This window comes from Platichthys flesus, chromosome 14 (genome assembly GCF_949316205.1).
Source record: "Platichthys flesus chromosome 14, fPlaFle2.1, whole genome shotgun sequence".
NCBI classification, from domain to species: domain Eukaryota; kingdom Metazoa; phylum Chordata; class Actinopteri; order Pleuronectiformes; family Pleuronectidae; genus Platichthys; species Platichthys flesus.
In genome coordinates this window covers 490,768-562,856 of record NC_084958.1, presented here as the reverse complement: position 1 = coordinate 562,856, position 72,089 = coordinate 490,768, and the positions used below count along the sequence as shown (strand labels likewise).

Sequence of the window (72,089 nt, the reverse complement as noted above, 5' to 3'; positions counted from 1 at the left end):
TTTATTTAATTATTTAATCTAATCTAGAAGGAATACTAAATGGTCTAAAGCACTCTGTGATATCTGACTCCACAACCTTTTGTTGATGCCAACACCGCATCTAGCCATTGGTTAAGGTTGTTATCACTAAAGAGGTCAGGACGGTGGGCCACGATAGGGATTGACTTTTCACTGGGTGTCCCATAACCCTCCAGAGTGACGTCAGCCTCCAGGATCATGGCATCACCTCAGGGGGGACATAAGATGCAAGATAATATGTAAGATAAAATGGTAAATTATTTTTAAATCATGCATTTCATGTTGTGTTTGTGTGTGTTTACTTGCTAAAGCTTTGTTCATTTCCTCCTTGTTATTGGCTCTGTGAAACCAGGTGGCCATCATTCCGTCAGGTTTGCTAATTTCACCAGTCTGAAGTAGAAATTCAAGCATGTCTCCACCAGTAGAAAAGGAGGGATGAAGCACTGAGGAACCCGATTGGAAACACATGTGTGTGAACTGTTCATCATTTGGGTTAGAGTCATTCATTAAAAACTGATATGTTTTCTACAAACATCTTATTCTATAAATTAAAATAACGGAATTTATACAATACCTGTTTATAACAGGATCTCCCTTGTCACCGTGGGTTAGTTTTCAGGAAACAGTGGGGACGCAGGTAAGTGTGTCTCAGTAGCTTATTTTATTCCTTCAGACACCCATACAAAACATAAATCAAACTTCTCATACGCATATCCTCATTCGCTTTGCAGCGTATCGTTCCTTCTCCGGGCGTGCACTGGCTCCTCTCGTGCCCGTCCCGAGCCCCAGCTCGCTACTGCTGATAAGGGGAGAGAGTCATTAGTGGAACTGGAACACCTGAGTACAATTAGACTCTCTCCCAGGCACTGATCCCAGCACCCCATCTCCACTCCCTCCCTCCTGTAGCCGACGCTGACCATCCCCCACTACCACACTGTTGATCCTCATTCAGTGTTAAACTGTGTTTCAGGTTACTCACCTGTGTACGTGTGTGTGTGAGAAAAAGAACAGAGATCCTCGAATAGAAACACAGCTACACAAGTCAAGAGTTTAAAAATGCTACAGGGAACCATAAAACGGTCTATCTTTCTAATTCATACTTAAAAGAAATAGGGTACTACGTGCTACCTGAATGTTTGGATGTCTTCCCTGATATAGGAAACAGGTACAGTGCCTGATCTTGCTTGGCCGTTGTTAATGCTATGGAGCTTCTTCAGAATGATTCTTTGTCACGACTAGTGAGTTCTCCTCAAAATGTTCTACAATATACTGTCAAGTATTATATTGTCATATGCATTTATTCATATTTAAGTGCATATACATATGGTTTACAGCTTTTACAGCTTAGGGATTTATTCTGCCATTGAACAATGCATATTGCAGGTCACATGGTTAGATAATTGCTATTGGACCCAGTGTGACCTTGATGAATCTTAGTTGATACCACAAGCTAAGAGATTTTATGCTTCTGTCCTACTCACTCTTTCTGTACTTCATGTGAGAGTCTTCTGTGTCAGGTTCATTTTAGGTCAGATTCATTACTGTGATTATAGGAGTTTGTATTGAGAATTACTTTTACAGACTTTTAGCCAAAAAAAATTTCAGATAATTAAATAATCTGTGTTTATTTCTAGTGCACCAGCCTAGTGCTGCTATGTCTGAATTGAGAAAGCGAGAGAGCTCTCAACTGCTCATCTTTAAACAAAAAAATAAATACCACTCAACTCAGGCAGTGAGAGAGATACACTCACTTATAACCTATTTCTATCTTATAAAAGCATTGAAATATTTGTCATTTAAGGCACCTTACTTATAGCACTTTGTAGATTTGCTTCTTTTAAAGAATTGTACTTTCTTGATTCTGGTTGTTCTGAGTTTGTACCCTCGTGGTTGAATGCACTTCGTTTGTGCTGGTAAGGATTTTGAGTAATTCAAAATTGCATTTTCTGGCATGTGACGTCACCCAGCCCCCCGTTCACGCCCAAATCTCATCAAAATAGTCCCAATCGTTAGTGCTACGTTTGTGCTGGTTTGTGCCTTCAAAAGAAATTGATTTGCTATTATGGTTTCTTAGTTGTTCCCGTTTGATTTTCACACATGACCTCACTCAGCCCCCCGTCCTCCTTCAAATCGCGTCAAAATGGTCTCTATCGTTAGTGCTACGTTTGTGCTGGTTTGTGCAGTCAAAAGAAATATTTGTGCAACTATAGTTTAAAAGGTATTCCAGTTTGATTTTTCTCACGTGACGTCACTCAGCCCCCCCCTCCATCTTCAAATCGCGTCAAATTTGTCTCTATGTTTAGTGCTACGTTAGTGCTGGTTTGTGCTGTTAAAATAATTTCTTTTGATACTTTACTTTTTAAGTAATTAATAAAACTTTATTTTCCCTTCTTGTTATGTAAACAGACCACTTGTTATGCAACCAGCACCCCTAGAACGTTCAAATCGCGTCAAAATGGTCTCTATCGTTAGTGCTACGTTTGTGCTGGTTTGTGCAGTCAAAAGAAATGTTAGTGCCACTATAGTTTAAAATATATTCCCGTTTGAATTCTCTCATGTGACAAGTTATTATTAAAACTTGATTTTGCTATGTTCTTTTGTTATGTAACAGCCCCCTGTCAACGTCAAAATGTCATACAAATAGTCTCATTTGTTTGTCCTACGTTTGTGATTTTTTTCTGCTGTTAAAATGAATATTTGTACCAAATAGTAAATGTTTATAAACTATTGTGAAGTGATAAAATAAGGGGGATATGTGAATGAACGAATCCCAAAAGGATTTTTATGAAGGCCACCGATTGTCCGGTAAGAACAGATGATGTCAAAGTCCTAATAACAAAATAAGAACGGTATGTATTTCCACACGCACACTCTCTATATGTGGATGGCAGGATGAACGTGATTTGACTGATGAACACGCTAATGATGACGCTCTCCTCCAGCTTCTGTATTGACAACAACTGGACAGGTGGGTCGGGGGGGGGGGGGGGGGTTCGGGGACCATGAAACTGGACTTGGGATAGCCAGTGAAGGTCAGGGTCTCTATGGAACTCTGGGATCAAGTGATTGGGTGACCTCTCTATCGTCCCCCAATCCCTTTTGACCTGCACAACGGGGTGCACAGCTGGAAGCCGCTGGTAGAGAGCAGGTTTTTGAAGAGGAGTAATGAGCGACAGGATTACTTAACACCACAATAAACTTGAGAGATATAGTTATTTCACCAATCTGTAGCCTACTTTCTGGTGATTGTTCTTGAAAAAGAAGGAACCCCAAATAACTTCAACGAACTTCATCTGTCAAAGGTAAGATATAGCACCCAACATTACACATTTCTTTAGTAAAACCTAATGTTTGACCAGAAATCAAATTGAACTATGTTTTAAATACATTCGTTTTAGATAAGAAATTAAATGCATATGATAAAAAAGCTGCTAGTCATTAGCAAACTAACAGCTCATCATGGGAGAAAAACTCAACGTATCAATTTGGAGCTGACACGAGTAGTGGGGGATGGGCATGGCTAATGTACAGTGGAGGTACCGTTTATCCAGTAAGTGGTAGTAGCGCACCAATATCAGTAAATTCAAATAACAAATTGTAACAATTCTACCTTAAAATAACAACTTGAAAAAAATTGTGCCGCTACAATTACTTTTAATACGGAGAATGGCATCTCCGGCCTTGCCATGGGTGTCGGTAGGGAAATTACTAGGGGAGCAAAAAACTCCTTAGTGCTGCTTAAACGTTTTGCGCTAGGAGTACGAGGGGACATTGTACCTCATTACATGCCCAAATGCAAAGGTGTTGATAGCATATGATAGGCTGATATGGACCAAAGATTTTAACAGCTGTAACCACTTTTTTTCTTTTTCTTTTTTTTTTTACTGTATATGGTTATATGTAGTATAATATATCTATAACAAACCTATGGAGAATGTATGCATCTCATGTTAAATTGGATATCTGGTTACACATCGTTTTACCATATACAATACTTTAAGACCTCAGATTTGTGAGAGACATTGTATTTGCAGGCAGCACGGCCACCGGCAGTTCTGCTCATGTAGAGGCGGAATTCAAAAATCTGAAACGTGGCTTATTTAAACATGAAAACCTGCCCATACGCCTGGACCGTTTCATTAGAACACACCTTGGTTACATCGAAGGACAGATGCGGCTTTCCTCTGCAGCGCTCTCAGTCCATTCAAAGGACACAGAGCCAAATAAAATGGACACACCTCCAGTTGAAGGGGAGGCAGAAGACAACCCCATGGAAAACTGGAGAGGCCTTGCTGTACCACCCAAAAAGAGAAAAAGCTATCTAACCCCATGCCCAGAGTGGCTTCATGTTGACACAGCTCCTAAAAAACAAAAAATGCAAATTGGCCTTCTACCAAACGGCAATCTGACCAAACCTGTTAAGATAGGCAAGGCACAGGTCAGTCTTCAAAACACATGTGCATTTGACTCATTCTGTCAGTGTCTCTGCTCTGCATTCTGTGACAGTGAAAATTTCAGAATATACATACAAAGTCACCAGGAAAACAGTGACATTTTCAAGTTAGTCACAAGCATTGTGACAAAGGGAATCAACAATGATGCCTACAGACAGAGGGCAGAAATCCTCCTGAACAGTTTTGACCACAAAGTACTGCATTTAGGAGCAAAGCAGGTTAATTCTGTGTGTAACATTGCCCATATCATCACAAGGTTGATGAACCATGCTCCTAGTCTGGTGACAGAGACCCAGTGCTCAAATTCAGACTGCAGGAGGGGTTTGCCTGTCAGGAGGCCAGTTCCCCTAGTACCTGTTGATGGGGGCATTATAGAAAGAGAGGGCATTCAAGGTCTCCAGGCAGCACTTGTGGAGGGAGTCGAACTGCAACCCTCAATATGCCTAAGACCTCTAAACACAGAAGCAGCTAAGCCATCAATGGAAGTGGACCCTTCCATGCCAGCGCCCCTTTGCATTGGTATGGTTGACCATGGTTACTCCACAGGTGCAGCACTGTGGGTCGAAATTGCTGCAGAGTGCACCTACAGACTCCACGACTTTCCCATGGACATCACCATTGGAAATGAGCAGATCCTCCTTAGGGGCGTTGTTCATTTTACTCCAGGGCATGACTGGCAAGCTATGGGACACTATGTGGCATTCTGCAGGAGGACGTTCTCGGCATGGGAGCGGTATGATGACCTGACCAAGGGGGTTTCCACAGTACAGGAAACACATAGCGTGCAACCTCATGTTTTGTTCTACACAAAAGAGCAGTAAAAACATTCCATTCATGTTCTGCTTCATGTTCAGCAAGAGATGCTATTTTTATAAAATCTGATTTGTTGCTATTTTTGCACTTTGTTTGTTGATTAATAAATGGCACACGCAGTTGCGTTGCCAACCTGAGAAATTGCCTCTTTACTCCTCTTATCACATTTCCGAATACCTTTAATCCCTTGGGTTCATACAAATGAGATGGGTGACTTAAATTTGTTTTTGGTAAAGCCTTGATTGGAATAGACCTATTAAGAATTGATGCGTCGATGTCATGAGGTTGTATTTTAATTGTTCAAACACTGTCTCACAAGGTCTTACCTATACAAAAAAAAAAAAACTTCCTGTGGCGAGTGAAAAGTGGTAAAAATAGATACCTAGGCAGTTTCTTCTGCTTTGCCGGTCAAGTGGTACAGTGGTATGGTTGCCTGCTGCTCTGGCTGAGTGCACATTCTGTGCTTCTATTTGTTTGTGTTTCATCTCATGACCCTGCTACTTACAGCAGATACCGTGACAAGTGGCTAATAAAGAATATTACATCTAAATCAAAACCAGACTGAAGTGAACCAAACTCAAATGTATTTGAAAATAACGCACAAAAAACAAGCAAACACCTAATATAAACAGGACCTACAAATGTGATGATTGGGGAACAATCAATTATTTTGACGGCACAAACGATAGAGCCTATTTTGAGATTTCAAAGTGGACTGTGGGCTGGTGAGGTCAAACGTGGGCATAATAAAGCTTTAACATTAACTTAAAAACTATAGTTGTTAAGAATTGAAGGTGATGTGCAGAACTTAAATGCACGACTCAGAACTCAGTAGTTGAATAAAGAACAAACGTTTACTGGCAGGATACGGTACACAGGTAAGCAAACATAATCCAAATAGGGCACACAGGTTCAGTCCGAGGTCAGAAACACGAGTAAACAATGAACATACGTAGCATGGAGAAATACAATGAACACAACCTGAAATGACGAGACAGCACAAACCTGGCTCAAACGATAGAGACCATTTTGCCGTGATTTGAAGGTTGACGGTGGGCTGTGTTGCATAACAAGAGGGCAAAATTAAGTTGTATTAATTACTTAAAAAGTAAAGTATCAAAAACATTTCTTTTAACAGCACAAACCAGCACTAACGTAGCACTAAACATAGAGACCATTTTGACTCGATTTGAAGATGCACAGGGGGGCTGAGTTACATCACGTGAGAAAAATCTAACTGGAATATCTTTTAAACTGTAGTGGCAGAAAGATTTATTTTAACTGCACAAACCAGCACAAACGTAGCACTAACGATAGAGACCATTTTGACACGATTTGAAGATGCACAGGGGGGCTGAGTTACATCACGTGAGAAAAATCTAACTGGAATATCTTTTAAACTGTAGTGGCAGAAAGATTTCTTTTAACTGCACAAACCAGCACAAACGTAGCACTAACGATAGAGACCATTTTGACACGATTTGAGCGTTCTAGGGGTGATGGTTGCATAACAAGAAGGGAAAATAAAGTTGTATTAATTACTTAAAAAGTAAAGTATCAAAAACATTTATTTTAACAGCACAAACCAGCACTAACGTAGCACTAAACATAGAGACAATTTTGACGCGATTTGAAGATGGAGGGGGGGCTGAGTGACGTCACGTGAGAAAAATCAAACTGGAATACCTTTTAAACTATAGTTGCACAAATATTTCTTTTGACTGCACAAACCAGCACAAATGTAGCACTAACGATAGAGACCATTTTGACGCGATTTGAAGGAGGACGGGGGGCTGAGTGACGTCATGTGTGAAAAATCAAACGGGAAAAACTAAGAAACCATAATAGCAAAACAATTTCTTTTGACGGCACAAACCAGCACAAACGTAGCACTAACGATTGGGACTATTTTGATGAGATTTGGGCGTGAACGGGGGGCTGGGTGACGTCACATGCCAGAAAATGCAATTTTGAATTGCTCAAAATCCTTACCAGCACAAACGATAATTTTTACGGCACAAACCAGCACAAACCTAACACAAACGAACAGCAATGTCATTTTAATATTTTGAATGAGACGGGGGGCCAACTTCACACAGGTGAGCCAGCGCTTAAAATAAGCATAAGCAAAAAGTACATAGTGTTGTTAAGCTGCACCTAATGGCCAGGTTTTCACAGAGTCTGGAATGCATCGAGAAAAGGACCCTACGCCTTCTGAAATCTCCCACTTGATTGGTTAAGCGAGTATCTAACCTTCTCCAATTTTAAGCAGGACATGATTTCTTCTAGCCATTGTGCGTGAGTGGGGGAAGAGGCATTCCTCCATCTGAGCAGGATCAGTCGCCTAGCTAGCAGGGAGACAAAGGATATAGTATGTCATTTTTCTATGGACAACTCAACCTCCGCCTCGATGAGCCCAAAAAGAGCAATCAACAGGCTTGGTTCCAATCTGATGCCTAACACCCAAGAGAGTGTATGGAAAATTTCTCTCCAGTAGTTGGTAAGGCTCGAACAGGACCATTACATGTGGATGAGTGAAGCTTCAGCAAAACCGCATTTGATACAATGTGGGCTAATATCAGGGTACATAGATGATAGTTTTGCTTTTGAGATATGAGCCCTGTGCACCACTTTGAACTGAATTAAACTGTGACGTGCACAGAGGGAGGTCGAGCTAACCAGTTTAAGTATGGAAGTCCAAGTGTCCTATGATAGAGAGAGACCCAAGTCTTCCTCCCATGCTGTTCTAATCTGTGGAGGCACGCCCAAGATCCAAAATCATGCTATACAGAGCTGAAATTTACTTTTTTTTAAGTGGATTGACAGAGAGGACTCTATCAACAGTGGTCAAGTCTGTTGATATTAAAGAGCCAGATAAATGAGAAACAACAAAATGCCTTGCTTGAAGATATCTGAAAAAATTAGACTTGGGAAGACTGAATTTTTCACTTAGCTGCTCAAAATATGCCAGGCTGTTGCCTATGAACAGGTCTTTAAAGCGCATGATACCCCTCTTGTGCCATTCACGAAAAGCAGAATCCTGGCAGGACGGTTTAAAAAGATGGTTTGATGCGATGGGGCTCAGAAGAGAGAAGCTGTGAAATCCAAAATATTGCCTAAATTGTGCCCAAATTTTTTAAGAATGTTTAACCACCGCATTTTTAATGAATCTGAGTGAGGGAAGTGGGAGTGGGGATCAGAGAAGTGCAAGAATTGACATATTATCATCTCTACCCAGTCAGGGCAGTCAGATCGGCTGTAGTAAAAATACCAAAACGCAAGACAGCGCAAGTTAGCAGCCCAGTAATAGAACCGAAAATTTGGGAGAGCAAGACCACCAGCAGCCTTGGTTTTCTGCAGGTGGTTCTTGTTCAAATGTGGTCGTTTACCTTGCCATAAATAGGAAGAGTGAAATATTAACCTATAATTTATAGCTATTTAGTAATTAGATCAAATGAAGTTCGAAATTTACTGTTTAAGTCTTAACCAGTTAAAATAAAATTACTAAACTGCCAGAAATTAAACATAAGAAATAAAATAAACAAAAGCAACCTTGGAAATGTTTATTGCAGCAGAACATGGTAAGGGTTTGGCATCTTGGCTCCGACCTCATCATTCCCCAAGATATGATTATATAGACATAATGGGAGTGATAAGCAAATATTGATAACCCCCCTGTCGGAGCCTTCCGCTGGATGCTGGGGTGGTGTAGTGCCTGAATCGACCGACAGCAATACTGATGCCGTAGCAGCAGCAAGGGGAATGGTGGGAAATCTATGCAGCTTATTTAGACCACCAATTTGGGAGGATGTGCAATAGAGGATTGTGAATGAGGCATATCACATGATGGTGCATCGATAGGGAAAATGGAGCATATCACATAAATGGTGCAGTGCAGCTTGTTTTGGCTGCCTGAACTATTTCAAAAGCATCGCTCCATCTTTGGTTATCAAAAGGCAAACACTGTGTTGTGTTGGTCCTCAAACACATGTATTGTTGTCCTTCTATAAAGTTTGAGGACTCACAAGTCACATAACCTGACTAACAATGCTGGATCCAACAATTACCATGAGGTAATCAATAGCTTTTTTGTTGGAGGATCCATGTTCAGGAAATATTCCAGACCTCCAGTTTGTGAAACAAATTTTCTATTATTACATTTAGAGTTTCTGTACTGACAGAAAGCTCCTCAAAAGCAGGGCATTAGATACTGTTTTCAGAAGCTGAGTTACACTCTTTATGGCAAGTAAATTGACTTTCATTTGTAAAATTTGATGTGCCCTGTAGTTTTCTGGCACCCATCATTGAAAGAAAAGCTGCAGAACCCTGTGCCGCGTTGGTCTGGCAGTTATATAATATCATCTCTATGATACAACATACTCAGACTCTGAAAAATGGATGCTACTTCATCTCTCTCAGCAGGTTTCTCCATATGTACTGTAGGTGCGCGTGGGCTTGTGCCACAGGTCTGAACAATTACTGAGAAAATGAATATACAAATGGCAAGCTCTACTCTGTTTGTTGCACGACAGCCTCTTTGTTGTTTTTAAAGGATAGTCTCTGTAAATCAGGGGCGTCAAACTGTAATACACAGTGGGCCGCAATTAAACAATTGCTACAAGTCAAGGACCAGACGGGTTCAACGTTTGTTGAACATTTATTGAAAGAACCTTAGTGCACATATTGAACCTGGAACTAACAAGGCCTATATAGAGAATTGCCGATAAAACAATATTAATTATGATATAAATGAAATAGAAATAATAAATAATACATAAATAAATATAAAAGTAAGAAAATCAGGTTCGTTAACTGTTAATGGCTTTATCTGCAGTATTTCCAGAGTAATTTTTAAGTGAAAACATTTTCTACAAGCACTTATTATCACTTTAAAAACAAAAAAAACTTATTTATTAAAGTTACAGTCTGCATTATTCTCACTATCTGTTCTTTGAGACGAAAAATTACTCATTATGTAATGCAAAGTAACAAAGGGTCGCCACAAGGCAAAGGTTTTTAAGGTAAATCTTAAGGATCACAAGATGAATAACAGGTCGATAAAGAGGAAACAATCAATATTTCTCAAGAGTCTACTGTATCTAATGATTTCATCTAAATTTAATATTTTTAGGAGGAAACAAATGTGTGCGACAACTACAGCAGCTGTACACATTAACATGGAACCTAAAATGAAGATTTATTTCAGAGATATCAGCTGATGTTCAAGAATACAGTTTTGGTCTATCCAATGCAAAAGGCTCTCTTGAAATCATTCAGTTTTAAAGAATTGGTGTCATCACAGATTTATCTTCAAGTAATTATCCACAGTTATTCTGTAAAATGTCAAATCCTTCTCACACATAACACCTGTTATTAGACTTGGTCTGACATCACTTTTGCAATAAAAGCCCGTAGTTCATATAATCTGTGTCTTGACCACAGGCCACCATGATGCCCCTGGAACCGTGAAACACAAGTTCTTATAAAATATGGAAGCAGTGAAGTGTAAGCACTTTACTGCTGACTTTGCATACAAGGGCTAAGTGAATATAGGGAGAAAGACCTTTCTGAAGATTTTATCTTCAACCCACACACTTATTACCTGGATAGATAACTTTTTATCACTTGGACAAAGCAATTCTCTACTTCCAATTTATTCATAAAAAAAAATATCTGTCCCATAGTGCGCTCTCTCTCGCACTGTGGAGTGTGTACGAGTTGAGAGCGGTGGCGGTAAATGAGCGGTTTGTGCGATTTTTATCTCTTTATTGATTATTCTGTTTATAGTTATATAGTGTATGGTTGGTTATAGTGTTGGTGGTGTTGCGGTGTACACGGAGGAGGTGTTAGGTGTTAGGTGGTGTGTGTGTGTGTGTGTGTGTGTGTGTGTGTGTGTGTGTGTTTGTGTGTTTGTGTGAGTGTTTGCAAGCCATGGACCTCGCCAGGTTAGATAGATAGATAGATAGATAGATAGATAGATAGATAGATAGATAGATTACTTTATTCATCCCCGAAGGGAAATGAAGTCGTCATAGCAGCCGGAAGCACGGAATTTAGATCCGTGGAGGAGTGTACTCTGGCCGTCGGGAGAGTGGTCGGCAATAGAGGAGGGTCATTTGAATAAGGAAGGGACAGGGGAAATCCCAAAGGAGGTTCAGGTGAATGAGGAGGGGACAGGGGAGATCCCAAAGGAGAGTCCGGTGAGTGAGGAGGGGACAGGGGAGATCCAACAGGCAGGTCAGGTGAGTGAGGAGGGACAGGAGGCGACAGGCCAAGTAAGTGATATTGACATGGAGAGAGACGAGGGAGCGACAGTGGAAGCTCAAAAGCTAAGAAAGGGACAGTTAAGTGAATCCTCTGACTTCAGGGCAGGAAGCCAGAAGAGCTCAAGAAGCTACAGTGCGGGGAAGATGAAAGTGTTTCTCCAGAAAACAAAGAAAATGAAGGGATTGAAAGTAGAGGATTACTTCTCTAATAAAGAGCAGTTTTCAAACCCTACCCGGCTGCACATGAGCAGCAAAGGCAGAGGAGGTTTCACTGACCAGGAGGTATACAGACTGAAGAAAATTGTTCAGAGAATTAAACAATAGAAAAACAATGATGATGATGATGATGATGAATAAAGTACATCCTGATTTTTTGTCGTTTTTGTATATTTTTCAATATGAGTCTTTTAAATATCAGGTCGTTGAACATAAATGGAACCAGAGATGCTGCGAAGAGGTCTATGATGTTCCAGCAAGTACCACTGAAAGGGACTGAAGTTATGTCCTTACAAGAAACACATAGTGACCCAAAAAATGAGAATGACTGGAAAAGAGAGTGGGAGGGGCAGGTGGTCCTTAGCCACCTAAGCACAACCAGTGGGGGGGTGGGCATCATCTTCTCCATGAGCCTCACACCGGAGTCTTTAGAAGTGGAGGAGGTGGTGGAGGGCAGACTACTGGTGGTGAGGGCAAAGGTCGAGCTGTTTTATTTTGTTTTTATGAATGTTTATGCTCCAGTCTCAGGACCCGACAGAGTCTGTTTTTTAAAGGTTTTAGACACTGCGTTAAGCAGTGTAAAAGTGTATGATTTCTTATTTTTAGGAGGAGATTTTAATTGTACAGAAGGTTATGTTTTAGACAGGAACCACCTGGAGCCCCACAGAGCCTCACAGAGTGCACTGAGGCAGCTGTTGCAGGCCCATGATCTGTGTGATGTGTGGAGAAGAATAAATGAAAATAAGAGACAATAGAACGGGACTCATTGCAGAGGAGATCTCATTTCCATGGCAAGGTTTGTCGGTTTTATTGTTTTAAACATAATTAGTTTAGCATCTTCAGAAACTGCAGTATACTCCAGGTTGGTTTTACAGATCACGCACTGGTTCTGTGCAACGTTTTTATCTCTAAGTCAAAGTCTAGAAGCGCATACTGGCATTTTAACACGTCTTAACACGTTTATTTCTTTAAAGCTGTGGTGGGACTGTGGTAAGGTTGAGATAAAGCAGCTCTGTCAACAGTATACCCTCAATGTTACAAGAGACATAACCAGATCTATGGAGGATCTAGAGTCGAAAATTGTGGTGGTGCTGAATTTAATAGATTTCACTGGAAATCAAGATCATATTAAAGATCTCAAGTCTAAAAAATCTGCTATTACAGACCTACTGAGCACGAAGGCTCAGGGGGCGCTGGTCAGGTCACGGTTCCAGACAGCAGTGCTCATGGATTCACCGACTAAATTCTTCTTTGGACTAGAAAAGAAGAACAGACAAAGCAGAATCATCCACACTCTGCAATCTCCTGAAGGAGAAGAACTCAGCGACAGCAAATATATCCGGAACAGAGCAGTGAGTTTTTATAAGGATCTGTACAAAACTAAATACATTGAGAACAATTCCCTGTTTGAATCCTTCTGTGGAGAGCTGCCCAAAGTCCCCCAAGATGTGAACACTGGATTGGACGGCACCCTGTCGATGCAGGAACTCTACACGGCCCTGCAGAGCATGGCGGGGGGAAAGGCCCCCCGCATCGACGGCATTCCAGTAGAGTTTTTTAAAGAGGTCTGGAACGAGATGGGGGAAGATCTATTAACTGCCGATAAGCTGCAGGAGGGCAGTGATAACTCTCCTGCCAAAGAAAGGAGACCTTCGGGAGATCAAGAACTGGCGTCCGGTGTCACTGTTATGCACAGACTATAAGATACTGTCAAAAGCGCTGGCAAACCGTTTGAGGGAGGTGATGGAGGAAGTTATTCATCAAGACCAGACGTACTGTGTCCCTGGTAGGTCTATCATGGACAATGTGTCCTTAATTCGGGATATTGTGGACTTCTCTAATTCATTAGGCATAAAAACTGGTCTGATTTCTCTGGACCACGAAAAGGCTTTTGACCGGGTTGAGCACCTTTACCTCTGGAAGACTCTGGAGAGGTTTAGCCTCAGCCCAGGTCTCATGGCTATGATCAAGGTTTTGTATCAGGACATTGAGAGTGTACTGAAGATCGATGGAGGCCTGAGTGCACCTTGTAAAGTATACAGAGGGGTGAGACAGGGCTGCTCGCTCTCAGGGATGCACTTTCTATCCAACTCATGCTAAGTAAAATAAGAGCAAATATTAAAGGGTTGATTTTAAATGATTTTAAAAAGAGCCACATTTTATCAGCATATGCAGATGACTACGTAGTCTTTGTAAAAAATAAGAAGGACGTCCAAGAACTTGGAAAAATGTCAGTGATTTTAAAACCATGTCAGCTGCTAGAGTGAACTGGGGGAAAAGCGAAGCGCTGGCAGCCTCTGCTCTGTGGCATCGGCTTGCATGCCTGGAACCACCGAAAGGTTTAGTACAGAAACTACAAGCCATTTTAACAGACTTCTTTGCGGACAGGTTACACTTGGTGCCACAGTGTGTATTGTTTTTACCAAAAGAGGAGGGGGGGCAAGGGCTAGTAGGTCCACAGGATGTTGTTTGGAGGCATGTGACAAGCAGCATCCTGAGGGGGACAACTGGGCTGGTTTTAGACATGCCACTGTTCTTAATGGATTTTAAACTTTTTAAACTGTATGGATTATCTCGTTTTTATCAGTCACTTTTAAGTGGAAAAGGCTGGAACCTATGAACTCTCTACACTGGCTTTTAGAAGAGCCGCAGATCAATGGAGCCAGGCTGGATGTCCAGAACAGCTCCATAGAGGCCTCACCAGCATGCTGTGCACCGCCGGAGCTGTAACCCTGAGGACGATAGTTAATGCAGTAGGTCCTGTACTAACGAACTGCCCGGCGGTGGCGGCTCTCATTGGGCAGAGGTCCAGGCGACAGGCAGGACACATTTTAAATGAATGGATGAAAAGACTCACGGACGAGGAGGTGAATATGCTGAAGGATTACTCTGATGGAGCGGAAACCCCTGACGACAGCAACCCTTTTCCGGAGCTAGGTTTTAACCCAAATCTGGATGGGCTCAAAGGACCTTTTTTAAACAAAACAGAATGGAAACAAGTGGACCTGTACACAGCAAAAGGAAAAGCCATGTATGAGTGTTATGTTTTAACCTTGAACAGAAGCAAGCTGGATGTGAGGCCTGACACGGTGTGGAGGAGGAGACTGGATCTGGACAGCCATGTCAAACCAGTGTGGAGGGTTTTATACAAACCACCTTTAAGGAAGAGGACTGGTGACCTGCAGTGGAGGATTTTACACAGAGCCATTGCGGTTAACAGATTTATATCCATCATTAACCCAACAGTTAAGCGCAACTGTCCCTTTTGTGGAGAAGCAGAGAAAGTTTTCCATGCTTTTTGTTATTGTGAAAGACTCTTGTTTCCTTTTAATACACTGCAGAAGGTTTTTAAACAGCTTGGGGAGACAAGGAGTAAGAGTGCCTTCATTTTAGGAGTAGGATACAGGAAATCAAATGAGTGCAAATGGAAACTTTTAAATTGGATTGTAGGAGAAGCTAAAATGTCCAATTACAGCAGCAGGAAGAACAGAGTGGAGGACAGGACAGGAAGCTCTTCCTGGTTTTATCTCGCTGCTGAAAGCAAGAGTGTTTGTGTGAATGTTTTAATATTTATTATTATAATAATAATTATATATTACTTTTTAGGTATGTTTTAGTATTGTTCTGAAACTTCCTGTAATAATCCAACGTCAGTAGTTAAGTTTAAATTTTGAAAAATAAAGGTTTAAAAAAATCAACCAATCTCTATCTATCTCTCTCTCTATCTCTCTCTCTCTCTCTCGTATAATAATAATAACAGTTATAACTATTACCTGAATTATTGTTGCAATGAACTGCTTCTACATAATCACAATTATTATTGTTTTGTATGTAGTATGTTATAATGATGATGATTATTATGATTATTATGATTATTATAAAAATTAACATTATATCTCTGAGATTCAATTCTAAAATTGTATTTATAACAACTTTTTTAAAGTGTTTAAATAGAACAGTTACACAAATGATACTGTTCTCTTTCTCTCTCAATCATTTTAAGTGCTTTCAGACGGTTGTGATCTGGTGCCATACAAATAAAAAAAGACATCAATATTTTTCTTAATTTTTTTTTTTACAGATACTGCAGACATTGGCATTTCACATGAGATGATTTCCTATGATGTAAACACAAATGGTTATTCCATGTCCAGTTTATACTGTGTCCAAACAGCTGAGGTAAGAAACACCTGGATCAGGATCATAGCAGTTATGCACTAATCATTGATTTAGTCACTTTGATTTGAATGATTATAGGCAATAACATCTTATCTAATTCTGCCATTTGCCTCAATAACTGCTAGTTGACACAGACAAACACTCTCTCTCTTTTAATTTCATTCTTTCTCTCCCTCTTTTATTTTCCTTTATTTGTGAATAGTTAATATCAATGCTGAGTTTTGTAAAGTCAGTATCTGTTGGTACGCACTGTCAGGGGCGGGTCTCCTTACCTTTCTAACCTAACTCTAACCAATCATCACTCTTCATGCCGTAATATAACCAATCAGAGGTAGAAAAGGGGCGGGTGTTCACCCACCTCGGGTAGAAAAAGAAAACGTCGTGTGGCCTCACGTTGTTATGGCAACGTAGAGGGGCAGATATTCAACAGTACAACAATGTCTTCGTCGGTGGAAAACGATGAAAGAAAAAAGAGACGCACTCTGGTGCTGAGGCCGTAAGTTGACATGTTTTCACAACAGGACAGTCATTGCAATCTAACAGTAGTTTAAATCAGTTATTTTAACGGGTTTCAGCTCTTCTCGAGCAGGGAATGTCTTCGCGTCGGGACTCAACCAAGGTACTAGACACACGAGCAGCGTGCTGGGTTCGTCGAGCAGGAGAAGTTTCAGTCTTGGCGGCGGGAGCAAAGTTCTGGAGAAAAGCCCCACACACACTCCGAGAAAAGATGCTCGGGTAAGTTCACGCATGTTTGTAGCAGCAGGCTAATGTTGAGACAGTGATGTCGGAGCTAACTGGGTGGCTAACTGTCTGCAGGTGTTGGATGAAGAGAACAATGATGTCACTCCTCAGCCACTGTACAAGGCTGATCCTGCAGCAGTTCATGTTAAAGGCAGTAGGTTCTTTGTGGAGGAAATCTGTGCTGAATCAGCATCCGACCAGATAACAGCCACAGGCAGCTTCACCAGGCCCTTCTCCAGGTATCACAACAACATGATATGTGAATATTTATTACAGGCAACAATACTGAATCAATCAATGTAGGTCTCATTAATAAAACACATGATGCAGGAGAGGAAAATAGCATGTTATTTTTAAACTAGGGCTGCGAAGCCGCACTTGCGAACCCGGGGCCTGATGCAGCTGCTTGAAAGTGTTGCCAACTCCTCAGTAAGGAAAGTAGCTATTGGCGGTCCTAAACGTCGCTAGCAGTCGCTAAATGACGTCATCGCCCAATTTCCAAGTATAGTAATGGTCGCTGTAGGACATACTAAAATTGAGAAAAATGCAAAAGTGCGAAAGTGAATGCAATACGCTTCTGTCTTCTCCTGTTGATTCTTTTGTTTTTATCTTGCCATTGAAATAGTTCAACACTTCTCAAAATAACTTCATGACTTTTATGCTGTGTCTAGATCCACATACGTAAATAAATGTTGTCCTATATTGTTAAATGTTAGAATTCAATCAAAGAATTCACTGAAGAATCAAAGAATTCACTATTAAGTATTTGTTCATTAGTAATCAATTCCGATTCACAAGGTCTCATTTCGATTTGATGCAACATCTATTTCAGTTAAAGGCAACATATTATGCCCTTTTTACCACAAGTTGATATGGTTCCTTGGGGTTTTAATGAAAAGTCTGTAACATACTTTGGTCAATATACCACAAGAATCATTTAAAACGGCACCCTTTTTACCCTGTCTAAACCAGCCCTCCTCAGATTGACCTGTTTTGAGAACTAGGTTTTTTGTATGTTTTTTTTATGGCTTATGTTCAGTTAAGATACCGTGTTAAAGGAGTATTGAGATGTCCTGAGGGTCAGTGAACAGGTGAGGGCGGAATGTTTTTTGGATGAGAGAACTATTTCTCATAAAGACATTATATACTTTGACACAAATTCCACTCCATAGACATCCAAACAAACTATTTACTGTATAGCTCGTTTCACAACTGAAACTATAGATAAAATTGAGTCTTTAGCCCCGTTAACAAAAATTGCTCCTGAATAAATATTAACCATTTCGCACAGGATATATGTTACCAGCTCAACTGGTATTAGGTTAGTATTTAATCTTTTCCTCCATCTTGTGTGTTTGTGTTTATGAATTGCTCCCCAGGTTGGATCAAACAGTCTTGTTGGATGTTCCCCACCCTTGCTCTAATTGAATCTTTAAAATCTAAACACTAATATTGTACAATTGCAAAATTACAATTGACAATTACTAACTGATAATCTTTAATAACTAGTCAAACAGGAACACTAAAAGTGATATTGAACAAAAGATATGATAAAACCTAAATTTAAACTGCGTATTAAATATTTGAATTGAATACAAATTATTATATATAATTAATCACAAAAAGGGTAACAGTCCTGTACACCATCTAGAATGTCTTAATTATCTATATAATTAAAGAAACAGAAGTACTAAAGGCCTATGTATGGTACTCCGAGTCCGTTACGGACGGATCGGACAGAGTCTTTTTCATTTATGGTTCGCCGAACTGTGGAAGAGGACTTGCTTGGCACAAGCTTAGAGAATGGTAGTTGACTCTGAACACGTGTAGAAAGGACATCTTTAGCTGAAATAAAGTGACACCCAGTGGGTCAAAATGCTTATGTTATTGTTTCTAAACGCAGCGTTTCACCAGTCTTGTTTTCCACACTGCGTTGCTAATTCAGTGTCATGATAGCCATGGAATTAAAGTCGTGACAGTGAGTTTTTGCGCTGTTAGCACCGCACTTAGCATGATGGCTAGCACGCTAGCGCCTTTATGACAGGACGTTATAACCGTTTGTGACCGTACACACATACCTTTAGTGATCTAACCAGTCACAGTAAGCCGGACAACTCTGCTGGCTTAACACACTTGTCACATAAATCGTAGAGTCATAGTTGTGTTTGGGTTTATTGTGCTATAGGGAATGAAACAGGAAGATTGAGGTCCGGAAATGTGAGATTCCGGAAATGATGTAGTTCGGAAATGCTGTCGTTAGCAGACCAATCACAGCCAAGGGCTATCCTTAGGCTCTCGGCCATGCCGAATTGTAGTTAGGAAAAATCTGAGCTGCACGAAGAGCTCTCTGAGCAGCTTGGAAATGGCGTTCCATGGCGGACAAGGCGTTGCCATGTGTCCGTGCCCGTCAAAACGGAGAAGCATACATAGGTCTGATTACTAGAAATCACACTTGTAACTGCAGTAAGGATTTGTCATCAGATAGAAACAGACATGGATGGCACCACCCACAGGGGTGAAATCATGCTATCTAGATCATATTCTCAGAAAGATTTGCAACATCTGCTTGAGACAAGAAATGATCCGGGGGGGAAATTTAAGGTACCAGATGAACTGTGTGTTGCGACAAAAAAATGCTTTTTATAAGCATGCAATTAGGGTGAATAGAGTACGGATTCATCCTTCATACATTTCCAATCAGTGAATTTTTTTTACATATTTTGGCAAAGAGACCTAAATTCTGCCCCGTTCTTTTTTTCTTCTTTAGCGGGTGACATGTGGCATGGAGTCTGAGACTTGAATGTTTCATACTGTTTTTCTTATAAGCTAACTAAACCCACACATTAGTGTGTATCCAAGCATAAACGTTTTATCAAAGGTTTATCACTTTTGCATTCATCCCCATACCATCTCTTTTCATATGCGATGTCAGGACCCATATAATGTGATGTACAGCTGTGGCCAAAAGTTTTGAGAATGGCACAAGTATTTGTTTTCACAAAGTGTCTCGCTTGAGTGTTTTTAGATCTTTTTATCAGATGTTTCTATGGTATACTGAAGTACAATTACAAGCATTTATAAGCGTCAAAGGATTTTATTGACAATTAAATTAAGTTTAGCAAAAGAGTCAATATTTGCCACATCCTGACTGATGGCAGCCCATACTTCCAAATAAGTGTTTGGACTTTGTCAGAATTTGTGTGTTTGTGTTTGTCCACCCGCCTCTTGAGGATTGACCACAAATTCTGAATGGTATTTTGTCTAGGGAGTTTCCTAGCCATAGACCCAAAATGTCAATGTTTTGTTACACAACACTATTTAACTTCAGCTCACAGCTAGAACTCTGAAATATGTAGACATGTTACGACTGGCTTTTCGGATTATTAAACATAAACTTTACATCAGATAATCAAAGCTAACTGAGTTAGCATCTAGTTCTCGGAGCAGTCTTGAGTCAGTAGCCAGTGTAGGTGGGAGTGTATACACTCCTTGAGTTGGAGGTCAGAGGTGAGACCCGACTCCTCTCTTTGATCAAAATATTGTTACGTCTCAGCCTGGCTCCAAAGTGCAAAGATGCCGCTGAACAACTTCAATACTCTTGGCTTCAAAACGGGAGCTCACAAACCAATGGGTGGTGTCATGCTAGGTTGCCACAATGTCAAGGTGTGTCTTCTTCAAGGCAAGGTCAAAGGCATTGCCTTTAATACATCAATACATTAATATACCCCTTTACATCGCTTCATATAGACTTAGATGGCTATATGGATATATCAAATACATAGTGACAGTCTTTGATATGTCATTAAGAAAAACAGGGAATGAAGAAAAGAGGAAGAAGACAGTAGATGGACATATCGGATCAGAGACCTTATATTTGACGTTTATTCACGTAAGAATTGGGACAGCTTTATCATGAAGCTATCTGGTGGAAACTGAAACTCCTCAGGAAACTGTCATTAGTTTAAAATTGTTTTTAAATATGATGAATGATGTGTTCTCTCAAGTTCAGGTTGATATTGGGCAGCCCCTTTTTGCTGATAACGGAGCCTTGTGGAAAGGGGAAGGAATATTGAGCATATATTGGGAGAAAATACATTTGGTTGAAAATGGTTATATTCCTGTGGTTTTAAGTTCTCAGTTTAAAAAACTGTATCATTAGTGTTCACTAGTAAGAGAGGGTTGATACAGCAATTTCGTGTTTCACGGCGACATGTTGAAAGTTGAAGCCAAACCACTAACATGGTGTTAGACAAAAACTCACAGTTCTAATAAGACTTCATCATGTCTTGAGGGCCTTCTTATTAAGTTTAACATAGTTGCGTCAAAGGCCGTGGAGAAGTACATCAAAGTTTAAGATCTGCAAAAAACAAGACATTTCCTGTTGCCAGCATGGGGAGCTGTGATTATAAGTTATGATTTCTGTGTAGACGTCAGGCTGGGACTCGTGTCATACATTGGAGTTTGGAGTCAATTGGACCACGTATGTCCAATATATACCACCCTTTGTTTTGATGGTGAACAACAAAATCTTGACGCCACACCACGGTCACACCTTGTTGTTTTTGTGTTTTTCTTACATCACTATTGGGAAGTAGCAGGATATCCAGCCAGTCTACAATAGACTCCATGAATGAGGACATTGAGGAAACATTTTCCAAACGAGACATGCCTATCAACTTCCCAGGTTCAACACAATAATCACTTTTGTCTACAACAATTATACACACACAAACATGCATGCTTAAAATTTCCTTCCTTTTGTTCTAGTGCTTGTTGGTCTTAATTGCTATAACAATTTTTTAGATTAAACTTTACGATTGTTACATGACACTACGTTTATTTAAACTAAATGCAGTATATTACAGTTACATGTCATAATGAGTGTTACAGCTATGGAAGATAGCTTTAACATGCTGTACTTTTTCTCTTTTTTGTGTGTTTTACCCCTTGCCAGATGTGAAAGGGAAGAAAGACTCTGTGAAAGAATTGGTGACAGAAGAAATGTTAAAAGAAGTCATAGACGTCTACCTCTCTGAGACGGACAGCATTTCACTGCTGGACATATCCTGCTATGTTGTGTCAGTGGATACTGATGATGCAGAAGTTATCCTGTAAGCAAAGTAGTCCTTCTTATGAATTTCCTGACCACTTAAAATATTTTTTGACTGAAGAAGAGAGTTTATACAAAGGGACACATACTAATGCAGTACTGCAGAGACTTAGGTATTAAAAAGTCCTGATAAGTGATGATTCTACGGTTTAAAAAAGTTGGTCTCATATTCACCTTGTTATTACAGAGAGAGAAACAAACAGTATTCTGAAGTTTGCAGGAATAGAATGGGCAATGATCGATCAATGCAGACACTGAACGAAGCAATGAAGAACAAACATGTCCAGATCGATGGCATGGTAATGGTGGACACAGGTAAGGATTATTATTTTTTCTCACAGTTTACAATCTTAATGTTATTGAGTGTTTATATGATGTGTCTTGTCCAACATATTACTGCTCTGGTTCAATCAGAGCTCAGTGCATGTCTAAAAGTAGCTATGGTCAGAGAGTAGCTGGTGAACAGAGTCCAACACCCTTTTTCCAGTGTCTAAGATACAGTCATTGCTTTGTACTAAATCCAAATATCTTTAATGCTCTATAACAGACAAGTATTAAATCTGTAAATATTCACATTTGAGAAGATGAAAATGATAAATTATACACTTATTCTTAAGCAATTACCCAATTATGAATCGAGATATTGAGAAATTGTTGCAGCTTAAGTTTGTGCCTACTAACTTACACTTACAAATAGAGTATGTTCATTTTTTCATCTGTACTGTATATAATCAACACTTGTTTACACAGCCACAACTGTCAGCAACTGGGACATGTATGACACTCTGTGCAGCCCTGAGCAGGATGACACTGTGCACAGTTCTGAACCAGAAAAACTTACCTGTCCAGATGCTGTGGTGAAAATCAGCAGAGGTGCAGAGAGGGGCATGTCATTGGGCAGCACAGCCAGCAAAGGTAACAATCAAAGACACTCTGCTTCTGTCTGGGGTTTTGCATTTATAATTCAAGCCTGTATATTGATGTAACTGTGGATTATTTACTGGTTTACATGTACATAAAAATGTACACTATATCATTACAAAGCATAAATTAAATCAAATTGTATTTGTGAAAGGCTTATTGACAAAATAGATAATCTTAAGGCACCTAACATAGTAAGGTTGAGACCTTACAGTATTATAGAGAAACTCAACAGGTCCGTTAATGAGGAAACTGTGGAGAGAAAAAAACTGGAAGAAACCTCCAAAACCTCTAGGGGTTGTCAACCCGCTACTCTGAAGACCTCTGCAGTGGCTCTCAGTCTGTTCATATTTTTCGTGAACGATGAACTGAACTGATAGCGATAGCAGTCACTACAGCGAGAGTAAACATCACTCACAAATGTTTGTGTGTGTGTGTGTGCTCCCAGACAGCACTGATTTACGTGGGGGGGGCCTGTGTGTGTACACAGGCCCCCCCCACGTAAATCAGCCGGTCAGTGACTTTGTTGAAGAACAGTGGAAACAGTGAAAACACAGATTCTCTGGTCACAGCTTCTCATGATCATGATGGTCAGAGCAGAAGCCTGCAATTGGTTTGTACCGAGCTGGAGTTTCTGTGTCCTCATTCACACTGCTGTCACTTATGACTAATAAACACTCATCACTAGTTATCAGGACCTGATCAGTACACAAAGAGTTTATGAGGCTGTATTTAAACATCCTGAAAAATGACTCGTCAACATGTTTTGCTCGGTACCAAACAAGACAAACTTACAATACATGATTGTAAGTGTGTCATCTAAATCATCCATATAAAAAAATTTAACTTTAACTAGTTAATTTTTGTAACAATGAAATTTGTTACAAAAATGAACTATGAACTTGAACTAGTTACATTTTAAGTTTGGACTGGCACAACACTGAGTGTATATATATATATATATATATATATATATATATATATATATATATATATAAATAAAACATTATAAGCTGTGTCATCAAATATGTTTTGCAGCTCCAGACAAATTTTATTTGGTCGAAGAAGGGGCAAAATATCTCTTTTGATAGTAAAGGTTACCGACCCCTGCTATAGACTCACTGTAGGCGTCTGCCTCTACCAGTTGGAATAATCATCCTGTAATGATTCAGGTTAGGATTTGCAACAACTGTTATGTATACATTTTCTTAAATTTCTCTTCAGCCAGGGCTGCTAGCTCACTGAAGGATGTGGAAGTGTTTGGAAACACCTTGAATTCTGAGTCAGACCTGCAGCTTATCATGCATTCAGAGAATTTCCAATACTACTTAATGGTAATGGAGAGAGGCATCCTTGGAAATATCTTTCAACCTAACCTGGCTGTATACAGACAGCTGCCTGTACTGGAAGGTAACACACATTTACATACATTCTTCCACTGTAGAATCACTGATGCACAAGCGTGTGTATACAGGTGGCAATGGAAGTAAATTAACCTGCTTAGTGGTCAGACCCAGTTGTGACTGTGATCACTGATTGTTTCAGACCCAGACAGTCCGGTGAAGCCTTGGACCATGGAACAGAGGAAGGAGGATTCAGAAAGTTCTGGGTCTCCTGCTCTGCAGCGTCTGTGGACTTTCAGCTGTGAGCTCACCAGAGGACGTAATGTTAGCAGCATGGCCTGGAACAAGAAGAACCTGGTAAAGGCTATGTGTGTGTAGGAGGATGATTTGCCTGTTCCTGTGTCTGAGGATGATTGACCAAGCTTTGCTTGGAAAATTGGTTTTTATTCAAGGGAAAACCGCTTTCACTGACCACAGCAGACCTATTTAATCAGTGAACTAACCCTAATAACTGGGTTGAGATCATGTAGTATAGGTAAAGAGGGGTGATGCGTCTCCACACTCTTACCACTATCGAGAGGTCCTGTCAATACACATGCTCAAGCATTCACAAGTTAGTCTCATATACATGTTTCATTCATTAATATGGAGGAAGCAGGATTTATGACCTAAACTGCAGCAATAAGGCGGTGACAGATATGCTTCGGCTTGACTTTTTGGGAGCAGTTATGTCATGCCTCTTAATAGAAATATGATAGCAGGGTAATCCAGCTGTGCAGATAATTTGATATAAATACATCCAACATACAGTGGAGGTAAATTTAATTTTGAATTGCGTTGCACGATGGATGTAAAAAGGCAGATTTTACAAGACTAATGACATTTTGCAGACATAGTGTACTTGTCATAATTCCCCGACAATTTTTTCTCAGTAGTTTTCATTGGATCGCATTAAGGTCTGTGCATTAGCCAAAGTAACTACGTGAATTTTTCATCATCTGCAGGAACAGCATTTTGTTCAGATGCTATTAGAAGGAAGTGAGACAGTAAATCGCATCTGTCCTTGGATGTTAAATAATTTAACTATTCTGGTAGGACCTCCTAGCCGTGGGTTATGGTGAATTGGTTTCCAGTGACCTGAAACCTGGCCTGGTGTGCTGCTGGTCCCTCAAAAACCCCACAGTAAGTGTTTCTTTTTACCTTTATTTACTTTCCATGACGTTCAGGCGTCACGCTACCTCAGTCAGCCGCATACAATGTAAACTAAATTGATGTGGGAGTTGTGATATGTGCTCATCCACAGTGGCCGGAGCGTGTTGTCCACTGTGACAGCGCTGTGACCTCTCTGGACTTCTCAGCTAACAACCCCAGTCAGCTGGCTGTGGGGATGCATGATGGCAGCATCGCTATCTACAATGTACAGAGTCAAGACAAAAAGTGGCATGTGATGAGCAGCAGGTGAGGACTGTATGTGTGTGTGTGTGCGGATGTTTCCGTTTGCAGCTTTGAGATAACGCACAGATAATAAAGCTCTTTTTGATGCTAGGTACAATGGTCCTCTTTGTGTCTTTGTCTCTGTGCAGAGAGTGTCCCAAGAAGCACTTGGGTCCAGTGCGGCAGCTCAGATGGACTCAACAAAAGTTGAGTTTAACAGGAGAGGAGAAGTTGGAGCTGCTCTTCTCTGTGGCTGCTGATGGTAGGATCAGCATCTGGTTTGTCCTCAACAGTGGCCTTGACTGCATAGGTACGTGTATTGAGCAGCAGGCGGTGATTTGAGCACTGTCAGTTCAGCTCAGAGTACATGTTGATAGACAATTAGACAATGAGTTTACATGAATTCAGATTAAACCTAGGGCTGCTCGATTATGGAAAAAATCATAACGATTATTTTGGACGGTATCGAAATCACGATAATTCAAACGATTACTTTTGAATTCTAAAATATTATGCATTTATTCAGTACACTTTGCAACTGAGAATCGCGCCAGTTTCAGGAGTTTGAGTTTCAATTTCCCCCCGATTTTCCTCTCATTATTAAATATCCCCATCTGCCCCCCACTACAAGTACACAAGCAGACAGACAGAGAGAGAAAGAGAGGGGTGGGGGATGGCTATGAGGACCATCATAATTTACCCCGGAGAAATGCGGGTCCGGTGTGAACAGCCAGGCAGCTGCGCGCTTGAGAATGGAATAACCCGCCATTATATGGTTAACTGAGCTAAGTATCATCAATTAACTCTTAGTTTCAGATGGTTGAAAAGATTTGTTGTTTTGCCAAGTGGCGAAGATATCACCTTGTGGCAAATCTTGCACATTGTTTGGTGCTGCTTCTCGGATTCTTCGACCCGAAGTGTTCCCATACAAGATAACTTTTTTACCCTTTTTGCTGATCAAACTGGGCTGCCCTCCCTCTGCCATTTTCCACTCGCGCTGTTTTTTAAATACCTGTCACCACACACACACAACTCGACTCCTTCACTTTACAGCTGCATGAGAGTGAGTGCCAGTCAGCAGGGCCACGTTGAATGCTTCGGGGGAAGGACTGAATTGCGAATGCATGTTTCTTTAGGGAAAAAATGGAAAATAAATCGTTTAGTCTTTATTATGAGTTTGGAGATCATTTGAACCAAAAATCGAAATCACGATTAAAATTCGATTAATTGCACAGCCCCAATTTAACCCATTCACTAACCTTATGGAGTTCATTTAGAGCTCACTCCTTCACGTGGAAACTCTAGCTTTCCATAAATACTTAGAAATTGATACACTTGCTCTATTTATGGTTAACACTGTTAACCATGTACAGATTGTTTATGCGTGGGAGGAAAACAGTAATTTGTAAATATGAGCTATACAAATATATATTTTTTTTGTTTAATATTTTTATTAGGAGGTAAGGCACAGTACAACAGGAATCAATGTTGAATTTACGTTGAGTATCACAATCTCTGTACGACAATAAACAATATATAGAGATATTGCCACCATAAAAGTACTATGCATCGTGATGGGTTAAGAGTAAGATATACAGTCTACCGCCTAGGATGTTTTTCTTAATTTATGGACCACATGAACGTGGTAATGCGATCAATACATTACACAATTCAATGAAAGTAATAATAATAAGATAAATAAATAACTGAAAGTTATATTAAGTAATAATTAAGTATTAAAGCTACAGTATAAATAAAAAAAATTATATAAAATAAATAATAATAAATCCCCAAAAAAAAGGGAGAGGAAAGAGAGAGGGGGGGGGGCGTCAATCAGGGCGCAAGGACTGGAGAGAGTGGAAGAATGTAAGAAAGGGAAGCCACTTATTATAAAATTTGTTAGCGCTACCTTTCACTGAATATCTGATCTTTTCCCGCTTTAGAAAAGACATGGTGTCATTGAGCCAATGACATGGAGAAGAAGGTGGCGTCTTGCCAGTAAGGAAGTAAAAGCTAAAATGTCTTATTGAGTAGAGGTAAACCGGTTATGGTCCTCTGGGAGCTCGAATATGGCAACATGGGGGGAGACTTTTATAATCACTGAAAGTAATTTTGACATGGTGTCAAAATAATTCAAACAAAAGCGAGAGTGTACCGGACAAGAGTAGAACATATGGGTTAAATTTCAGGATGAGGCATGACATTTGTCGCATTTGTCAGTGATACTGGGATAGATTTGCGACAGTCGAGCCTTAGAAAAGTGGACTCTAAACAGTACTTTAAACTGTATAAGTGTGAGACGAGCGCATGATGAACTTGTGAAAATTTTCTTAAGAGCAGTGTCCCATCATTCATCCTCCAAGTCGAGATCCAGTTCATCTTCCCAGGCAGCCCTAACTTTAGTAACTGGAGAGCAATCAAAAGACAGAAGTTCATTATAAACTTTAGAGATGAGTGATTTTTGAAGTGGATCGTGGTTTAAAAGCACCTCCCACTGTAGGGTCGGCGGCGAGGAGGGAAAAAATGGAAACAAAGCTTTAGCGCAGTGTCTAATTTGAAAGTATCGAAAGAGATGAGAAGGTGGGAAATGAAATTCTCCAGAGAGATCTGTAAAGCTGCGAAAAATACCGTCCTTGTAAAGATCTTCGAAACATTTCAGGCCTTTATTATGCCATGCGAGAAAGGTTGAATCTGTGAGCCGAGGTCGAAATAAATGATTGTTCAGTAAAGGAGCTAAAGTAGATGTTGATTTAAATTTGAAATGTTTCCTAAAATTTTAAGTGTGGATTTAACCAATGGATTATTTGTAAAGCCAGAGAGGTTGGATGGAATAGAAGAAGTAAGTAAAGCAGGTAAGGAGGATGAGACACATGATTGTGCCTCCAAGTGACACCATGGCAGATTCACTGACATGAACCAATATGACATTTTTTGAATATGTGTCGCCCAATAATACAGTTGGAAATTCGGAAGTGCCAATCCGCCATTGAATTTACATCTCTGAAGTGTGGATTTGCGGATCCTAGGAGCCTTTCCACACCATAAGAAGTCAGAGATAGTTTGATCAATTGTTTTAAAAAACTGCTTTGGCAGGAAAAGTGGGAGACAATGGAGCAAAAACAGAAATTTGGCCTAATGTTCATTTTAACTGCGTTAATTCTTCCAATTAAAGAGAGAGGTAAGTTCTTCCATCTTTGGAGATCAGATTTAATTATAGACATTAAAGGCGAGAAATTGACAGAAAAAAGAGAGTTTAACGTTTTGGTTACGCTGATCCCGAGATACCTGAAGCCAGAAAGGCTCATTTTAAAAGGAACATCTGACTGTGCGAGCTGTAATGCTAAAGCATTGACAGGAAAGCATTGAGTTTTAGAAGTATTCACTTTATAGCCTGAGAATGATCCAAGTCTTTGGAAAGCAGATAAAATTGTGGGAATGGAAAGGACAGGATTTGAGACATACAACAATAAGTCATCAGCATAAAGTGACAACTTAAATTCTGTGCCCAATCGTGAGATCCCAGTAAAAGTGGAGGAGGACCTCAGAAAAATTGACAGGGGCTCTATAGCAAGCGCGAACAATAGAGAAAATAGGGGACACCCCTGTCTGGTGCCACGGGTTAGAGTAAAACAATTTGACTGAATGCCATTAGTGGAAATGTTGCTTTTGGAGATGCGTAAAGGAGACGTATCCACGAAATGAACCCATTCCCCAGACCAAACTTCTTTAGTACTTTAAATAAATAGTCCCATTCAACCCTATCGAATGCTTTTTCAGCATCGACCGAGATCACTACTTCAGGTATTGTTGTGGCAGTTTTAGAGTAAATAATATTTAGGAGTGTTCGGACATTAAAGAATAACTGCCGCCCCTTAACAAATCCAGTCTGCTCATGTGAGACAATAGTTGGTACAATGTTCTTCAGGCGATAGGCCAAAGCTTTAGCAAGGATCTTACTATCTACATTTATTAATGAAAGATCTGTATGAGCCGCAGCGATTCGGATCTTTATCTTTTTTTAAGAGGGGACTTATGGAGCCTTGCCTTAAAGTGGGAGGGAGAGTGCCATGTTCCAATGATTCCTTATAAACAGCATGTAGTAATGGGGACAATTTATCCTGAAATCTATTGAAAAATTCCACTGGAAATCCATCAGTGCCAGGAGCTTTGTTATTCTGCATACTTCTCACAGCAAGAGTGATCTCTTCTACCGTTAATGGTGAGTCAAGTTTTTTAGCAGCATCTGAGCCTATCACAGGAAAGTTGAGGCTATCTAGGAATGAATTCAATTCAGTGGTGTCAGATGGAGATTCAGACTTATATAAAGAGGAATAGAATGAGTGAAAGACAGAATTAATGGTGACGGGATCCTTATGCAATGAGCCAGATGAATCTTTTATCTGAGGGATCATACGTGAGGCTGCCTGGCGACGTAGTTGATGAGCCAGGAGTCGACTTGCCTTGTCACCATGTTCATAATATGTGGAGCGTGATCGTAAAAGAAGTCGCTCTGCATCACTAGTGGTGATGAGATCAAATTCAGTCTGTAAATCAACACGCTGTTTAAGTAAACTAGGAGAGGGGCAAGTAGCGATTTGTTGGTCTAATTTGGTGATATTGATAGAGTTCTTGCAATTTGGCTTTACGGGACTTATTCAAGTGGGCAGAGTAGGAAATAATTTGTCCCCGCAAGTATGCTTTTAATGATTCCCACAGCAGTGAACATGAAACTGGTTCCATATCATTTTGATTTAGAGAGATATAATCATCTATTTTAGTTATAATAAATTTGGTGAACTTATCATCTGAGAGAAGTAATGTATTGAACCTCCAAGGTGTACCGGGGTTGTGAAGAGAACTGAATATCTAAAGAAAGAGGGGCGTGGTCAGAAATACCCATAGGATGATAATCAACAGACCGTACTTTGGGAATTAGTTTAGCATCAATAAAATAATAATCAATCCGAGAGAAAGATTGATGCATCTGAGAAAAGACGGAATATTCCTTGGTATGAGGGTTAGTACTAAAATCTGAAAGTGACCTCGACGTTAAAGAAGGGGTCAGAGTTCGGTGGTTGGAGCGGTGTAGGTTGGGATCAATTACACAGTTCATCTACCCGCCAATTATAAGGAGGCTGTTGTTCAATGAGGGAAGACGTTCATATAGCTTATTCATAAATTGTGGATCATCGAAATTGGGGGCATATATGTTAACCAATAAAATGGGAATATGGAATAGCGTACCTGTAACAATTAAGTATCTGCCGGTTTTGTCTATCACCTTAGAAGCTGAAAACTGAATTGACTTACCAATTGAAATAGCAACCCCCCTGGCCTTAGAGTTGAAATTAGAGTGAAACACCTCAGAAACCCAGGGACATTTAAGTTTGACCTGATCTTTAGTGCGCATGTGGGTTTCCTGCAGAAACACTAAGTCCGCTTTAAGACGTTTCAAATGAGCAAATATCTTTGATCTCTTAATTGGACTCCCCATGCCTTTAATATTCCAGCTCAAGAATCTCACAGAGGACCCAGTAAGTGAGACATCAGAAGTATTAGTATTGGTGGCCATATGTTAAATCCCTAGAGATAGAAATAGACTGAATGCGGATCCCCAAGGAAGGAAGAAGAAGGAAAAAAATAATAAAATAAAATAAAACAAAACAAAAAACCACACTGAACCCCCCCCCCCCCCCCCCTCCACCCCAACCCCCAATTGCACTTACAACGACCCCATCCCCAAACGATGGAGAACCCAGTGCTAACTCCACAAGGAGTCAGATCCCTAAAATGAATACTTACGGCTTTTTGCATAACTATCAAGCTTCGGGTTGAGCTCCTGCAAGCCTAGCAACATTTGACAGAAAGGTACAAGCAAACAAGACCACTTTAAACTGAAAACCACATACTGTGTGTTTATGAAAATAAGAGGAAACAGATTAACTGAAAAAAGTAATAAATGTCAATATTAACTGTCACTGCTTCCTCAACGGTGTGCATCACTTATCGGTTCTCTTACATGTTGAGCGACCTGATGAATGCGCTGGCATCCTCTGCCAAATTAAACTCACTCTCCGCACCGTTGTGAGTGACCCGGAGCCGCGCCGGGTAGAGCAGACCATAGCGGATCCCTGGTATTTCATGGAGCCGGCGTCGGACATCATTGAAGGCGGCTCGGGCACTAAGATAACTCCGACTTCACTGCCTGTAGCTCGATCTTGATGCTTGACAAGTTCTCGGTCAAGGCAGCTTGAAGCTCAGTCTTGAAAATAGCCGCCATCTCAACACGGAGTGACGAGAGCAGCTCGGCCTTAAAGTCGTGTGAAGGAGTGCTACCGGCGGCTTCGTCCAGGCAGGAGGGAGGGTCACTACGATGCGGGGATGCGGTGTGCGAAGCAGGCCGCGGCGGTTGTACAGGTGGTTTGGCTTTTGGAGGCATTTTGGTCGACGAAAAGACGGCGATGAAGGTTGGGAAAACACACACCGAAGAAAGATGCAAAAGGTGTACCTAAAATAGATTTTTTTAAAGTTGTTGCAGGAGCTCAGAGAAACGCGTCCTACTCCATTAGTCGCAACACCTGAAGTTCCATACAAATATATTTTGATTGATTGAAACATATATGCTCAGAATAAGTACACTACAATACAATCAACAGCTGAATGCATTTGAAATGTATAATTTTACATGTTTGTCTTTTTAAACATGTTATGAGAATGTGTTAAATTAATATTCATACTTAGCTTCCCTGTAAAGAAAAAAAAACATACATCAAATGATAAAAATGTTATTACACGATTATCCAAAACAGCTCTGCATCTTCTTTTGTAGACCTTATGAAGCTCAAGAGGATTCATAATATGAAGACGAAGGCTGGAAGGAACAAAGACAAGATAGAAAGTGTTCTGTCAGCACTGACTCCTGGTCTGTGCTTTGACTTCCATCCAACAGTAAGTTTGTAGCAGAGATCCAGTAGATTATAGTCTTAATGCAGACGAGCTACAGTAGTGTACTGTACTACAAATATTGTTTCTGATTGCTGCCATGTTTATGCAGTTCCAGTTATTAGTTACACAGGATGTGTGTTTCTCCTACTCTGATAGATTAATTAATGCTTTGACTGTTGTCATCATGTCATCAGGACTCCAGTCTCTACTTGGCTGGAACGTGGGACGGTCACATCCACAAGTGCTCGTGTTCCAACAGTCAGCAATTTCTGGAGACTTTCAGGAAACACTTTGTGAGTTCTTCAGGGTTGAAAAGCTCTACTACCAAACAACTTTATAACCAAGATTATATTTTATTTCCTGTGAGTGTGTGCTAATAAAATCCATCAATGCTCAATAACACAACGCTTTGTTGAGTTGGTGGCCCCTTATCTCTTTCCTGATGTTGTGACTTTTTGCTAGGTCTGTGTGCAGTTAATACCACTTTTTCCCTTTTGCATTTTAAAGCCAGTCAGACGCCATATGAGACTTCCAACATGCATATATTTATCATCTGATTACCGTCAGTTGATTTGCTTGCAGGTCCCGTTGCACAGATTAGGTGGATGAATGTTGCATGGACTCTGGTCTTACGTCCAGATCAAATCAAAAGTAGCTTTACGTATATTAAGTAAAATGATGTACAAGTTTAAAGTAGCAAAACAACAAACAGTAATTCAAGATAATCAACAAACTGAGGGCAAACCTGTATCTCTGCGGCGTCTGTCGTTTGTTGGACACCAGGTTCAGTTAACCTCTTGCCGGCCGTCTACTACATCATTGGCTGGTATTAGTCCCGGCCCATCAGCAACAGCTAAAACATGCTCATTAGATATGGCTCCAACACCACTATTTTTGGTTGTTCAATTCACAAATGTTTTTGATGAGGCACTTTATGCGCAACTACAACACAAATATTTCTGCACTTGTTTGTCCTGGCTTCTCTGTTTTGTAAGCACCTCAGAAGCTCTGTAATGTTGATATCTTTTGCCCTATTAGTGTCCTGTGAACTGTGTCGCTTGGTGTCCACTCAGTCCTGACGTTTTTCTGAGCTGCTCCTCTGACTGGACCATCCAGCTGTGGAAGCAGGAACACCTTCAACCCGTGTTAGGTTTCACTTCTGTCCAGAGGGCAGTGTACGACATCAAGTGGTCCCCAAAGTGGGCCACTGTATTTGGGGCTGTTAATGAGGGACAGCTCGAGATCTGGGACCTGAATTCAAGCGTGTGAGTCAGAGCGAAATGACAACCAGTCTCATTAAAGTTAAGCCTTTTTGTTTCTGTGACACATCCCGTTTCTCTCCTTCAGCCTCGACCCAGTTGCTGTGCAACCTGCTGCCACTAGTGTGATGATGAGGTCCCTGCTTTTTGCCTCACACACAGGTAGTGTCCTGGTAGGAGACAGCGAGGGACAAGTGACAGTTTACCAGCTCAAGAACCTCAGTGTGGGAGAGAGAAGCCAGGTGAAACTCTAGCACAAGTAACCACGCACACTGATATTTTCAAGGGTTGCCCAGTACACACATAGCCTGGATGCCGAGGATCATACAACTCACTGTACTTCTCCACCTCAATTATAAATTTAATGTCATCCATGTTGAAGAACTTCTCCGCTGTTTGCTCCGTTAAATGTCGCGTGTCGAGGGTAAATTACGTATTCTCCACGCAAGCCTATACGGAGAATAAGGAGCCCCCCCCCTACTCTCTCTCTTCTTATCTTTATGACTGCTTGTGTGGCTGTAGTGGATGGGCAGAGGGGGACATTTAATAATGTCATTGGTAAAATTAAAACTCCAGGACAACATAAGGGGGATTCAAAGTATGGGATGCATATTTGATAATTTATATCATATAAAATGTCATCAATATAGTTTAAAATAATTTTTCAGTGTGTTTCCTGGCGCGATACGCTCGCGTCAAGCGTAAAACAATAGACTCGACGCCGAAACGATCGCTGGAAGACTTGGCGCAGCGCGGCGCTTCAGCGTCCGGTGTGACCTGCACAAAGGTTTGACATGGGAGTGGATGGGAGCCAGCTGTTATTTACGGCTTGGCGCTGCGCCTAAGAGTCGCTTTTGCGTCGCTTCAGCGTCCGTTGTGAACCCGGCGTTAGTTAATAACTCAAAATCCGTCGCTTAACATACGTCACATACTACTTTGCTCTGATTGGTTGTAGGTCTATCCAATTGAGACAGGGGCAGTTTTTTTTTCTGGTTCGGTTTAAACACGCCCCATAATCACAGTCCAATGGAGCTGTATCAGACTCCCATTCTGACTGGAATTGTGGGTATGACGTCAGGCTAGTACACACAGTGAGTAGAAGTTTGTTTCTCACCAAGATGTATCATAATCATCGGATTGACATCATAACAACTTCAGTTACACTGAATCCGTTTAACAACTGTAGTTTATACCGCAATAGATTGTTACTTGTCCTCTGAATTTTCCAGGATTATTTTGACAATGTGGCAGTAACACACACGGACTTGAGGTAAAATGTTTTCCCAAGCCCTACCTATTGACATGTGTAAATGTTTTTTTTTCCACCTCTTTCTGATAAACTAAGACACCATACCCCACAGTCATTCTGGCTACATTTATCAGTAAACATAAACTAGATTTCTCATCCTGAACACAAACACAGAAATCAATCAAACCAAGAAAGAACATTAATTCATTACTAAAATAACATCCAACTAAATGTAACCAGGACTCTTAACAGTCCCACCCATGCTGTCCAATCAGAGTGACTGGCTCACCTATCACTACAATATAATTTGATCATCAAACCCCCATGCTTCACAGTAGGTATGCTGTTCTTTGGATTCAACGGCATTCTTTCTCCTCCAAACACGACGAGTTGAGTTTTTACTAGTGATGTGTCCTCCCGTGTCGAGGTTTCGAAGCGTGTGTCGAGTAATCGAGGATGATTTTTATGAAGCGCGTATCGAGGCTTGTGTTGATGACGTATGTGATGACGTTTGAAGCCTTGCGAGCCGGCCGAGCACGTCACTGATTCAGGAAAGGGTTCGCGGGTTTGGTGTGCGATTCAAAATAAAAGGGGCCGCGAAACGCAATGGATTCCCCCCCACACTACTTGTCTTGGGACTTTATTGTGTGTTTGCTTGAAATATATGCTGAGTATTGGAGGGAGAAAAGGAATTTATTTCCTAACTTGTACAAACTTGTGGTATCTTTTCTTTGTACCCCAGCATCATCTGTGCGCTGTGAAATGATCGTTTTTAAAGCAGGCAAAATTTCTAAAAAATTAAACCGCCTGAAACCCAGCACTGTTGAGAAGCTGTTAACTGTTATCCATTTTGTACGTGTATTGGCATCACGTGTACGTGTATTGGCATCACAAACATCATTAATTTGTTTATTCAATTCAAAGCTTCACACACCAAAGCCATGGTTTCATTATAATTACATAACATTTAATGTCCACTTGATGGCGCAGTAGAGCAAATGAAGCGCCATGGAGCTTCGGCCCATGAGCGAACCAATTGGATGGAAAGCTTCAAAGCTTCATCTCGCCATCACTAGTTTTTACCAAAAAGTTATATTTTGGTTTCATCTGACCATATTCTCCCAATCCTCTTCTTGATCATCACGTCTAGCACTGCAGGATTTGAGTCCCTGGCGGCTTAGTGTGTTACTGATGGTAGCCTTTGTTACTTTGGTCCCAGCTCTCTGCAGGTCATTCACTAGGTCCCCCTGTTTGGTTCTGGGATTTTTGTTCACCGTTCTTGTGATCATTTTGACCCCACAGGGTGAGATCTTGCGTGGAGCCCCAGATCGAGGGAGATTATCAGTGGTCTTGTATGTCTTCCATTTTCTAATAATTGCTCCCACAGTTGATTTCTTACCTACTGCAGATTCAGTCTTTCCAGCCTGGTGCAGGTCTTTAATTTTGTACCTGGTGTCCTTTTACAGCTCTTTGGTCTTGGCCATAGTGGAGTTTGGAGTGTGACTGTTTTAGGTTGTGGACAGGTGTCTTTTATGCTGATAACGAGTTCAAACAGGTGCCATTGATACAGGTAACGAGTAGAGGACAGAGGAGCCTCTTAAAGAAGAAGTTACAGGTCTGTGAGAGCCAGAAATCTTGCTTGTTTTTAGGTGATCAAATACTTATTTTACCGAGGAATTTAACAATTAATTCATTACAAATCCTACAATATGATTTCCTCTGTCTCTCATAGTTGAAGTGAACCTATGATGATAATTACAGGCATCTCTCATCTTTTTAAGTGGGAGAACTTGCACAATTAGTGGCTGACTAAATACTTTTTTGCCCCACTGTATATGAAAACCAACAGTTTTGGTTGTGCTCCTTCCACACTTCCTTTTAATTGCAAAATATATTGAACAATTTACAGCAAAAACTTTGCCATTAGACGCACAGAGCACACAGAGCAACCTTGAGATCACTTACAAAACATAAAGAAAAAACATTTACGTTCCAAATAATATCCAAGAGTGGAGGTTAAAATCCACTGATGTAAGGTAATCGGTTCGATTGCTCTCAATAAATAAATACTGCATGATGGATGAACGCGAATGGAAGGATTAGGAAGAAACAAGGGTTCATTGATGTCTGATCAGCTGATTAAGATTTTAGTGATCTGTGATATGTGATCTTTGTGCTAAACTGAGTCCGGTATCACACAGATCGACCGACAGAACCAAACCATCCCAGTACAAACACAAGCATATAATAATAATTCTGTTAAATTCTATAGATTGTGGACATCACTGCTGTCATAGAATGTAATAATCCTGCAGTTTGGATGATTAAAACACGAATATGAGAAACAACAAGCTCCTCCATATTTTGACTGTGTTTTTTTTATTGCCTCCAACTTTGAATCAGATCTTTTCTTATTTCAGGCTCCGTTCTCTCTATCATCCTCACTCTCACTCACAGTATTAACAGCAGCAGCGGCAGTGTATCCATCTACTTTATTTATTAATGACATCACTGCTGCCCCATAATATCTCTCTTCACCTCCACCTCACTAACAAACTTCTCGATGTCAGTGTCAGAAAGTTCTGCTTACTCTTCTCATCGCTTGATGCCGTAACTGTCATGACTCACCATGTGTAACCCATAGGTCAGCAGCATAATTTAATATTCATGAGATGCTTTACATTGACCATTCACGGATGAATGTGGCCATGTAGAGGACGGAGTATGAGGCAGATCCAAGTATAACAATTTCCAGGTGGACTGGGATTTATAAAGTGAAAATTAGATGCAGTTGTGTGTGCACATGGTTTTATAAATCAGAACTTTTTTCTGCGTACGCCATTTCTGGCTTTTTTGGACACATACACTTTAAGTATGAATCCAACGCACTGTTTTAGATTAGATTAGATTAGAAAACTTTATTTATCCCAACATGGGCAATTTCGTTCACAGTTTCCAGTCTCACATAATAAATTACTTAATAAATACAATAAATAGCAATAGGAGGTAGACAAAAACATATATCAAAGGCAGTCCAACACACACATTTAACTCAATTCATTTCAGCCCGTCAGTAACAACCACCCTGCCCCCGGAAACACCCAGCAACACTGGTGTGCTCTCCACCTACTCCTTACTTTTGTCGTCATTTAGTAACCTGATGGTTGCAGGGATAAAAGAGTGGGAGTACCTCATTGTTCTTGTCCTGATTGAACAGTAGCGCCGCCCTGAAGGCATTAGTTTAAAATCTTTACTGAGGACATGGTCAGGCTGACTGATAATGCATTTGGCTTTCTGGACTGCTTGTTTGTTCCACAATGAACTTATGCTCTTGAGCTGGATGCCAGTGATCTTAGAGCAGATCTTCACAATTTTATTTAAACTATTCATGTCTTTAACTGACAGACTGTTAGTCCAGCATATAAAGGAAAAAGTTAAAAGACTCTCAATGAAAGATTGGTAAAAAATTCTCAAAATAACTTTAGAGACACTGAAAGAGTTCAGCATTCTCAATAGGTGAACTCTTTGTTGTCCCTTTTTAACAATTACCTCTGTATTTGTATGGAATTTCAGCTGGTTATCAAATACTGTGCCTAGATATTTGTAGGTGTCCACTAGTTAGACTTCCTCCCCATGGATGATACTTGGTTTGAGCGCTCCCTTCACTTTCCCAAAATCTATGACTAGCTCCTTTGTTTTTTCTATATTTAGATCTAAGAAGTTGTTATCACACCAATTAACCAACGATGTCAAAGCAAGGCCATGGCTGCAATGTGGACCTTGGAAAAGGGATAGCAACGCAGTGTCGTCCGAGAATTTAGCTAGATAACTTCCCTGTTGAGAGGACCTACAGCTATCTGTGTACAAAATGAACAACAGGGGTGATAGTACGCACCCTTGAGGTGAACCAGTATTCAAAGGTAATGGCCTGGGACAAGTGTCCATTCACAGAGACCCTCTGAGTTCTGTCTGTAAAGAAGTTTAAAAGGAGCAACAGTATCTGATGGGGTAAGTCAAACTCAGCAGCTAGTCTCTCAATTAAAATATGTGGCTGCATCTTATTGAAAGCAGAAGAAAAGTCTGCAAATAACAATCTAGCATGAGATCCAGGCTTTTCTAAATGTTTATACATTGTGTCTAAAAGGAAGAGTTTTGCATCATCTATACCTTTCCCAGTTTGATAAGCAAACTGCAATGGGTCAAGTTTACCACTGACCAGGGACATGATTTCATCCTTAAAAATTTTCTCAAAAATCTTCATTACTAAGGATGTAAGTGCTACTGGTCTGAAGTCTTTTAGCTCTTGGGGATTTTTTGATTTCGCTGGTGGTATTATAGTGGACCTCTTCCATATCTGAGGTATCTGGCCTTTCTTAGCACACATATTAAAGAGTGGAGTGAATACCACACTGAGCTGGTCAGCACAGTAACGCAGTGTGCGTCCGTAAACAGCATCAGGGCTTGCAGCTTTCATAATATTAACTCTCTTACACAGAGTTGTTACTACTTCCTGAGCTATCACAATGTCATTGTGAGGGACAAGAGAGTCCCTCCACATAGAAATGTTCTCAGAGAAATCAGATGATTCGAAACGTGAGTAAAACATATTAAAAGCATTTGACAAATCAGGGACATCAATACCTTTAACAGTTATTGGCTGCCTGGATTCACTAGAACACTGATTTATGGATGCCATTGACTTAATTCCCCTCCATGCAGCTCTAAGATCCCCCCCACTATACCGTTCTTCAACCTTCTCTCTATATTTCATTTTGGCCTTCCTAATCTCTTTTTTCACTTCCTTGGAGACAGCTTTTTTCTCCCAAGGGTCCCCAGTGTAAAATGTCCTCTTTTTCTTATTTATCACTCATTTAAGTTCTTTGGTAACCCATGGTTTATTATTTGGGTAATGGACAGAGATCCTGGTTGGGATGACTGAGTCGACACAGAATGTAATATATGATGAAACAGTATCTGCTAGTTTGTCAGTATTATCTGTGCTATCCTGAAAAACAGTCCCAGTCATTGCACTCAAAACATGCTTGGAGAGAGGAGATACTGTCCTCCGACCACATTTTCATCGTTCTCTACTTATGTTCTAAGCGCATGAAGGACGGTTTATACACTGGCATGAGGTAAACACTGTTGTGATAAGAGGCCCCTAGGGCAGGCATGGGTATGGAACGCTATTGACCCATAGCAAAGGTCAATAGCGGTGTTTTCTGTGTTGTGCTGCAAGTTACATATTGGTGTTTTCTGTGTTGTGCTGCAAGTTACATATTGTTCATATGTTCTCAAAGTTCTACCCAAGTCACATTTATTAAAATCCCCCAGGATGAATTTGGGTGCGTCGGGGCAAATTTCGTCCAGTTTGTGTGTTGTGTCAGCGATCAGCTGGGCAGCGTGAATGTAGACAACCGTGTAGAATAGTTGTTGAAACTCCCGAGGGAGATAGAACGGGCGGAGTGAGATCGAAAGCAGTTCTAAGTCAGCGGTACATATCCTCTCCCTGATTTTAACGGTGTTGCAGTACCTCTTGTTGACGTAGAAACACACTCCTCCTCCACTGTTATGAATGAAAACTGCGTTTTCCATTACATACACTACATCTCGAGCTGTCCCTCATTAACAGCCCCAAATACACTACCTACCTGGAATTTTTTTTGTTGAAGGTGCATAAAAATGAACATAAATCACAATAAGTACTACACATAAGAACCCAAGTACCTCGAAGAGATTGTGACCCAGGTGGGAAGGATCAGCCACAATCTTACCTGAACGCCTCAGGTTCCTAGAGGCAAACAGGTCCTGTAGAGATGGCAGATTGCAACCAATCACCTTCTCAGCAGAACGGATGATACGTTGCAGTCTCCTTTATCATTTTCAAAGGCAGCAGCGTGCAAAATGGTGATGGAGGAGGTGAGGATGGACTCGATGATTCAGGTGTAGAAGTGCACCATCATGTCTTTGGCAGGTTGAACTTCTTCAGCTGCTGCAGGAAGTGCATCCTCTGTTGAGCTCCTTTGGTGAAGGGAGCTGATGTTAAGCTCCCATTTGAGGTCCTGGGAGATGATGGTGCCCAGGAAGCGGAAGGACTCCGCAGTGATGACTGGGGAGTCTCTCAGGGTGATGGGGTTGGGTGGGGCTGGGTTCCTTCTGAAATCTATAACCATCTCCACTGTTGTTAGAGCATTGAGCTCCAGGTTGTTCTGATCACACCAGATGGTCAATCTCCCACCTGTAGGTGGACTCATCATCACCAGAGATGAGCCCAATGCGCGAATTTAAGGAGTTTGACGGACTTGTGACTGAAGGTGCAGCTGTTTGTATACAGGAAGAAGAGTAAAGGGGAAAGAACACAGCCTTGAGGGGAACCGTTGCTTATGGTCCTGGAATCAGAGACATGCTTCCCCTGCCTCACGTGTTGCCTCATGTCAGACAGGCAGTCTGTTATCCACCTGCAGGTGGAGTCAGGCCCACTCAGCCTCAGCTGAAGGCAGAGCTGAAGGCAGGGCTGAAGTCCACAAACAGGATCCTGGTGTAGGTTCCTGAGGAGTCCAGGTGCTGGAGGACGAAGTGAAGGGCCAGGATGGAGAGAGCCGTCACTGTGGTAGAGGAGGAGGAAGGGGGCTCTGGGGTGGGTAGTTGTGGAAAGGCGCAGGCCTTTGCTACGGTGAAGGAGGTGCAGTTGATGGGCTGGAGGGTGGTGTCACGGGGCATTTTGTCAGGACTGTCGCATTGTTTTTCGAAGCGACAGTAAAACTCGAGGCAGATATATGCTACTCCGTCAATAGCCTTTGTCTGTTAGTTGCCATTGTTCACTGTATGTGAGGAAAGCCGGGAGGAGGTAAATAAACAATCGACGACTTCTTCTACATACAAAGACGTCATGAGGTAGGCTTCTCTAAGCTCATCTTCCGTTGCGCCACCAACTGTTCTGGGGGTGAATTGTTTTCAGCACAAACAGCTTTAGTAGAATCATAAATGAAAAAAAGTCTGCTGTGCCCGTCCGTCCGGCCGTCCGTAACGGAGTCGGAGTAGCATAATTCAGCCTTAATTCAAGTTGTTAGACAGGCATGAGTCGTAAACGACCTAAACGTTTCCAGAACAGTCATTGGCTGCTAACTGGTGTTGGAGTTTCTCAGAGTACATATGTTTAGCTTCTCTCACCTCCTTGCTAAACCTGTATTTCGACTCTTTAAACCTGTCTCTGATTCCACTCCTGAACACCTCTTCCTTCTCCAACCTTAACTTTTTGAGTTTGGCTGTGAACCAGGGTTTGTCATTTTTGTAACTCACCCTGGTGCGTGATGGAAGGCAGTTGTCCTCACAGAAGCCGATATAAGAAGTCACATGTATGCAGGAGACACTGTGGCTTGTAAGCCTCTTCTAACCATCCTCGCCGTGCACTTCACCCCAGCTGCAGTTTGCCATTCTTTTTGGAGGTTACTTGATGTCATCCTACGGTTGTTGAGTGACATTCAAATGAGTTGGCAGTCATCCCAGTCAGTGGAGAATTGTTTTCGTCCTCTGCCGGTCTGTAACTTTTTTGTCCCTAATGTCTGCTCATTGACCTTGTTCTTATGAACTGCCACCTTAAAAATTTAAAGAATGGAAGCAAACCAATGCTCACTGTTATCATCTGCAAGTAAAACCAGAATTGAACCCTTCTTTTCCTCACTCAAAACATTTCTTTTAAACTCTTTTGGCACGGTTAATGGTCACTTTTTGTTATTCAAAATACTTTTGAGGTAGTACTAGCCATGTTTCTGCCTTCCAGCTGGTCCTATTGCAAGATGACAGTGATGACCACAGCACTGTTTTTTATACTTTTTTTCATTGAATAAGATTTGGTTCAGGTGATCACCAAATCAGTACGTCATTAAGTAGAATCAGGTCTGCCTTTATTGGAATTAAACATACACTGGAATGAAATGTCTGCCCAACACGTAGAGACCTTAATTATTTCCAGAGCTATATAAATACTGTCCATTTAATCGTGACACATCTGCATTTCAAACTATGTAATCCTTGAATATTATTGACATTATACCACTATTTTTTGTGTTAATGTGCAGTAGTAAGCTTTGAGACATTAAATGCAGTTTAGAAGTCAGCCAGAGACAAAGATATCTGATGACAACCGAAGGTGTCTCTGCATCTTTTCTTTCAGGTGGATATTCTAGAAGACCTCATCCGCTCTGCAGCTTCCAGATTGGAAGAAACCAAATGGCTGTCTCACTGGAATACATGTTTAAATACCACACAGATGAACACATGGACATCTATGGGGTCTTGAGCCCCTGCCCTTTTTCTGGGATGCTTTTTTATTTTATTAAATTTATTTAAATAAATTCTCGTATTTGTACACAGCTTCCATATCAACAAATATATTGATTGAATAAGAAATCCAAATATGAGGTCGTGAGTTTAGAACTCCCCTCCCTCCCTCACGTTTCCTGCGCAGTGGTGAGCACTAGAGCTGTGGACATTTCTTGATTCTTCATCGCGACGTGGACTACTCTGCATCCATGCAGAGAGAGCACATAATGGATTCAAGTTGTTTTTAGTGATGTCCCGCCGCTGAATAATTATAACACTGCTGCTTCAGCACCAGGACAGATGCTCATTAAAGATCTGGTGTGTCAGAGTCTCTGTTCCTACTCACTCCTGCGCTCACTTTACACTTTAACAATGAACACCAGCACTGACGTTTACTTTCTGTTGTTTGAATCGCTCTAGAGTTTATAACACCCATGTTTATCCTGCTAGACAACAAATGACGTAAGGGTTAGACTTAACGCCTTATTTTAACGTCATTGTTGCAGAGTAAGCAACACCCTGTTTATCCAGGAACATAAATATGAATTCAGCAGGTTTTTATAAAGATCAGTTCTAAGAGAAATGATTAGAAGACATCTGAGGGGCAGTTACTTGTTGACCAGTGGAGTAATGTGCCTCAGTACAATGGCTTTGCTAAGGGGGGCCAGGCTGGGCCACCTTGATGAAGTAAAGGCTCAAACAAGAGTTTGTCATTTTAATGTGCAGCACACAAGTCTAAACTGAATGAATTACACATCACTTTACAGATCACTGACCAACGTCATTCACTTATTGTTGTAGTCAGATTTTTTAAAACCTTATTCTTTAAATTACAACAGACTTGTAGTAACAGTCCATAATTCTTTTTAAAGCACTTTCTAAATAAAAGAGATTTCGTATTTGACTGATTTTATTTAACTAATTAACTGATGAAAAGCAGCTATGTGAAGTGAAATGCAGGACGTGATGCATTGAAATACATCAAGATGCATCGTTATTACCTTTCTTGTTTATCTTGTGAGAGTGAATACCAAAGAAGACCACTGTCTATTTGTGAACTGTTATTTACCAATTGAGTGAGTTTGAGGGTAATCAACTAAAGTGTTAAGTACGTCAGAGATGTTCTACTATATTCAACTTTAATAAAAATCTTTTTTTATAAATAATTATGAGAAGTGCCATTATTCTCGATTGAGCCCTTGCCCCCAAAAATGTCTATGCAAGTTTCTGATCCGCTTATCCGGGGTCGGGTCGCGGGTGGAGCAGCTCAAGCAGGGGGCCCCAGACTTCCCTTTCCCGGGCCACATTGACCAGCTCTGACGGGGGGATCCCGAGGCGTTCCCACCCAGTTTTGAGATATAATCTCTCCACCTAGTCCTGGGTCTTCCCCGAGGTCTCCTCCCCACTGGACGTGCCTGAAAAACCTCCCAATGGAGGCGCCCAGTGGGCATCATTACCAGATGCCCGAACCACCTCAGCTGACTCCTTTCTAAGTAAAGGAGCAGCGGCTCTAATCCGAGTTCCTCACGGATGACTGAGCTTCTCACCCTATCCCTAAGGGAGACGCCAGCCACCCTTCTGAGAAAACTCATCTCTGCCGCTTGTACCCGCGATCTCGTCCTATCGGTCATCACCCAGCCCTCATGTCCATAGGTGAGGATAGGAACGAAGATCGACCGGTAGATCGAGAGCTTTACGGCTCAGCTCTCTTTTCGTTACAACGGTGCGGTAAAGCGAACGCAATACCGCCCCCGCTGCTCCGATTCTCCGGCCAATCTCACGCTCCATAGTACCCTCACTCGCGAACAAGACACCGAGGTACTTGAACTCCTTCACTTGGGCTAAGGACTCATTTCCTACCCGGAGTAAGCAATCCATCGGTTTCCTGCTAAGAGTCATGGCCTCAGATTTAGCGGTGCTGATCCTCATCCCAGCCGCTTCACAATCGGCCGCCAGCCGATCCAGTGAGTGCTGAAGGTCACAAGCCGATGATCCAATGAGGACCACATCATCCGCAAAAAGCAGTGACGAGATCCTCAGACCACCGAACTGCAACCCCTCCCCACCATGACTACGCCTCGATATTCTGTCCATGTATATCACAAACAGGATTGGTGACAAGGCGCAGCCCTGGCGGAGACCAGCACCCACTGAGAACGAAACTGACTGGCTGCCGAGGACCCGAACACAGCTCTCGCTTTGGGAGTACAGAGATTGGATGGCCCTGAGGAGAGACCCCCTTACCCCATACTCCCGCAGCACCTCCCACAGTTTCTCCCGGGGGACCCGGTCATACACCTTCTCCAGATCCACAAAACACAAGTGGACCGGATGGGCATACTCCCAGGCCCCCTCCAGGATCCTTGCGAGAGTGAAGAGCTGGTCCGTAGTTCCAGGCGAAAACCGCATTGTTCCTCTTCAATCTGAGGTTCGACGATCGGCCGAACCCTCCTTTCCAGCACCTTGGAATAGACTTTACCAGGGAGGCTGAGAAGTGTGATACCCCGGTAATTGGTACACACTCTCTGGTCCCCCTTTTTGAACACTCCTTTGGCACTGTACCCGACTCCCACGCGATGTTGAATAGGTGTGTCAACCATGACAGCCCCTCAACACCCAGAGCCTTTAGCATTTCTGGCTGGATCTCATCAATCCCTGGGGCTTTGCCACTGCGGAGATGTTTGACTACCTCAGTGACCTCCACCAGGGAAATTGACGACGAAACACCATCAACCTCGAGCTCTGCCTCCAACATAGAGGGTGTGTTATTCGGATTCAGGAGTTCCTCAAAGTGTTCCTTCCAACGTCCGACGACCTCCTCAGTTGAGGTCAACAGAGTCCCATCCTTACTGTACACAGCTTGGATGGTTCCCCGTTTCCCCCTCCTGAGGTGCCGGATAGTCTTCCAGAAACACTTTGGTGCCGACCGAAAGTCCTTCTCCATGGCCTCTCCGAACTTCTTTCTTTCAACACATTTGTACAGAATATTATACTTATTGTTCCTGTACTTTGTTTGATTAATCTGATTTGAATGTAATCTGTGCACACTCTGCAATTAGCTGATAAACTATTTAATGTTATTTTTATGTTGAGAAACATTTAGTGCATTCAACTTCTAAAAATAAGTGCAGTTGCAGTTGAGAGACACATGAGCTTGTTCCACTGCACTGCTGATGTTATTGTTCCATTTTGTGGACAAGGTGTCACATTAATGTAGGAATTGTTCACTTTTGTAATGATGCTGTTCTTTGAGGGAGCTCTGAAGAAATCCAAGGAGTAAAGTTATTATGAATGAACATTTCAGGCGGCCACAGAGTGCACTTGTCCATATATGACTGGATTTTGCCAAGCTGTAAATCAAATGTCTTTATAAGTTTAAATGTGTACAATAATAGAAATCCACTGACTTCCCATTTGAAGAGGGTGTCGTTGATTGACAGGTCATCCATGCTTGATACAAGGCGGGACATGGTTTCCTGTTTACCTTCCTCAGAGTCAGGGCTGTGAGTCTGCTGATGCTGCTGATACTGCTGCTGCCTACTCAGCCTCTGCTGAACCAGTTTCTGTTTGGAGTGATGGACGTCACCCTGAACCCACAAACTGTGCTGTTTCCTACACACATACAGAAAATAGACAACAGCCCATTGAACCTGACAAACTCTTGTCTTCCAACATTGCAGCAAATAACCGAGATCTAGAAAGCTGCTTTAACATCAGCTAAATCTGAGATATAGACCCATGTTTTAGAATTTATCCTTCAGTTTATTTATAACATTTTGTTATCATCTAGCTTGGTTATTATTAATCCAACAAAAATATCAAAAGATGATTGTGGAGCAAATAGCATCAAAGGTCAAGTGACGTTGATGCTAGTGAGAGTGATGATGAATGGCTGCCAGAAAAATAAGGATTGGCTAAATACAGTAGTGACAGTGAAGCTAAGGATTCTGCGGGAGCTGAAGATGCAGAGAGAGCTGAGGATTCAGAGAGGTGAAGATGCAGGAGGCTGAGGGAGTTGAGTATGAGTGAGATGAGAATGCAAAAAGAGCTGAAGATGCTTAAACAGCTAAGGATGCAGAGAGAGAGAGCAGAGGATGCAGTGGGAGCTAAACATGAGGGAGCTTATGATGTACCACATAACAGAACTGAGGGAGAAAAGCAGAAAACAAAGCAGAAATATCTGCCTACCAAAGACAACCAGTTTGAGGGGAAATTCTCCAAATTTTTAGGAGAGTAAGAAGTGAATGTTGAGGAAAGGGAACCATGACATTTCTTATATATTTGAGTATTGTTGAACATGTGTTTTTGATGTGTTTGCAATAATTCAAGCTGAATTATAATTTCTGTTTATATAATTGTGTAGTTTTCATTATTTATATATCAAAACATGTTTTCTTCTCATGAGGACATGAGAAAATATCCTTGGAAAAGCTGTGTTGCAAAAAAGGTCATATTAAATCTTGTTTTTAATACCTAAGGAGAAATAACAAAACATAAGTCATAGGGTTATGGTTTAGGGTTTCTCTGCATGTGCATCATCACCCCTCGTAGCTCAGTGGTAGGCAATTCCGCCTACTATACGGGAGACCCAGATTCGAATTCCGACTGATCCTTACAGCAGGCAATGGAACCCCCTCCAGTGACCTGCAACTTCCTGTCACCGTTTCCTGGACTTATGGACTGGGAAATTCTTGGACCCCACCCTTGCCAGCAGCCTTCACCTGACCATAACTAGCCTGGACCATCCTCTCTCAGTTACAACCTCGATGGTAGGCCCTTGGCAAAATGTACGGTAACCCATATTACCGCTCCTGTTATTTTGTCTATTTTTGAGAAACATTATGTCAAGATTCAGTTTAATCTTATCCATTCTCCTGAGTTCCCTGTTGTGCTAGTGTTCCCCTGGTTGTCTCATCACATTCATATCAATTGTTTTTTGGGAACTGTGGTCAAGTGGGGTCCAAAGTTCAAATCTTCTTGTCTCCTCACTAGAGCTTTGTCCTCGGTTCCTAAGCCTCCTAGTCCTCTGGAGTTGTCCCAAGTCCCTTCCATGTACCATGAGCTGAGTGAGGTATTTAGCAAGAAGTTGTACCCCCGTAACGCCTACCACCTGGTCCGGGTCAGGGAGGGTGACAAGGTTTTCCAGGGGCTCATTAACGAGGTACTGAGAGAAATGCTAAACCATTTTGTTTTTGTCTATTTGGATGACATTCTGATTTTCTCCAAATCCCTCCATGAGCACATCCATCATGTCAGAGTCGTCCTCCAGCACCTGCATGAAAACCATCTCTTCCTCAAACCTGAAAAATGTGAGTTCCATTACTCTGAGGTGTCCTTTTTGTGCTTCATCCTGTCCATTTCTGCAAACTCATTGGGGCTACTGTCAGCCTCTCCTCTGGGTACCATCCACCATCTAAGAAGTTCTGTTGTGGGCCAATGATGGATCCAGGCCGGCAGATTCTGATCCAAGCACCTTTACAGTGCACAGCCACAACCCCTTCAGTGTTTTCACATACATGCAGAAAGTGCCTAATGATGAGATCAGAGGGTATGGTCCCATCCAGGAAGTAGAGATCATGGTGTTCAAATCCTGCATTGTCAAACCGCCTGCTGTCATTCAAGTTCTTGCTAAACAGACCACGGATGTGATGTAGTTTTTCTCAAGTTATGCGAAGTATGCTTCTGGTGCATGTAGAGGATAACCTGGAACAACATTCAATGTGGAGTGTGATTTAATGGCACTCAGTTACAGTGGTATTGATTAATAGAACAGTACATTTCCATTCAAATACTTTGTATCAGACAGATTGTGGGTGGACAGTGGACACTGTATATACCTGTGCTTTAGAGGGAAGTTGTTTCAAGGGCTCAAACTGACCATTATCTATTTTATTGTGAGGGTGTGGACTGCTGAATGCAAAAATCTTCCCTGGTATGATCCAGTTCATATCCCCGTTCTCTTCACTCTAAATACATGGTGACAACAGATGGAGACATTGTGGGTGAGAGAATTATGCCAACATTTTAAAACATTCAATACAGGTATAACTAAAACTTGTAATGATAAGCTGATATTATTTCTAACAATCAATACAACTGTGCTTGAGTCATGTAAGACTGTTTATTACATATATTTTTGAAAGGACCAGTGGTATGATTTAGCGTCATCAAGTTGTACTACCAACAATGACATTTAAAAAAGTAGTGTGTATGGCATGTACACTGCACAACAATACCACAGCGAAATTCTTTATGATTTTACAGATGCAAAAATTGCCATCATATAAAATGTCATTGACACAAATTGATTTCCCCTCCCCTCTGTAGGTCTCATGCCAGGGGGGCCTGCAGAGGTTGCTAAATGTTTTGAATGTCATCCACCACTGAAAACAGACATAACATGAAATCATAATTTAACAATAACGTGGTACCACAACATCAATATGATATCAGGATGTGCTCCTGAAGATTTTTTTAATTTAAACTGTAGATTCTGCATGTAAATGTCAGCATTCTCCTTACGAGTCCCACTCACTCTGCAAAAAAAAAAACTCTCCTGGCCATAATTATGCAGAAAGAGTTGGACTTGGAAATTATATATTGATAAATAAGTATGCACACAAACTGGAAATGTACAGTGTGAAAGACATGGTTGTGTACCAGACAAGGAGCATCAAACCAAATATTGGTTGGGTATAATGGTAAATGTAGGCTCTAGCTTTTTTTAGAGCTTTATCCGTATTAGGAAATAAAATCATTCATTTTCATTCAATGTTTGTGCACTTTGTTCATGCTCTATGTTTGTGTGTTTGTTTGTGTGTGTGTGTGTGGCTTGATTGTATCTTTAAGAGCTGGCAATTTCCCCCTTGCTCCGGCTGAATCCAGACTGTCTCAACAAGTCCTGTCACATCATTCAGTTACCACATTTATCAGTCCTTGCTCCCCCTTACTGAAGGTGACCAGGTGTTTGCTGTTCTGGCCCCTCAGCTGTGGAACTCCCTGCCAGGAGATCTCTACAGTGGCCCTGAGAGCTCAACGAACAGCAACTTAAGAAAACACATGCAAGTTGACAAAACACGAATCAACTGATTCGTTAAGTTCAGCGATCACGAAACATATGCACAACACTGTACAGTACAGCCACTGCAGAGGGGCTGAAGAGCCGCGTTCGGCTCCAGAGCCGCGGGATGACAACCCCTGTGCGGAACTGAAATTGTATGGTGTATTGGACGTTTTAGTGTCTCCTGTGACAGCGGTGTCCATCCCTTTTAGCTGTCCTCTGGAAACACTTCCGTTGTGTTGTCGCCTCTATTTGCTGCGCGTTCATCTATTTGCTGCGCGTTCGTCTATTTGCTGCGCGTTCGTCTATTTGCAGCGCGTGTGTCTATTTGCAGCGCGTGTGTCTATTTGCAGCGCGTTTCTGTAATGTGTTGCAAAATTGATGAAGATGTTTTCTTACTTTGCTTTGTTTTGTCAACTTGCATGTGTTTTGTCAACTTGCATGTGTTTTCTTAAGTTGCTGTTCGTTGAGCTCTCAGGGCCACCGTAGATCTCAGGTATAGGCAAACCCAGTATCTCCTAATGGATCTCTTTATCATACTCACTTTTATTGCAAGGCCTACTCTACATTATTTTATTGACTATCTATTTAATTTATTGCATATGTTTTGTTGTAAATCACTTAATCAATCAATCAATCAAATTTTATTTGTATAGCCCATATTCACAAATTACAATTCATCTCATAGGGCTTTACCAGGGTGTGACACCCTCTGTCCTTAACCCTCAGCAAGAGTAAGGAAAAACTACAAAAAAAACTTTTAACAGGGTAAAAATATGTAGAAACCTCAGAGAGAGCCACATGTGAGGGATCCCTCTTCCAGGACGGACAGAAGTGCAATAGATGCCACGTGCAGGAAAACATCATCAATAATCAAAGTCTCTAGCAGCATTGATGAGGGTAGACATCCCGAAGGACAACCCCAACATGACATGCCAAGCAGTCCCGCTGCAAGCACAGTCCATGCTCAGCAACCATCTAGACCACGATCCACCATCCCGACCATACGCCACTCCAGTCCTCAATGACCGTCCACCGCCGCCCACCAGGAGGACCCATCACAAGCGACCACCGCGGTCCTGGTGCACCGCCCATGCCCAATGCCAACGCGACACAGGGTCTGCCACCAGCACCACGATCAGCCCACATGACTCAGAATCCGCCACACTGGATCCAACACCGCGACCCCCCCGATCCACAAACCGCAATCCATGGTGCGGCCACAGAGGCCCTGGATCTGCGGTTGATGAAGCAAAGGGATTCCGGGGAAGGGGGATAGGGATGGAGAAGAGGAAGGAGAAGCTGGAAAGAGAAGCTCCGTGTGTCATGTGTCATAAAATAGAACAAGTAACGTTCTGGCGCACTAATTAGCTCTAACTATAAGCTTTATCAAAATGGAAGGTTTTGAGCCTACTCTTAAACGAACAGATGGTGACTGCCTCCCGAACTGAAAGTGGTAGATTATTCCACAGCCGAGGGGCTTGATGGCTAAAAGCTCTGGCTCCTACTCTACTTTTAGAGAATTTAGGGACGACAAGTAGGCTTGAATTCTGGGAGCGGAGTGCTCTAGTGGGTTTATAAAGGTATTAACAGCTCTTTAAGGTATAAAGGTTGTATATTATTAAGGGCCTTGAAGGTGAGGAGGAGAATTTTAAATTCTATTCTAGATTTAACTGGAAGCCAGTGTAGCGATGCTAATATTGGAGAAATGTGCTCTCTTCTCTTTGTTCTCGTCAGGACACGTGCTGCAGCATTTTGGACAGGCTGTAGAGTCTTTAACGACTTACTGCTGGAGCCTGATAATAATGAATTACAATAGTCCAGTCTCGATGTAACAAAGGCGTGGACTAGTTTTTCTGCATCTTTTTGTGAAAGGACATGTCTAATTTTTGAAATATTACGCAAGTGGAAAAAAGCGGTCCTAGAAATTTGTTTTAAGTGACTATTAAAGGATAAATCAGGATTGAAGATCACTCCCAAGTTCCTGACTGTTTCATTGGAAGCAAGGGCAATGTCGTCTAGCGCAGCTATATCATTAGATAATGCATCTCTAAGGTGTTTGGGGCAAAGTATTATAACCTCTGTTTTGTTTTGTTAACTTAACTAACCTACACTTTTTTTGAGAATGAATTAAATAACATTTGTTGTGAATATATCATATGTAATATTAATACAACATATGGTAAATTATTATTATTACTGTTGTTGCACACAGTTACTTGGATGTTTTAATGTGCTCTGTCAGTTCATGATATCATCCTCCTCACCTCGTAGTGTTCATAATCCTCAACATCAAAGCTGTCAAAGTCCAGGAAACCATACTGTAATGCCTGGAGAGGAGAGAGAAACTGGAGGTAGTTAATGAAGTGTGATACTGTGATGTAATGTCACTCTGTATGACCTGTGTTTCTTTCTCTTTTGCATGAGCATAGTATTTGCAGCATGGGTGTCAAACTCATTTTAGTTATGGGGCCACATATTGCCCACTTTGATCTCAAGTGGGCCAGACCAGTAAAATCGTAGCATAATGGCTTCGTAACCCCCCCCCCCCGTTTTTTTTCTTCACAGGAACGAGCTCTGATCTGTGCGTCTTTCTGAGCTGATGAGTGGGGGCGGAGCCCCGGGGGCCTGAGTGTGTCGGCTGTCTGGGGACACACACACACATTTGCCGCCGCTGGTATTTCATGCTGGCCTGATACAATGATGATTTAACAAATAAACCTGAACGTGAGTTCACTGTTTGCGAAAAAAATTCGCGACATGCACAACACTGTACATGGCGCCACTGCAGAGCTGCGGGTGGCCGACCCCTGGCCACAGCGAAAGAACGATTTGTTTACTGTTCCATCATTAAAGAGATGCCGACCACAAAAAAATTAGTTCCGCCTCACATTTAACCCTCCTGACCACGTGCGCCACTTTTTATGGCTCTGAGCCCCACCAGTTTGAGAATCACTGGTGGTTTGACTTTTATTTTTTATTTAGAGCGTGCTTTGCATCCGGCGGGCCGACCTGGACCCCCTGGCGGGGTTTGACACCCCTGATTTAGAGAAAGCACATAATGGTGAACAAGAAAGTATTTAGCTTCTGACCTCTGTGCACACAGAGATTACTTTTTCAGGTCAGCTCTAATTTTTCTCTGATGAAGTCATTTTAAAATGTATCTTACATTGGTTTAATATGATGTAACAAAAGTGGGCTATAGTTCATTAGGTTAGAGCCAGTGGGTTTTTGGGTTGCATACTTCTCAATATACTAACTGATCTAGTGTGGTTAAGGCAGTCATACATCATCATTGTTTACCTTGCGAATTGCTTGTAAGCAGTCGAGCACAGAGAGGTTGAAGGAGCACTCTCCTACTGCTGCATCCCTGTTGGGCACATATATACACACACACAAACAAACAAACAAAGACTATTATTTATGTGTGATCTATAATTCTGATGATTAACATCACATGTTTGCAAAGAGATAAAATCTCAGGTTTCATATTTTTCAGAAAGATTTGGAGAGTCAAATAACTCCCTGTTTTACATATGGTGTCCAGCTGTAAGTATTCCACAAAAGACCAATATCCTTTTACAGTCCAGTGTGTGTATGTGTCTGTGTGTGTTGCTGTGTTTGTGTTTGTGTGTGTGTACCTGAATGGCAGATATGCTGTTTTGTTTCCTGAGATAAGAGTCCTGTTGGCTTCTTGTGATTGTTAGATGGACACACAGAGAGATGGATGGAGTGATTCTTTTTTTTTTTTCTTTTTTTTTTAAACTTTATTCATAATTTTTCCATATTGAAAACAGTGACATCATTAGTTAGGCATTTCTTACAAATGTTTTGCACCCGCCCCCCACCCCAACCAGGTGGTTTCCCCACAAACATATCTACAGAAACACTCACGTATCACACTGACAAACAGAACACCAAAAGAAGAAAGCAAATATAGACAAATACAAAAAAGAGACAGAAAAAGAAAATAAAAAAATTCAAACCAATCTGTGTTGATCATTATGGTCATAACACTAACATTCTGGACCTTTACCATAAGAAAAAAGTCCCAACAGTCAGAATATAGGCATTGAGAAGACTAGGATAGCAGTCAGGGAAGGCAAGAAGGAAAAACAAACAAATAACAAAGAAACAGGAGAATTGTGACATCTAGGACAGTTTGGTGCAACATTAGGGTATAATTTAGACAGTCTGTCGTTAGAATAATGCAACCTGTGGACAACCTTAAACTGAATCAAGCCATGTCTAATGCAGAAAGAAGATGTGTGTATACGCTGTATGGTATTTTTCCAGGTGTCTTCTGGTATTACTTCTCCGAGAGTTTGGAGAAGTAATGCTGCCTTAATTTTGTCCCACGAATGAGGGCAGCCATCCAGGATTAAAGCATATATTTTTGACATTGCTCCTTTATTGAGTGGATTAACATTAAGGATTGAAAATATTAAATCTTTAGAGGGTGGGGATGGGTAGACCTGGGAAAAACTTAGAACTTGAAGATATCTGAAGTAATGAGACTTTGGTAAATTCTGATCGTCACATAGAAATTTAAATGATGCAAAGCCATCATCGGTAAAGAGATCTTGAAAGTAGACCAAGCCCTTTCTGTGCCAAACTGCAAATGCCTGATCTATTTGAGATGGTGCAAAAAGATAATTAAACATTATTGGAGAGAAGCTACATATATTTGTCAAATTAAAATGTTTTCTGAACTGACGCCAGATCTTAATAGAATTTTGGACCACCAAATTTGAGTTCAGGCCAGGTGCTTTGATATTTAGTGTGAGAGGGGCAGTTAGGATTGAAGTCGGGGAAACTGGAAGTGTAGCTCTCAGTTCCATATCAGTCCAGACCGGACCCTCCTTATCTGCGAACATGGTGATCCAATATGTCAGTTTGACAATATTAGCTGCCCAATAGTAAAATAAAAAATTAGGTAAACCCAAACCACCGTCAGATTTAACTCTCTCCAGGCTTGCCTTCTTTATACGTGCAGGTTTTTTATTCCATATGAACACAGTAATAAAGCGATCCAGCCGAGCAAAGTAGGATTTTGGGAGAAAAATGGGAATCATATGGAATTATCGTATATTTGATGCAGCCGAGATGTCGATGTTGTTGTAGAAGTTTGTTGATGATGAAGGAATCTCAGCAGACCTCGTTCTTGATGTATAATATGTTTATTACACAGAACATTTGCAGGTCAGGACGGGCACCATGGTATACCCGGAGACAATCACAAGCCAGATAGTGAAAGTCTGACGTGCTGGGGTCTTACACACAGTTATATAGGGAGTTTGATTCCACCCATGACTTCAGGTAAATGCCATCCCCTATGGGAGCTTTGACTAAATAAGGGCAGTTTTTGTATCTGAAGATGAAGACACACTGGTCAAGAACATTCCTTCTGAACCCATCCATTAGCTGGTCAGAGATGATTCCCAAGGTCAAAGGTCGTCCCCAAAAAGGTAAAGAGTAAATAAGACAAACATCTGGTGGACTCTCTGAGAATGTCTGAGTGTCCAGAGGGCAAGCACCATAAGTGTAAGCCTATCATTATATTTTAAGCATATGTCAATATGTTTTACTCTAACGAATACACGACAGAATAAATAAAGAAACCTGGGCATTACAGTCATCTTCACTACATTTATCCGCCCTGCCAATGATAATGGAAGATTTGACCACCTATCCAAATCAGTTTTGGTACGGTCTTAAATCGACCTATAGTTATACTGAACAATAGCTTTAATTGAACCTGCTATCTCTATTCCCAGATAAGTAAATTTGACATTTTCAATTTTAAAAGGTAGATTTTCATAAGTGATCTGTTTTGCCAGATTATTCAATGGAAATAATAAAGCTTTTGACTTTATACCCTGATATGCTACAAAATGTTTGCAGCCAGTGGAGAAAGTAGGGCATGCTCTCAGTTGGGTCTGATATTTGCAAAAGCAGATCATCAGCATAAAGCATAGTGTTATGGTTTGTTTCACCCCTTGATATACTTTTTATCCTGTCATCTGATCTAATAGCAATCGGCAGTGGTTCGATCGCAATGTCAAACAGGAAAGGCGACAGACAGCAACCCTGTCTTGTACCTCTGTGGAGTGAAAAGTATTCAGAAATCAGGCCATTTGTCCTGACTGGGACAGTGGTGTTGAATATAGGACTTTGATCCACTTACAAAAAGTGGGCCCCATTCCGAATTTTTCTAAGATGGAGTGATTATTGATGGATAAACGGAGATATATTTACAGTGTAGGCCCCAATAAGGACAGCAGCATTGGCTCTTTTCTTCTGGTCATAACAAGTGAAATGAACCAGCTTCTTCCTGGACATTGTGAAAGACTGATGTGATAGAAAAAAGTCATTCCCATTTCAACGATCAGTAACAACATCACTATGTACATGTCACTGCTCGACTTACTACATGAGACAAATATGCCGACTGCTGAAAATTCCTAAATAAATAGTGTGCCTGGGAAAGTTCTGTGTTACCTAAAGCTTCTTGTTAAGTTTGGAGCAGTATCTGTACAGCATGGCCAGGTTAGGGGCCCAAAATCAGTGTAGAAACTGCAACATAAAGACACACATTATTCGTTCAGCTGTATAGGCCAATAGTGTCAAATGGTGTACAGTTACCATCACATCTTTAGGGCAGGATAATCAAATTTTCTATTTTCTATATTTCAGTATCACACTATGATCACAGTGAACAACATGGGTTGTTAAATTCATTTTTCAGTATATCTTTTTTTTTTGTTTTTAGGCAAAAAGTATCCACCACAATAGCATAGTAGTAGGAGTAAATGTCAGGCCAAACATTATGTGCTAGCAGACCCTGCAGGTAAAAATGGCAGACTGCAATGATTAATTGTCCAGTCTGACTGGGTCATTCCTTGTTTGTCCTAAATCCCTTTCCATCATAGGGCCACAGCCACTGATCTCATCTTGACCTACATCTTTCAATGTAATCAATCGCTGGCTGTACATGCCTGGAGCTCAATGGGCTTCAGTCATAGACTCATATTTAAATGAACAATTCTTCCTTTCCTTATTAGCGCTGTTATTTAAATGAATTCATCCAATTTAGAGTACAAGGTACTGTAATGTACTGATTCGTTCAGAGAGAGTGGCTTACTTCCCATATAAGCAAAGTTATTGTTTTAACAACAAGAAAAATATTAGTCTGAATGAACTACAGATGCAGTAGCTGGGTCATATCATTAAGGATGGGGAAAAAGGAGAAAAGGGGGGAAAGCACACTAATGGGCCTAAACATTAAGATCACCTGCCTATATGTTGTTGGTCTGACCGACTGAGGCAAGGAAACTACCTCTGAAAGTTCCCTGTGGTATCATTAACAACCCTTCAGCTCATACCAATTGTCACAGGTTTGGGGTAAAACATGTGAGAGTGTTCCAGTGACAGGCGTAATAAACACATGGGTTAACATTGTCGAATGGTCACAGTTTGGTTATGTTTAGGTTGACAAACTACTTGATTAGGGAAAAATTGTATCCCTCCAACCTTAGGGACCCTCATCATCACAGTGACAGTAATAAATGTGTGGTTGAAGCTGGGTAATGGCTTGGAACACAACAGGAAACTTGTCGGTTCGAAGATGCTCCGACCAGTTGTCAGTCAAGGGCCCTTTGACCTTGGTTTTTACAACTGCCTATTTCTCCCAATTCCACCATTTTGACTATGAGAACCAGCTGCTCACTTACCACCTTATACATAACTAGACCTTTCACAAGACGATCAGCCTTATTCAATTCAATTCAAATGCCCCTCATTCTTCAGAGACAGTTTGGCAGATATGGCTCATATTAACACCATCTTCATCCAATGAGCCCCATGGTTCACTGTGTTGAAGAATCTGCATCTTATATATTTCTCCACTAATTTCTCAACTCTCTAAAAATATAATTGTTGATAATGAATCATAGTGTTATTGTCATTTATTATTATATAAATTAAAGCTGGGGTGTTGAATCATTTTAGAACATATGGTAAAATGGTGAATATCCCCTGTATGTTTGAAGGTCTTTTCGACGATTTCAGTTACCAAGTGTTAGCGGCCACCAGTGAATGTTAGGGACATAACCTCAGTTGTGAACCTGAGTGTCATCAAATGTTGTGGCCTTTTAACCACAAACATCCTCTTCTATGGCAGGCCCACCACAGTTTAATCTGACCTTGGTCCATGTCCCTAGCATATTGGGGCCTGGTTGGGATCTTTCTTCCTGATCCAGAGCCATTGGCTGCAGCATTCTGCAGTGTGTTTTGTTTCTGTTATGGTCTGGCAAATGGTGGCTGTTGCAAGGAAACCTCTGCAGACAACCCCCACAGGGAAAAACTATCTTTCCAGCCATGTTCCTCTGCCTCAAATGCTATGTCTGCATGTTTCCTCTTATTCTGTCCTCTGTCCCTGACAAAATTAATATCCAAGGCTTTTAAGAAATGTTTTATTTGAATAACTCTATCATAGCAGATTCTCATCAGCAGTGGTCAATAATTATCATGTGAAGGACATTAATAAGACAGCTCCACTTAAACAGATTTTCATTGTTTGAAACAATCACAATAAAGAGACATTCTATTCTAGTGATTTCATAATTCTTTATTGCTGTATAAAAGTTTAGTGAGAATTGTTATACATTGGACACATAGTATCCCACAATACATTGTGAAAAGAAGTGTATGATCACTAAGCAAGTATATAACAGTATATAATATAATATTTATTATATCCATTGGACTTCTAGAGTTTCATACTACTGGACTGCATGGATTTAGGCTAAGTATATTCTTAAATAACCCTCTCTGCTAGAATACTATTGTATCTGCTGTCTTAGGCTAACTAGTGCTAGTTTGTACTGTTGTGTCTTACCTTGAATTGTATGAGCTAGGACTTTGTTTAACTCAAGTGTTTGAGAGTTGAAGAGAACCAGTTAGAGTACTTTAATTTTATTACAATTCTGTGAAGAGCTAAGTTGTTTTTGACTTTCTACCTTGGAGGTAAATAAACCTTGTCCTTAGTCAGTTGTTGGTAAATTATGAGTTTTGGTTAAATTCACTTCTTCACCGATTAAGATGAGAAATCTCTCTTGCTGTTGAGCTCTGCTGAGTTTCTATTGCTAGGCTATTACCACCTGGTTCTTGATTTGACTCATTAGCAGGGGGTGTGGTCAGCACAGCTGTAGCCAACCATTGTCAAGTGAATACTCATTAGATGAAGACTCGGAGTAAAATTATAACATTGATCCGTTTCCTTTTATTTGAATATGTGTTAACTTTTCATTCCTGTTCGCATATCTACTCTTAGATACTATAGGTCTCGCACTTGTTGTCAACATTACCGTAATCTTTCCTCTCTTATCTATCCCACCGTTCCACACATACCCAACACTTTGTCACAGGGGGGCTCTGGAATTGCCAGTCAGCTGCCTGCAAGACAGACTCTGTCTCTGGCTATGCTACCCAGAAATCGTTTGACTTTCTTGCTCTCACTGTGATTTGGATCACACCGGCTACTACATCCACTTTAGCTGCTGTCTCCTCTGCCTTCTCTTTCATCCACACACCTAGTCCCACTGGTAGGGGTGGTGGCACAGGTTTACTCATCACCTCCAAATGGAGTATTTCTCTCTACCCGGTGCCACATTTTACCCCATTGTCTTTTGAATTTCATTCTGTGACAGTGACTCATCCGGAACAATTACCAATTGTTGTTCTCTACCGTCCAAAAGGTCCTTTCCGAGATTTCTTGGAAGAATTAGACGTCCTCCAATTGAACATCCCGGAAAATGACCCTCCATTTGTCCTTCTGGGTGACTTCTACATCCAGACAGAGAAGTCATCCTCCTACTCACAAAGCTGGTGACAACCTAGACTATATTTTCCTCAGACCCTGCTCTACATCTAACCTCTCTGTAACCCTTCTCTATGTCTCTGACCACTTCTTTATCTCTAACTCTCTCCCACTGTCACAATGACAAACCTACCACTTCAGCAGTCTCTGTACCTGTCCGTCGCAACATATTCTCCCTCTCTCCCCTCTCTCTGGCCTCCTCTGTTTTATCAGCCTTCCCTTCATCTGACTCTTTCTCACTCATTCCTCCTAACTCTGCCACAGACACTCTCCTTTCTACTCTGTCCTCCTCTCTTGATTCTCTTTGTTCTCTTACATGACGACAGGCCAGCGAGTCCTCCCTTGCTCAGTGGTTGTCTGACTCAGTGCGCACCGACCGAGCCACTATGCAAGCATCAGAAAGGAAATGGCAAAAATCTAAACACCCTGATGACCTGGTCACTTATCAATCTCTTCTGTCCTCTTTCTCTGCATCTATTTCTGCAGCCAGAAGTGCTTTTTATCAAACTAAAATGCAATCCTCATTTGCATATCCCATAAAGCTCCATATTTTCCAACCTCCTTGACCCTCCAGGTCCCCATCCTCCTTCCTCCCTTCTACCAAGCCACTTTGTCAACTACCTTTCAAAAAAGACAGATGACATACGATTAGCATTCTCAAATCCACCTTCTTTAAATACATTTATATCTACTTTATCTTCAACTTCATCCCCTTCAATTTCTTCTTTCACCCTCTATCTCAAATTATTGTGTCTATTGTTCCTGACCTTCTTCCTTTTCTCAGCTATCTTATCAACACTTCCCTGTCAACTGGCTGTTTCCCTAGCTCTCTGAAGGACGCAAGAGGGAACCCTCTCCTGAGGAAACCGACCTCCACCCATCTGAAGTAAATAACTACTGACCTGTCTCTCTTCTTCCCTTTCTTTCCAAAGCTCTCGAGTTAGTTATCTTTAATCAACTCTACTCCTATCTTCACCATAACAAGCTTCCTGATCCTCACCAGTCTGGGTTCAGGGCAGCTCACTCAGTGGAAACTGCCCTCCTTGCTGTCCCTGAGCAACTTCACAGAGCTGGAGCAGCCTCTCTCTCCTCTGTCCTTATCCGTCTAGACCAGACCTGGGCATTTTACAGCCCCTCGGCTGCATCCGGCCCTTTGGCTTTCCGTGACGGCCCACGTGAGGTCAACGGAATATAAGGAATCACACGTAAATAAGTCAACATCATGCACAGAATACAACTACATTTCTTTTATTTTTAAGGCAGCTTTTAAAAAACAAACATTTTTACCTGACGTACATCCTGAACGCACGCGATTGAATGATATGTTGGCGAACGGAGTTTAGGGGGCATGTGAGTTAGCTGTTAAAAAAAGAAAGATCGATACAGCAGTTGTTACAACCGATGGTTGTCCAAATCTGACAACTTTCGGACTTTTGAAGCGGATGAGAGATAAAGTGAGGGAAATGAACCCAGCAATTAAATTTTTCAATTTTGCATTGTATTATACATCAGGAGGTGTTGTCTGAATCAGTGCTAAAAATGAATCATGTTACTGATGTTGTAAGTAAATTAGTTAACTTAAAAGGGGAAGAGCATTGAATCACAGACAGTTTGTTGCACTTTTGGAAGAGCATGAGACTGAACATGGTGACATAGGCTACCACACAGCTGTCAGATAGCTCAGTCTAGGCAAAGTGCTTAAAATAATATAGGACCTGAGAGCAGAGATTCTAAAGTCTGGATGGCAGATCTTGCATTTCCTGTTGATGACACTGCATTAATGAATGACCTAAATACCAAACTGCAAGGCAAGGGGCTATTTGCACATGAAATGTACAGCCTGGTGAAGGCTTTCATTAGAAAGTTGCAGTTTCTTTCAAGCCAGTTGGAGGGTAACATTTTCAACCTCATGCCAACACTGAAAGATGCCACACCATCAGTTGATCTCCTCTGCAGGTAATCATCCATGTTAGGGACACTGCATGGTGAGTTTTCAAGAAGATTTCAAGACTTCAAAACAGTTAAAAGTGAAATGCACATGATTTCTTCTGTTTTGATGATTCACCCAGTGATGTTCAGCTCAAACTCATTGACCTGCCTTCTGATACACTACTGGCAGAGCACTTTAAGTCAATACCACTGCTGGAGTTTTATTCTTCTCTCAAAGAGGAGAACTGTCCATACATGAGGAGGGATGCTTAGAAGATGTTGGTTCTCTTTAGAACTACTTACATATGTGAACAAATATGTTCTGTGATGAAGTTTAACAAATCCAGATACAGATCCTCTCTCACTGATGATCACCTGTCAGCTGTCCTTCGCATATCCACCTCAGATATTCAACCTGACTTCAGTGCACTTGTTCATGGCCAAAACAGACTAGATTTCTCTCATTGAACAAGAAAAAAAAGAAAACCAGCTCATGGGGTGATTAGAATATATGCAAAAAGAAATAGCACTTTGTATAAAGTTAATTAAAAGCTGATCTTTAAAACATTGCAAAAGACGTGCATATCACTCAGAAGGCGGCGCAGGTTCTGGTCCAAGCACTGGTCATCTCAAGCCTAGACTACTGCAACACCCTCCTGGCTGGTCCATCTGCAAGTGCTTCTACACATTAATCTGGCATGTCTACTGTCCCAAAAACTCTGGAAAAAACACTTCCTGCGATTTGTTATGGTTCCTCTATTTCAGCAACGTCATGGTTGATTGACTGCAAATGAGCTTCTTTATCAGTCTTTTGTCACAATGAAATGGGAGCCCCCCCCACACTCATTATAGATACAACATTTGCCAAAGCACTTCACTTCGTTTTTGCAAACCTCGGATACACCTGGAATAGCTAGCTAGCAGCATGAAGCAAATGAAGCACTCAAGATACGCTGTGGTAGGCTGTACAGATCCACACAGATTTGTACATGACGTCCCAGCCTCAGAAGACACAAGAGCGAAATGGATTGAATTAATATTTGAAGGCAATGTCCCAGGGTTCCTCCCGGGGCTGCGCCTGTCAAAGGGTCGCTTTTCCATCACTCGGACACCTCTGTGTCTCCGTTGCTGGGACTTACGCAGGCAGATTTCAGCCCGCCTGACTCTGGTTCAAAACTATATGATGCAAGATTGTATCTTCATCTCCAGTAGCCATATTTCTACAAAGGTAACGGATAGCCAAAAATCCGGGCACTCGTATCTCATGTAGGAGGGAGGAGGGGTGAGGGGGAGAAGGGGGGAGCTGGCTCATTAACTTTTAAAAGAACAGGAACTCAAAACAGGTCACTCTGAGGAGGGCTGTTTTAGACAGGGTAAAAAAGGTGCTGTTTTAAATTATCCTTGTGGTATTTTGACCAAAGTATGTTACAGACATTTCATTGAGACCCCAAGGAACCATATCAACTTGTGGTAAAATGTGCATAAACACAAAATTGTGAAAGCTCCTTTCGGGAGCCAGTGTTTAATTTAGGCTACAATAGGAACATGGTGGACTCCTTTACTTCGCATTTCTGTTGATAATGCCACCTAAATCTCAACCTTTTAAAAAAGATAAATGAAAAAAAAAGTACTGAATTATATTCAGTAATTACAATGTCTGAGTTATTTCAAAGTCTGAGTCCCCCACAAAGACAAAAAAAATCACCTGATAGTTGTGGAGTACCTTGACTTAAGGTTTTGGCAAACTGACCTCATTAAATATAAGCAGAACCAGTATTGTATCAGTATCTGTATACCCATCATGAAGGGGAGAGCGGGGTAATGTGGGACATTTTTTACATTTGCTCCCCTCTAGGCGAGGTAAAATGATATATCAGTAAAATTGACACATTTCCCATTAATTCAGGATGTTTTCTAGCATTGGAAATGATCACAATGTATTCAGGACAAAGGCAAGTGAAAATATGATTGTTTTAAAAAAAGTGGTCTTGTGTATCCACTTACTTTTTCCACTTTAAAACTACCATAGCAACACATGTAATAGTTAAAATCCTGACAGCAAGATGGACAACCACACATTCCAAAACTAATATCGGACTAGTAACAAAATCATGGGGAATGGTCAATTAAGCACATTTATGATTATTATGATTCATGTGATCTCTTGCACACCCTAGCTTACCTGCACATTGTTTCTCTGTCAAATTGGCAGGGACAGGGTTATTGTTTTTCTCTGCGTATTCAAATGCCAGTTCACGGCACTTAACTGGAGCAAGCCATGGAACTGGTCAGCTAGTTGTTTGGCAAGCTCCCCCATCTCATCTGTGAATATTCTCTTTACCTCAGCTACTGCACCCCAGACTACTGATTTTACTTTCCCTTTCTCTTTTTTCTTTATGAATCTTTTGAGGGTTGTCTTATCATTATTTCTATCCCTTCTAGCTTTTCTTAAGGACTTCTCTAAAATGTTTATGACATTAAAAATAAAAGATATATAATGTAATATAACACTAAAATATGTTTAAGACTAAACTTAACTTGTGCTTTATGGTGGGGTAAAGTGAGACAGTGTCTCACTTTACCCCACAGCGTTTGTCCCACAGCCACCGTTTTAGAAAAAACACATCTCTCAGCAGCTCAGGCTAATCTTCAGCTAGCATCAATCACATGGTTTTATATGTTGGAAGTTCATCAACATGAATGATATAAGTTTTTCTACTTGATTCAATTGGTTTTGACACAACAGTTGATTAAGTTCAAAGCAAGAAAATTAACTTTTACATGCAAAAAGCTAATTTGTGAAAAATCATACTTTCCACAGCACCAGCACAAACTACTCCTTCATGGCAAGAAGGGAATGGGAGGGTCTTGAAAGCATAATGGTCAAATAAACACAAATGTGTTCCGTTGCCTAGATACAGGGGTTGTCTCACATTACCCAGTGTCCCACATTACCCCACTCTCCCCTACTGTGGGCATGGAAGTACAAACAATCATTGCTGTTATTTCGAGAGATGTTTTCTATGGCATCTGTGTGGAATTACAATTTTTTTTATTCATTTTGGATGTTGAGGATAATGATATCCTTGTGTAAACTTGTGAAACAGTATGTTAAGGTTTGAGGGAGGAGAAGGACCCAGGATGCAGAGGTTGCAAACAAAAAGGTATTTAATATCCAAAAAGGTCTTTAACAAGACAAAAACAAAACAGGAACACTAACACAAGTAACTGGCGACAAAGCGCATGGAGAAGAAGGAACAAGGAAGCAGTAGAAGCTGGTCGAGACAGCAGGAGCAGACAAACCATCTCTCACGAAGTGTGGAGAAACAACTAACGACCCGACACCAGACAAAGGGCAACAGAGGCTTAAATACACAGAAGGAAGGCAGGGGCAATTACACACAGGTGAAACACATGAGGAGTGGAGTTGACAATCAAAGACAGGAAGTGAGACACCGAGAAGCTGGAAGAAGACAGTGAAAGCGAGGCTACAAAATAAAACAGGAAATAGAAAACACAATGAGACAGAAAACCATAAACATAAATGACTGAGCATCACACAGTGTAAATACCATTCATCTTGACATGTTATCCCTCTGTGTTTAGATTTTACTGAGTTTAGACTCAGTGTGAAGAAGTGTGATTATTGAGTACTAAATTAAATAAATTAGTAATATATCAGTATAGTGTTCATACACTTAATGTCATTTTCATTATAAGATACCATAAATGTGTGTGTCACTTACCCTTAATAAATTCTGACGCACAGGAAATCTCATATTCCTCTGCCATTTGCTCACTGTCTTCTCCACTGTTCAGATCAGATTTAGTTAAAAATAGTCCTATCCAGGTCTATATGAAAGTCATAAACTGAGGCCATAAACTACCCGGTCCACAATCCAACATCAGCACAGCTGTCATAAAATTATTATAAAATAACGTCACAATAAGTCTTTAACAGACAAACTCCAGTCCTGTGTCCACAGCTGAGCAGGCTTTACACTCATGTTAAAAAAGTCTCCAAAGTGAAATCCAGCCCACGCCCTCCAGCTCCCCTACCTCAGTCATCTAGAGACTCTGCACCAACTCAATCAGTCCCTTCACGTCTGCATTCAAACGTTTCTCAAAACATTCCTGCACACTGTGGGAGAGCTGAGGACACGGAGCAGGCAACAGAGTCGGAGATCATGTTAATCTCTCTGTTGCACATGCTCTGTCTGTGGCCACACACACAACCATAGATATGTAACTATAGACTCTAATCTCCCTTTTCACGTTATGGTTATTTATATAATACATTTTAATGTTGCTATCAAAACATACTATTTCCATCTTTGTGGATACACTTGTAGTGCTTTCTCTGTTTTTAGTTTTCCATTATAGTCTATGGATGAATTCTTGCTCCTATAAGCTATTTGAGTTAAAGTAAGACCATACCTAGAATTGTTGTATGGCAGACCACAGTTATTATTTTAAATGCCTTATGCTGAAGGCTGATTCATTTGTCCGAAGGAACGTAGCTTGCCCCTGTCATCCAAGGGTGTGGAGCCAAAGGCCCATGTGCCAAAGGTCTGAGGTCCCCGCTAGCCTGACTGAGCAATGAGTTTCAGAAACGAATTTTCTCAGTGAAGTGGTACAATGTGGTAGAAATTACCATGTTGGGCAGGGTCTCAATAGTCAGTATGCTGTAGTCATTCAATATATACTATGTATGTTAAACCATTTTGATAGCCTTCCATCATCTCAAATATACATATTTAAGGATGGCAGACATAATGGTTGGATTTCTCTTTTCATAATTGTTAGCAAGATGGCTCTAGGGATGCATTATTCTGTATATATACATATACAACACACATTCAGGGATGGCTGAGGGGTAAAGTGTTTGTCCTACAACCTGAAGGTCGGTGGCTCGATCTCCAGTCTGACCCATCTGCATGCCGAAGTGTCCTTGGGCAAGATGCTGAACCCTGAATGGCCCCCCATAGAATAAAAAGGGCTGTGAATAGATGCAGTGTATGAATGTATGGGTGAATGTAAAACTGTACTGTAAAGTGCTTTGAGTGGTCATCAAGACTAGAAAAGCGCTATATAAATACAAAACCATTTACCATTACCATTCATGGTTCCCTGATGATGACTTCTAACGACTATGGTGATCATCTGGCCTTTCCTCTGCCACTACCAGGTTTACATTTATGTTGACATTATTTTGATATCTTAATCCGAGCATTGTGGCCCACAGGATGAAGTGTCAAAGCTGTGTGAAGATGATGTTACCTTCAGTCTGCCAGCACCAACAGGTCAAACTTTTATTTTGAACATTACCCTGGCTTATGACCCCAAAAATGTCTAATCCATTGACATACCCATCTGCATCATCTGGAGTTTGTGTTTAGTGCTACTGAGCAAAATGGTGAACACTTTACCTTTGCATTGTTCATATTTTAGTGTGTGAGTACTTGTTAGCATTTAACTCAAATTACCAGTGTCATACAGCCTTAAAAGCTGCCAACTTACTTATTTAATAACACCTCAAATGGTCAATCAGTGAGATCTTTGTAAATTAGAAGAGAGCACCAGGAGACATTTATAAAGCTTTTGTAAAACCAAGCCACACCTGATTTTCTCCATTTCAGTCATTCTTGTGGTTTCACAGCAGCCTTATGATCTGATCTGCAATAGGAAGGATACGTGAGATGAGGTGTCTGTTAGTGAGGACTTAAGATACTGAAGTAATCCCTTTTTTACCCAAAATGAAACTGAAAATGTCAGTGTAGATGAAAATGGTTCTTGGTTTGAAGTTTATTTCGTACTTCCTGAATTAATGGATCAACATGAGATATGACTTTGTGTCTCTCAAAGATAATATATGACTTCATCTTCAACGCAGCAACCTTACGTTTGAAATCTTACTTCAAACATACACACATATCTTTGTCTGTAGGATGCAGTTCTATTCCTGGATTTAGCCTTATCTCTTCTGGTTAGCCAATTAGACATCAGATTAACAGAGGGTAAGGGAGTGTGCAGGGTCATAGCTGGGGACACCCACCATGACACACAAGATATAACAAGACACTTGATGACCTTTAATCATGCGTTATCATCAAAGATTTGCGCAGCTGAGACTCAAACTGTGGGGGGGGGGGGGGGGTCAAACAATATATAGTGAATGTTATAATTAATGTATCAAACGTTTTTTTCAAATGTTTGGTAATTGCAAGCTTTTTGTTGTATTTTGAAATGCAGGGGTGAAGTAGAATAGACGGCACTTCTTTTGCTGAGGTTGAGTTGCTATGTTGATATAAAAGTTTATGTGTCTCAAGTTGTAGTTCTGCTAATGAAACGCTGCCCTCTGCTCTTCATCTACATAATAGGACCTGTGGCTGCTCAGCTACATCTCTCAGAGTTTAAAATGCATTGTTTTATTTGTAACCACAATCACAATAAAAAAATAAAAAATTCCCTATATCACACACATACACACAAATACATACACACGTGGAAGAACTGTGATCAGAGAATTTGAGATAGATGTAAATAGTCTGATTTGTGTCCTGTAAATGGCATTAAATAGTTGAGTTGAAGGACGGCCTCTATGTTAATGCTGCTGCCTTTCATACTGACATGACACATTTAGCAAATTCCCATTGTCGAAATGCATCTGTGAGGACCACATTGATTCCAACCACCTCCTGGTTTCTGTCCTGTACCTGGCTCTGTTTTCAGATTTTTAAATGTATAAATCATCACTGTTGCAGCCAATTCATAACAAAGTCAAGGGGGATGATGGCATCAATAGAAAAAATAGTGATATTCAAAGTGTCATACACCCTGGCAACAATTCAATTCAATGATCATATTATTTTAAGGGGGCATATTATGAAAATTGCTTCCACACGTTAATGTTGGTATCTGGCATGTCTACCGTCCCAAAAACTCTGGAAAAAAACAACTCCCGCGATTTGTTGTGGTTCCTCTATGTCAGAAACTATATGCTAGGGTGCGTCGAATGGGATTACGACCAGAATTGATATTGTTTGTTCAATGAAAACTATGCATGTTCGCTATTTGGCAGGAGGACGGGATATCCGAGTTGCCCTGAACGCAGCACAGCGAGGGCGTGACAACAACCGGACTGAGACGTAGAGAATGGTCAAATCGAGCTAGCTCTCAGCGGCTAGCTGCTGCTCTCTCATCGGGGCTTAAGAGTACAGCAGCGTAGTGTGTGTGTATGTGTGTGTGTGTGTGTGGTGGGGGCGGGGCGGTGAGATGGGGCGGAGCACTCCTCAATATGAGGAGGGCTGTTTTAGACAGGGTAAAAATGTGCTGTTTAAAATTATCCTTGTGGTATTTTGACCAAAAAATGTTACAGACATTTCATTAAGACCCCAAGGAGCCATATCAGCTGTGGTAAAATGGGCATAATATGTAACCTTTAAATATCTGTCTCTTATGAGCATGCCAAATTTATAGAAATGCAATATTGATCACATCCAAGTCGCAGATAAAGCTGTCAAAGGAGCTGTGCTGTATGCAAGCACAAGCTATCTTTTTGTGAGATTAAGTTGTGATGCAGATATGAGTATATGACAACAGTTTATCCATCTAAAGGTAACAGTAGCAGTACATATATTGTAAAATGTTAGTTTCCTGTTTCACAGAGCTATGTGCTGTGTTTCCAACCTCCTGGATTTGGTTGCACCAGCAACTTTATATATCTCTAATACTTTGAGAGTTAAGTCCCTCTTAAGTTTGCAAAATAACTTTTCTTATATTGGGTTGAACCACAAAATAAAAAAAAAAATACTTGGCTAATGAGGAAGGAAGTGGTTGTTAGCAGCATGCAAACTTAAACAATGTTATCTCTAGCCTCGTACGATGGAAGCCTACAATTTCTAAGAAATATTTTAGTTACCTTTTCTAAATGTAGCTTAGTTAAGTTTATTTTAAGAATCAAGTGCACCCATGTCTGTATGCATGAAGAAATACATCTATTTCACAGTAAGTACAGTTTGTAACTACAAGGGGACTTGTAAAAACGCAGTGTTCATTTGCAACAGAAAAGTTTTTTCAACATGCATTATGTTTTTCTTATCCAAGGTGGGTAAAGACCCTTCTTCCACTTGCTTCTAAACTCTGACCTTATCTGAGGAAGGGCCTTTGTCCACCTTGAGCAGGTAAAAGTAAGACAGTGAACATTTGTTTTACTACTTTTTTGCCTGGGCCAAATGCGCTTTATCTTTGCAGGACATGGTTGACAATTTATTGTGCCAATAGAGCATAGCAGAGAGCATATGTTGGCATATGTTGGCCTCAAGGGCAAAGAGAGAGAGAGAGAGAGAGAGAGAGAGAGAGAGAGAGAGAGAGAGAGAGAGAGAGAGAGAGAGAGAGAGAGAGAGAGAGAGAGAGAGAGAGAGAGAGAGAGAGAGAGAGAGAAAATCTGTTTGAATTGTCTCACCCCAAAGAGACTGCTTTTTGTTTTTCCCTCTTGCATGTGTAGTGATTAAAAATGGTTCAGAGATGACAGTTAATGTCAATTCAGTTCAACAAGTATCCAGAATAAGACAGGACGGGAGGCTGAGATATCAGAACAAAATACAATTTATTTAATAGATGCAAATGATTTAAAACAGACTGCTCAAACAGTAAAGTGACATGTGCAAAGCTTGGAAAGGCTGGCCTGGACTTGATATAAATGACAGCTTTAGAGGCTCCAGACCCAATTGTACAATGCTAAAATATCATGCATTAAAAACCAAACACAACACACTTTAAGAAAATTACTGCAACCAATGTACAACAACAAAATGACAAAAGAGGGCCTCTACTTTATGGAGCCAATAATTCACCACCATTCAAGTTACTACCACTGAATTGCACAGTCCCAGTCAACCATATATATTGCACCTTGCCATAGAACAAAACAAAATAACACAAAAACAAATAATCAAACCAAATAATCTAAATGACATCTAAAGTGGGAAAAAACAGTGACCGTAACTATTTTGCTGGAGGCAGCCCTATAAAACATGTTATAGTTAGGTCACACAATTTAAAAACACATTTATAATATTTAAAAACATTTACAAACATAAAAACACATCCTTATCTCATACCTCATTAAAATAAAGCAGGGACAGCGTGCATCCACGGTGACGCCGACACCGTCGCACACACTCGCACACAGACACAGCTTCACGCTGGGCTATAAGAACAAACTTCAGTTACAATTTGCGGACACTTTCTCTGTGATCTCCGTTAATATTATATAACTTCCAGCAACTTTTGCGACCGCACGTGCTGCGCTCACGCTAAACGTCCGCACACACCCACAGGACCGGCAGTGGGGAGAGAGAGAGAGAGAGAGAGAGGACGAGGGAGAGTGCTAAGGTGTCCCTAAATAAACTCCTCCGCCTCCCCGCAGCCTATAGGAGTTGCCGTCCTGTCAGGTTAATTAACACATCCAGAGCGGGGAAAATTACATTGTTTTTTTGTCCAGGATGACAGGATGTGGAGAGGAGAGGAGAGGAGAGAAAGGATGTGAAGGCGTGAAGGCTTCGGGATGAATCCTTGAGGAGATCATGCGACATGGACAAGACAAGTAGCTCCATGTTTCACTGCAGATGTCGACGCTCAACATACTTCTTGCATGTTATTTTAAAGCTTGTTTTATGATAAGAAGTTACCTTTGTGCGCAGAACAGCCTGATGAATGCTGCATCAAACGGACTCTTCTCACTGTAAACTGATATTTTCATGTATATCCCTTAGCTCCTTTCTTTTGAATAGAACATATTGTGAATTCCTATTGTTTGGCAGACGGGCTATAGCTGCATAGCCCGGCCCACACACTGCAATAATCAGCTTCAGCAATCTCATATCCATCATTATAAAATGATTGAAATGCCCTGGTTACGATTTGCTGACATTCTGATGAGGCTTCAT

At 41.1% G+C, this 72,089-nt stretch overlaps 1 protein-coding gene and 1 pseudogene across 4 annotated transcripts; one reads left to right on the top strand and one right to left on the bottom strand.

The window, feature by feature from the left end:
• Positions 1-16,366: 16,366 nt before the first annotated feature.
• On the top strand, positions 16,367-44,171 carry dnai4 (dynein axonemal intermediate chain 4). Of its 4 annotated transcripts, none has more exons than XR_009924073.1 (17): positions 16,367-16,442; positions 16,522-16,681; positions 16,763-16,926; positions 21,280-21,371; positions 21,642-21,798; positions 21,985-22,112; positions 22,548-22,712; positions 23,943-24,128; positions 24,264-24,418; positions 25,157-25,243; positions 25,365-25,519; positions 25,645-25,805; positions 32,325-32,443; positions 32,635-32,733; positions 33,479-33,705; positions 33,862-33,941; positions 43,122-43,178. XR_009924073.1 is itself a non-coding variant. In XM_062403545.1 (17 exons), exons 1-17 carry the CDS (start codon positions 16,384-16,386, stop codon positions 43,245-43,247), a joined length of 2,391 nt encoding a protein of 796 aa, XP_062259529.1. In that variant the 5' UTR covers positions 16,367-16,383; the 3' UTR covers positions 43,248-44,171. The 4 variants fall into 4 exon arrangements, 3 of the variants coding, with proteins under 3 accessions (XP_062259529.1, XP_062259530.1, XP_062259528.1); XM_062403545.1 differs by having other exon boundaries at positions 21,283-21,371; positions 33,788-33,941; positions 43,122-44,171; XM_062403546.1 differs by having other exon boundaries at positions 22,647-22,712; positions 33,788-33,941; positions 43,122-44,171.
• A 2,307-nt stretch (positions 44,172-46,478) lies between these two features.
• Positions 46,479-58,544, bottom strand: LOC133968307 (dual specificity protein phosphatase CDC14AB-like; annotated as a pseudogene).
• Positions 58,545-72,089: the final 13,545 nt, after the last annotated feature.

Coding starts and splice junctions, on each gene's coding strand:
- dnai4 (XM_062403544.1), top strand. CDS start 16,384: ATGTCTTCGTCGGTGGAAAACGATGAAAGAAAAAAGAGACGCACTCTG. Junction 24,419..25,156: donor CCTGGAACAAGAAGAACCTG/GTAAAGGCTATG, acceptor CTATTCTGGTAG/GACCTCCTAGCCGTGGGTTA. Junction 32,734..33,478: donor AGACTTTCAGGAAACACTTT/GTGAGTTCTTCA, acceptor TTGCCCTATTAG/TGTCCTGTGAACTGTGTCGC.